We start from the raw sequence: 72,089 nt of genomic DNA, 5'->3' as shown, positions 1-72,089 counted from the left end.
TCTTTATAAATTATGTCATATCTCTATCAATATTTTAGGTTTTATTTTCCTTATTTATAGGAGGAGATATGGCCAGATTAAGATTAGTTTATGTCTATATATATTCATCTTAGTGAATTTTTAATAAGAAAGGAACATTCGCAAAATTTTGAGAGCATTCTCTTTGGTTCTTGAAGAACTAATTCAAACTTATCAGAAATTTTCGTGGCATTCATCATCGACTTATCAAACGGCTTTCCACCACCGTTTGTGGCGTCTTCCTATACCGAGGTTCTTGTTTTGCAATAAACAACGGGTTGAGGTCAGTTATACCAAGGTTCTTGTTTATGTTGTAAACAACAAGTCGAGGGTTTGTCAATCAAATTTGATCGTGAAATGATCCTGGGTTCCTTTAGTTGTCGGATCTCCTCATTCTTGGCGAGAATCGCATCATTTGGTATATTAATGGATCTTTGTTGATCACATGGTTCATGTCCAATGGGCCTCCACGAATTTGCTTGAGCACAAACCTCTTGAATCAGGCCGTTGAGTTCATCGTTAAACTTCTTTGCTCATGCTTGCGTAATCGGTCCAATTGGAACTTGAACTGGATCCCTTAAATTCGTGCTACAATTTGTATCATTCCCCTTCTCTTGAAAATAATTTGCCCTCAAATCATCACCTACATCAAAAGGAAGCAAATCAGCAACATTAAAAGTAGCACTTACATTGTACTCACCAGATAAGTCTAGTTTGCAAGCGTTGTCATTGATGTGCTCTAGGACTTGGAAAGGACCATCCCCTCTCGGAAGTAATTTCGAACGTCTTTGCGCCGGAAATCTCTCTTTTCTCATATGCAACCAAACCCAATCTCCAGGTTCAAAAATCAGCTTATGGTGCCCCTTGTTGGCGTGTTTTGCATATTGCTCCGTTCTTCGCTCAATATTGAGTCTTGCTTTCTCATGAATTTGCTTGACAAATTCGGCTTTCTTTTTGCCATCTAAATTAACATGCTCAGTCAAAGGTAAAGGGGATAAATCCAATGGACTTAAATGATTAAATCCATAAACAATTTCAAATGGTGAAAATTTAGTAGCAAAATGAACAGATCTGTTATTAGCAAACTCAACATGTGGTAAACACTCTTCCCATGTTTTGATGTTCTTTTTAATAATTGCCCTCAATAAAGTAGACAAAGTCTTATTTACTACTTCAGTTTGACCATTAGTTTGTGGGTGACAAGTAGTAGAAAACAATAGCTTAGTACCTAACTTACACCACAAAGTCTTCCAAAAATAGCTCAAGAACTTAACATCCCTATCCGAACCAATTGTTCTAGGCATGCCATGTAATCTTACAATCTCCCTAAAGAACAAATCAGCAACATGCGAAGCATCATCCGTTTTGTGACATGAAATAAAGTGCGCCATTTTAGAAAATCTATCCACAACCACAAAAATTGAATATCTCCCACGTTTAGTTCTAGGTAATCCTAACACAAAGTCCATTGAAATATCAATCCAAGGCTCACTAGGAATAGGTAAAGGAGTATACAAACCGTTAGGCTGCACTCTGGATTTAGCTTGCCTACATGTGATACATCTACCACAAATTCTCTCAACACCTCTTTTCATATGTGGCCAATAGAAGTGTTCTTGCAAAATAACTAAAGTCTTTGCTACTCCAAAATGTCTCATTAATCCCCCAGCATGAGATTCCTACACTAATAACTCCCTCAAGGAATAATTAGGCGCACATAACTTATTTTCTCAAAATAGGGACCCATCATGCCTAAAGAACTTACCACAAGGGGTTTTCTCACTAGCCTTATATTCCTCACAAAATTGTTGTTCATCAGCATATAAATTTTTAATGTGCTAAAAACCAAGCAATTTTGTATCAAGTGTAGAGAGTAATGCATACTTGCGAGAAAGTGCATCGGCGACCACATTCTCCTTACCTTGCTTATACCGAATGACGTATGGGAACGTCCCAATGAACTCCACCCATCGGGCATGTCTTTTGTTTAGCTCGTGTTGGCCCTTCAAGTGTTTCAAGGACTCATGATCGGTGTGACTCATGAACTCCTTAGGCCATAGGTAGTGTTGCCACGTCTCTCTAAAGCCCGAACTAATGCATACAACTCCTTGTCATAAGTTGGATAGTTTAAGGTTGCCCCGCTCAATTTTTCGCTGAAGTAAGCAATAGGTCGTTCTTCCTGCGTAAGAACTGCCCCTATACTAATACCTGAAGCATCACATTCGATCTCAAAAGTTTTAGAAAAGTTAGGTAAAGACAATAAAGGAGCGTTGGTTAGTTTTTTTTTTATTAGCTGAAACGCCTTCTCTTGTTCTTCTCCCCATCTAAATCCAACGTTCTTCTTGATCACTTCAGTAAGTGGTGTTGCTATGCTACTAAAGTCCTTCACGAACCGCCGGTAAAAACTGGCAAGCCCATGAAAAGTACGAACATTACTTACACTTGTGGGACTGGGCCACTCTTAGATTGCACGTACCTTCTCTTCATCAACCTTGTCAGCACCCCATTTTGGCTCACCATTTCAAACAACGATATCAGCAATGGTCCAGACTATGACTTGAGCAGGAATACAAAAAACGGCTTGGCAGAGCAAGAAATCACTATTCATCCTCAAGTCGGCAAAATTGAGCAGAAGACATGCACATGTGACAGAAGGACTCCAGGGGTCACCAAAGGGTAACAAAGTGACTAGAGAGCTCAACAACGTCCAAAACCGGTATTTTCAATGTACCACATAGACAGTCCTATTTTCTGATAGTTCGCTCGACCGTCGGAAGATAACCAATACTGGACTCCAAAAATCCCCTCCAATGCCAAACACATGAAAAGTGTCTCCAAACGCATTTCGCAAATCATCTACTCTATACAGAACAACTTTCTGTATACAGACAACTTTTCAGTAGAAGTCCAAAAATGCCGATTTATCGGAGAAAAGTTAATTCCAAATATCAGATGCGGCCATGCCCTATAATCATACAAAGCATGAGCAGTGTTTCAGATTGTTTTTTTGAAGCCATATAGACACCTCGAATGACTTCCGAGTGACAAAACGGGCATACCCCTCTTCAGAAGAGCATAACCGGAGACTGGTCTGACGGAATTACGGCAAACGAAGTTCACACTGCATTGCCCTGAAAACTCCAGCGAACATTCGCAATTGGGCAAAACAGACAGCAAAACTCTTCTCGGTTTCCCGAATAACTTCCGAGGAGCACAAAAGGCCATTTTCAGTGGAAATCCATATTCGGAGGTCCTCTTTGGAGAAACTTGACGTCGGATGCCTACCTTACACAGTGCTAGCCTTCTCAAGGCTTAATGTGAAATCGTCGAAATGAATCACACAACTCATCTAGAACCCCCGAGCAGCGCTTTAAGGGTCTCAGATGCACTTTTCATGTCCTTAGAGGCCCAATCTCGACAAACAAAGATCACAGTGATTTCCGGATCGCCCAAGCAACTCAGAAAGCAATTTGAGAAATCTAGTTTCGGCCTCCTAGCACATCTCCGACTCCATATTTGCATTACCGGCTTAAGGGTCAAGTGCCCACGTGATTTGACAATTTAAGTCAAAATGACCGACGTGGGATGCAGATACAAGATATGCTGTCAGAAGTGGGTAACCTCGTTCTGAATGCGTAAAAGGAGCAAAATCAGCTTCCGAGCCTCATATAGACATTTGACAATTTTTCACGAAAAATGACAATCTTGGGCTCATTAAATCCGTTTCCCCGCGTATATCGACAATTCAATGTTTAATTCGAACCACGAGCTTCGAATGCGCGATCAATCGAGACTCGAGCTTTCCTCCGGTTTCTCCTCTTTGGCCGTCGGACCCATGAATTGCCCAAGGGCAACTCTTCCCTTGCCAAGACCAAGCTTCTCTTGTACTCTTGCATGAAAATATCTGAAACTCTTCCAAGATAACACTCAAGCTTCATCAATGCTCATTAATGCTTCTTGGCTCTTCCACATGAAGAATACTTGGCTCACATTCATCCTCATCCTCATTAGTTGGCCGAAATTTGCTAAGCATGGGGGTTAAGAGCACTTGCTTTTGCTTAATTGCTCATGAGTTTTGCCTATAAATTGCCCAAAAGTGATTAAGTTAATCACTTCTCCTCTTGCACACTCTCTCCAAGCATTCTCCCTCTAGAAAACCTCTCAAACTCCATAGTCAAGAACACCCAAAAACCAGCAAGCTTTAGCTTTGAAAAACTGAAAAGAAAACCTCGAACAAAACCCCGAACAAAACCCAAAGTTCTTAAGTCGGAAGCCAATGTTCATCATCTCGACTTAAGTTCAAAATTTCTCAAACTCCATATCCCACTCATTTTGGATCCATGGAGTTCATTGGTGAATTTGTTTTTTCCATTTGAAGTCTCTAAATTATTGTTTCAGGCCATTTAAAGGATTCCGGGCAAAAATCGTTGCCCTCGGGTGAACAGTGCACTTCCTGCACAACTGCGCACAGCCGAGCGCCCGTGCACGCCAGCCTCACTCCCAGCGTGCCTGCGCACGCCAGCCCCGTGCGCCTCGCTCCCCGAACGTGCATGCCCTTGCACCCGAGCACCCTTCCAAGCGTTCAACCGAGTTACCCGACTCTTTCCTCGCATCCCGAGGCTAGGTAAAACATTCTCGACTTAGAGAAGTTAGAACCTTTTACATTATTTTCATGGCTATGGAGTAATATGGCGTTTTATGCATGTTTAACTTGCAAGACTTAATTTTTATACACTTTCATGTTATATTATGCATGCTCGTCATCATATAACATGTTAGCATGTCGGGAAACGTTTGGATTGACCCTCGGAAGAGCTTCCTGACTCGAAATAAGCAAAAGAGCTCTCGGGTTTGCCTCAAGAAGAGGTAACCGAGACTTGGCTTGCTTTCCTCGGGTTAAGAACGACCTTTTTAGCTCTATCCAAGTTCGATTCTCGAGTTTTCTCGTGTTTTCTTACATGCACGAAGTCGGTATTGTTTTATCGATTCCTTAAATAACTTGTTTGTGCATGTTTGCATGTTCGAATGCGTTATTCAAATCATGGCAATACCGACTTTCGTTTAATCGTATCATTTATTATGTTTGTCGTTTAAGCATGTGAGAAATGATTCAAAACGAGACGGGGAAACCTCATGGAACCCCATTCAGGCCATGGGACCTCTCGGCTATCTCTAAGGAGAAGTAACCGAGAGCCTCTTAGACTCGTACGGGTTGCATGAGGCTTCCTCTTCCAGTTTTGAGTTTGTTCTCAGCTTTCGTGTAATTTGCAATTTACATTATCGTCGCAATATCGCATGAAAATGTCTTTTCAAAACAAAGCATTGCATGGATTCGGGTATCAAGGACTCATTCGGATCCATTCGGTTATAAGGGTATTGTCGGTTATTTGACCGAATTATCCTTGATCATTATGGAGTCGTCTTGGTCTCCGAGTCACGAATCGTTTTCATAATTAATGCATTCGGCTTAACCTTAAGCATTAATTCCACGAACGGGTTAATCGGGACGTTCACACGGTTAATTCGTTCAATTTAAACAACTTTGCACGAATTGGACATTAATTTGTAACTCGTGTCGACGAATTACAAAACGGTATTAATGCCTTTTTCAAAACCCTCATACTTTCAAATCCGTATTGTGTTGTTCTCCTTTTCTGAAAAACAAATTTTCAAATCAAGGGCAAGAACATCATTTTGTGATTTGACGTCATCTTAGCATCGTTTAAGATGTCAGTTGGGTATTCTGTATCAAAATTACAATTACCTGACTAATCATTTCATTCGACTTAATCAAATGCTAGAAAATGGTTAGGTGGAACTCTAGGTTTCAAAACTAGAGTCAAAATACAAGTTTGGATCAATTCAGTGTTACAACACCGAATCACTGTAAAAGCAATCCACACACACGAACTTGACTACGGACACCCGACATGTCAGGTTCTCAAACCAAAGCCGAATGCTAAAACATTGGCATGCGTTTGTATGTCTAGGATAGGATTTGCATGCCAAAATACCCCGGATTAATAAACTTGCTAATCCACGTATATTCGGTGAATACAAACACATTGTTTGTTATTTACCTGCAGCTTGTTATCTTTCCGCACCTGTTTGCCATGCGGGTCGAGCCTGATCCCTAGGCCGAACAATATTAGGGTTCAACGCCCTAATCGTCGATCACAGGGTTCGACGCCCTAATCAACACTCACAGGGTCTAACACCCTATTCAGTGAGAGCGTGCATTGAATTTCAGTTTCCCTAAACTCACGGTGAGTTAGAGCGGAATAATAATCGAACGCGAGTCGACTGGAATTTGACCATTTGTAATTTGTATTTATTTTTTTCGAGAGCATTTCAAGGATTTTATTCTGTCCATTCATTCTGTAAGAATTCCAGTCGGTGAGCGAACGGTCCGAGAGTCGAATTAATCGAATCGGTCTAATGCTTGCCCAAAGAAAGGTAAATCCAAGAACTCGCGATTTATGGTTCACGTAGGGATTCAACCTCCATGGATCGATGAATTGTAATGCAAGATTGTTAACCAATTCCCCGACATACGGGTTTACTTCTCTCTCGGCTTCTCAACCGATGTTGTTTAGTTCACCGAATCTCCGGTGTCAAAACGTGCGAGACTGAGTGCAACTTAATTCAAGCGGTAAATAATAAAACATGTAAGCCCAGCAAACCAGAGTACCGAAAGGACGTGCGGGATATAGGCCCGCACGTAACATGAACCCCCGAACACGGATTATCCGGTTTCGCACAGATCAATGCCTTAACAACAAACTAGGTGTTCCATACCCCTAGACCCGGGTAACTTATCCACCCTCGACCTACGGGTCGTAAAATGATAAGTGGCGACTCTTTCTCTCACGCGTATCCATCGCGCGTCCCCACGGGAAGGTGGACACTCCCAAGCCGCGCGATGCGGGCCTCGACGAGAGTCCACATTCGGGTCCGTACAGCTTGGCGACTCCACTGGGGACATACTTAGTGGGTTCAGGCTCGATTCGTTTGCTTGCTTGAATGTACATTTACCGCTTTCTGCAACTTTCACGCTTATCTACTTTATGCACTTTTATTTAAGCACTCGCATTGCATATCACGATAGGTTTAGGTACCTATGGGTCGCGTCCCACGACCGATGATAGGCAACCCAGGTTAGACAGGGGTTCGAAGTAGGAGTACAGCGCGCGGTTCGACTATTGCTTAGGCCTTGAAAAGAATCCCGCCCGATTTAAAGGAATTGATACCTTGAGTTGGGAGCCTCCATCCCTAGTTAGTTGCTATCCCGGTAGTACCTAAACCATGCATAAACAGGGACCATCATGCTGGACCAAAATTGCCTTCATGCCGTCAACCGACCCAAAAGTTGAGTCTTTGAGTCGGCCTGTTGTTTTTCCTTTAGGCGGGCCTTTTGCTGTTTTTCACAAAGAGCGATGTGCATTGTAACAGATACAATTATAATTTATTCTTTCTGCACCTGCATGCATGTTTTCAAACAAACTAAGACATTGCATTGGTTTATTGCTTAAGTTCCCCTTTCCAAATGAACCATCTTTGTAAATCTGGGAACTTGAATCAAATCAATGCAACGACATTAGCTTTTGAAAACTCATACATTGCCTGCATCCGATATTTGCACAGCAACTACCATGTCCCGTACGACCGACGAGTCGTGCCAACCTTTGCGGGCAGGCCACCTGTGGCCTTCACCCTTCCTCCAAAGCAAGGCGAGCTGTGGACCAAGGGCCGACCCACCTTCCCTGGTGAGACTAACCGACACTAACTTCTTGCTAACAGAGAGCCTCACCGCATGATCGGAAACACATCTCTCCGCGTAACCCCCTCGCATCTACTAATGATCAAGAGTGCCTCATACATGTCCAAACATGTTCATACCAACTCATGCACGCATGCTCAGCGTATCAATGCATGTCTCTTGGTGTGCTCGCACGACGCCTACCAGGTCAGTTCGCTTCCCTACACCCTTGCATTGAAATCCTGAACAGTTCATGCTCCTTCATTGTTTTCTTTTCCCATTGCAGGAAATTCTCAACAAGAAGACAACCTGAATACTGAGCGACCACAATTGAGACACAAACGTCTCTCATCCAGCTCTTTGGGATTTCAACACTAAGTCCCTATCCTTGCTCCACAGAACAAGACCGCAAGCAAATCAGCATCACCGCTTTGCAGCGCCCTGCGCAATTCCTCAGCATCGACCTTTGCTTCCACATTTCTTGCACTTTCTTATCATGCTCGCATTTACCGCATTGGGCTTCGGCCCCGCATCGGGCTCCGGCCCCGCATTTACTGCATTGGGTTTCGGCCCCGCATCGGGCTCCGGCCCTGCATTTCTTGCATTGGGCTCCGGCCCTGCATTTCCTACATCGGGCTCCGGCCCCGCATCGGGCTCCGGCCCTGCATTTACTGCATCGGGCTCCAGCCCCGCATTTACTGCATTGGGCTTAGGGCCCTGCATTAGGCTCCGGCCCTGCATTTACTGCATCGGGCTCCGGCCCCGCATTTATTGCATTGGGTTTCGGCCCTATATTGGGCTCCGGCCATGCATTTACTATATTGGGCTCCGACCTTGCATTTACTGCATCGGGCTCCGGCCCTGCATTTACTGCTTTCTGGCTCTGGCCCTTCATTTATTGCTTTCGGGCTCCGACCCTTCATTTATTGCTTTCGGGCTCCGGCCCTGCATTTACTGCTTTCGGGCTCCGGCCCTTCATTTACTGCTTTTGGGCTCCGGCCCAGCATTTACTGCATTCAGGATCATCTGAAATCCAAAATCGACTTGGATTCAAATTCACCCAATCGATAATCCGAGGAGCAAGTCTAATCCTTCCACTGCAAAGATCGAAAGTGACAGCTCCACAAGCAGAGCATGACCCAACTCTCAATCGCAGACCAGCACGGTCATGCCTCCGATCAAAGAATGGATCTCATCCACCTTGTGCGCACCCAAATTTCATCTCGTCGGGACATGCATGCGCGAAGCCTATGCGACGCGGCTTGGGAGTGTCCACCTTCCTGGGGACGCGCGACGGACACGCGTGATAAGGAGTCGCTACTTACTATTTTCGACCCGAAGGTCGAGGCCGATGAGTCGCCCGGGTCTAGGAGTACGAGGTACACCTAAATGCTAAGGCAATGGTCATGCGGAACCGAAAATTTCGAATTCGGGGGTTCTATTACGTGCGGGCCTATATCCCGCACGCCCTTTCGGTACTCTAGTTTGCTAGGCTTGCCGTTTTGTTTATTTACCGCGTGATTTAGGGTTGCACTTGACTCGCCCGTTTTGACACCGTAAAGTCGATGAGTTGATCAAATTGGGCCAAGAGTCCGAAAGATGATTAGGCTTGTGCGTCGAGGAATTGGTTCACTATCTTAGCGTTACAGTTCATCGAACCGTGATGGTCGATTCCCTACGCGAACCGAAACCGCGAGTATTCGAGCTTACTCATCTCTTGGTAACAACAGACCGACTTCACCGGTTCGACACTCGGACCTCTCGCTCTCCGATCGGGGATCCTTACAAATGAATGAGTGAGTGTTCAGATAAGATCCTCACAATGTACACTCGAATAATTACAGAATACAACTGAATAAAGTAAATGGATCCCGATCGGTTTGCATTGGGTCAATATTCCGCTCCAGCTCACCGTGTGTTTTGAATGACCGATAAATAAATTAAGTCAATGCGGGCTCAAGGAGCCGGGGGTCGGGTCCGATCAAACTGACGGTCTGCAGGAGAACCGATTAGTTCTCACTGTAACCGTTGGACCGATCGAGCTCCCGAGTGATATCTAAACACGTTTCACGCATCCAATCCAAATTGCCTTCCACATAGGCTATGTTTGGAGTGTGATGGTGACTCGAGGCTAGATACCATTCCGCACTCGGGTTGCACGCGCCCGGTGAATTAGGAGGTGTTGGACCTCGTGTTCGGTGGTTTGGGGGGTTGGACCCCGTGTAACACATAACCTATGGGCTCGGGCCCGAATCGCGACAAATCAGCAAAAGCAAAAATAAAACAGAAGAAAACTGATAAAACTGATGAAATACAGACAACAACTGACAAATATCGGTGAATACAGACAAGTGGTGTACTAAGTCGAATGTACGTGATTTAATCAGTTATTAACCGGGGTTGATTAGCAAACAATGTGTCTAACCTAGGCAAACATAGATGGTGGACTAGAATAGGGTTCTAAGCCAATTACATGTGTGTACTTGTTTTAAGACTCTTGTTTAGTGAGGTGACACTGCGGTTTCACCGAATTAGCCAAACTTGTGTTTTGACTCTAGATTGGAATCTAGTATTCCGCCTATTCACTATCTAATGTTTGATTAAGCCAAATGCATGATTAATCCGGTTTTTCGTGTTTTGTAACTGAAATAAAATGTTCACCACCGAATCTACGGTAGGAAGATAGAAACACCGAAAGTGAACGGAATGGGCCGTGCGAATGAAACTCGCACCCGAACGGGTTGCCCTTTCTCGCCCATAGATCGAGGTGTTTCCAACTCCCTAACAACTAGGATATCGGTGAATCTCAGAATGACGATTATGCCCTTGGATAATAAAACGTGTGATATTCGTGTACAAATTGATGATCGTGTGACACGAAGAAGTCTAGGGAGGACTCGCGCGTCCCGACTCGAGTCGCCTCAAATCGGGCCCGGACTCGAGTCGTAGCACGCGAGTACTCGCTAGACGTCGGTTCTATACGTGCTACACGTCTTGGTGTTTTGAAATGGTGGGCTTTTTAAGGAAAAGGGCGTTATCGCCGTTCCGTGAGCCATCAATGCGCTTACGAATTAATAATCAATTTATCCAATTATTTAGTCCAAGATGATTTAATTAACCGAATGATACGTCCCGTTTCTCCCATTTGTGGAATGATTTAATGATTGAGACCTCAAACCTGAATCGTTATGGATCAATGAAGCGATTGTTCGATATTAACGTATCTAGCATACGAAGTAACATGAAACCAACAATTAAATGAAAATGGTGATTACAATCAATTCCAAGAATCGGTTTTGACCGTTTCTTGCATGCATAAAACATCAAACACGATGACAACGTACATTTTTTACATAGCCGGTGCCGCCATGATCTTAGGAACGCAATTAAACATACAAACAAGCACAAACACGATATTTAGAGGAAACGATAAAACGACACCGACTCATGGGGAGTGAATAATGTAAAAACTCGGGAAACGACTTGAGTCGGGGAAAGGAGGCCATCCATGGCCCGAGGATGCTAAGAGGGGCTCTCGGCCACCTCCCTTGGGGTGAGGCCGAGAGGCTCCTTTGGCTTGCCCGATCCAACGATGTCTCCTCGACTCCGATTCAAGCTATTTCCCGACATGCTAGCACTATATACGATGATGACATGCATAATACGATGTAAAAACACATAAAAAACATAAACTTGCATGCGAATCGGTCATGAACCGCCTAATCGCCTCACAAACGCAAAGAAAACGTAAAAGTCCTAACTTCTCTGAGTTGGGAATGATTATACTTAGCCCCGGGATGTGGGAAAAGTCGAGGAAAGCCGGAAAAAGGGCTTGGGAAGTCGGTTCTGCCCCCTGGAATGAACAGACCCGAATCAGTGAAGTCGGGTCGGCGGCAGACCCGACTGGCAGTCCGGTTTGTCGGGGGTGTACCGGTTGATCGGGATGGAATTTTCGTGCGGGGCCAGTTGCATTGGATTCCCAAGAGGCCAAGGATCGCGTCTGCCGTGGTTTCGGGAGGAGAGCACGAAAAGATTTTCTGGAAATCGAAAACAAATTCGGGTTAGCTAGCAGAAAACAGAACCGACTGGGCGGAACTGACCCGACTGGGCAGGTCAGAAAGAAATGGCTGTCCCGGAGGCTCCCGGTGGTATTTTGCTGCAAGGTCGGCGGCAATGGACTCCTAACTCACTGAGGATCATGCCTGCGGTAGTTTTGGAAGGAGAGCATGCGTAGGCTCTACAGGAGGCTCCCGGTGGTCTTTTGATGCAAGGTCGGTGGCATTGGACTCCTAACTGAGGGAGGAACACGGTGATAGGTGGCTCGTAGCGAGATTCAACCCGAGCTGACCTGTGCGTTCCTGCAAAGTTTGGGTTAGAAAAGACGACCAGAGGAACAAACCCGACTGGCACTCCGATGAAGAAACGACTCTACGGGAGGCTCCCGGTGGTCTTTTGGTGCAAGATTGGTGGCATTGGACTCCTAACCGACTGAGGATCATGCCTGCGGTGGTTTCATGAGGATTGGACATGTAGATTTTCCTGAGAGATGCAAAGAAAACCGGTAAAAACTGGAAAAAATCTGTGAAGGGAGAAAAGAGAGAAATGGTGGTGGTGCGCGGTTGAGTGGCTCTCGGCACGTGACCACCTCGTCACGGGGGAGAGTGAGGGTCATGAGGAACCCTTAGAAAGTGATGGCACGACTCGCCATGGTCGTGGGAAGGAATGGCGTCGAAGAAGCCCGGAATGCACCCGTGAAACCCGATTCTGCTCAACTCTGGAACGCGGGGCTGAAGGGTTCAAATGCAAAAACTAAGCTCGGAAATGGACTTAGGAGGTCGAAAACATGTGGGATATGAAGTTTGGTTGAGTTTGCTTAAGTCGAGAGGGAAGAACTCGCATAGAAACCTGGAAAACGCTTAAGGGACTGTTTCTGGAAAGAGCTGGAACGAGGTGCTGGGAGCTTCAAATGAAAAATCTAAGGTCGGAAATGGACTTAGGAGGTCGAAAACATGTGGGATATGAAGTTTGGTTGAAGTCGGCTAAGGTTGGGTGGCGGTCGCCGGAAAACGGGATTGGTTTGGCCTTGTTTTGCCCGGTTTCTGGGCTGAGGAGGGGCTGCACGAAGTCTGGAATTTGCTGAACTTTAAGAGGGCTTGGAGAGGGTTTCCTAGAGTGAGAAGGCTAGAGAGATGATGGGAGTTGAGTTGTGATTAAGATAATGACCCGATGGGCTTATAAAGGTGGCTTTAATGGCTCAATTAGTGAAAACAAAGCACAATTAAGGAGAGGGTTAGGGGGATCCGAATTTTTCAGATGGATTAAGGAGGGGAAGTTGTCTTGAAAGGTGATGGGAAGTGATGGATGAAAGAGTAGAGTTGATGGATGGAAGAGAGGAGTTGATGGGTGTAAGAGATATTTTGAAAAAATGGGTGGATGAGGCTCATTTGGCTTGTCTTTAGAGGAGAGCCATGGCTCGCGGCTTGGCTCGGCTTGGCTCGGCTCGGCTTGGCTAGCTCAAGGGTCCCACTTGATTAGGAAGAAAGCCGGAAGAAGCTCGGGGCTTGATTGATCACGCATTCGATTTTTGTGGTTCGCTTGAACGATGAATTATCGATGTACGCGCGAATACGGTTTTAATGAGCCTAATATTGACATTCTTCGTATGGGTGAATGCTCGGGTGTCCCGAGGACTCAGAAGCCGGTTTTGCTCCGTTTTGATGATCGAGGTGAAGTTGTCCGTTTCTGACCCTTGTTCGTGCCTCTGCGTGATGTACCGCTCGTGTTGGCGTGTTCTTCGCATTGAGCGAAACGGTTTACTCGCCGACCCCGGCTGGAGATCAATAACCGGAGATGACCTAGGAATTTGCGAACGGGGCTTTCTCAGTGTTTCCCGAGTGTTCTGATGTGTTTGGAGACCACTGTGATCTCCGTTTGTCAAAAATGAGTCCCGAAGGCTTGCCGGGAGGCGTTCGTGACCATTGAAACGTCACTCGGGAGATCGGTATGACTTGCTTGGTCCGAGCTGAAATGATTTCCTAGCCCCTGGGGGTTATTAGGAGAGGGTGGTGCAAAGCTCGGACGTCAACATTTTCCCGAATGAGCTCTGAGCATAAGATTCCCGTGAAAGGGGCCCTTTCATTACTGGAATGGTACTCGGGAAACCTAAATGGATCATGCAATGCCATCGGGGTTTATCTCCTAAGCCCTTGAGGTCCCTGGGATTGATTGGCGCAAATTTCGTGAACTGACGATTTGTTAAAAGGGTCTCCGACTATGTCTTTCTGTAGAAAAAGGGCCCCTTTTTCCCGGGTCGGGATCCACTCGGGAGACCAAGATGAACCCCGAAACGCAGTTTGAATCCTATTCCATGGTCCTGGTAGTCCTTGGGTATGTGCAGGCCAGTTTTCGGGTGCCGTTTATCTGTTTGTGAATCGGGCCTCTCAGGGACCCCGTTAGGAAGGCGTCTGTGAATGTTCAGGAGTGCCTCGGCTTAAGCAGGGTGATTCTGAAGTGTGCCCGGATGTGCCATTGGTCATTTTGGCACCAAGAGGGATTTTTAGAGTCCCATATTGGATACCTTCTGACGCTCCGATAATCCGGTGATGAATAGTGCCACAGTGCCGGTCTCTACTGTTTTCAGGGTTCGCTGTCTGTTTACTCTTCGGATTGCCTTCTCGTGCTCTCCTAGTGGACCCTGCTTTTCTCTTGTTATTCATGACTCTGTGCCCGTACATTCGCCTCCGGTTTTCCGATCGTGAATAAAGTCCCGAGCTTTGGTCAGAAGTCCTCTGTCGGAGCCGGTGGACCAAAATGGGCTGCTGATAGCTTGCTCCTCTTTGGTTGCGTGCTCGATTAGAGGAAGTAACCAAAGATCATGAGAGGCATCCCTTTTTGGTCCCGACGACCGCCTTGTTGTCACTCCCTGAAGTAGCTCGCCCCTCCGCATTGGATACTTGGGAGGATGTGCAAAAGTGCCCGAACCTGTCACAAGGTAACCATATGGTTGAGAAGCGAAAATTATGAAATGTAGATGAGGGGCCTAAGCCCGCATGACAGTATGTGTAGGGCCAAGGCCCGTGGAAAATAGTAAATTACTAGGCCGAGGCCCGCGGAAAGCAGTGAAGTCGCTAGGCCGAAGCCCGCGGAAGGCAGTAAAGTCGCTAGGCCGAAGCTCGTAGAAAACAGTAAAGTCGCTAGGCCGAAGCCCGTAGAAAGTAGTAAAGTCGCTAGGCCGAAGCCCGCAGAAAGCAGTAAAATGCTAGGCCGAAGCCCGTAGAAAGCAGTAAAGTGCTAGGCCGAAGCCCGTGAAAAGCAGAAAAGTTGCTAGGCCGAGGCCCGTGGAAAGTAGTAAAGTGCTCGGCCGAAACCCGTGGAAAGCAGTAAAGTGGACGCGAAGTCCGTCGACGCGAACTCCGGAATGCAGTAAATGCGGACACGAAGTCCGGGGACCCGAAGTCCTTAAAGCAGTACATGCGGACGCGAAGTCCGGGGACCCGAAGTCCCTAAAGGAGTACATGCGGACGCGAAGTCCGGGGACCCGAAGTCCCTAAAGCAGTAAATGCGGACGCGAAGCCCGGGGACCCGAAGTCCCTAAAGCAGTAAATGCGGATGCGAAGCCCGGGGAACCGAAGTCCCTAAAGCAGTAAATGCGGACGCGAAGCCCGGGGACCCGAAGTCCCTAAAGCAGTAAATGCGGACGTGAAGTCCGGGGACCCGAAGTCCCTAGAGCAGTACATGCGGACGCGAAGTCCGGGGACCCGAAGTCCCTAAAGCAGTAAATACGGACCCGAAGTCCGGGGACCCGAAGTCCCTAAAGCAGTGCATGCGGACCCGAAGTCCGGGGACCCGAAGTCCCTAAAGCAGTAAATGCGGACGCGAAGTCCGGAGACCCGAAGTCCCCAAAGCAGTAAATGTGGACGCGGAGTCCGGAGACCCGAAGTCCCTAAAGAAGTAAATGCGGACGCGAAGTCCGGGGACCCGAAGTCCCTAAAGCAGTAAATGCGGACGCGAAGTCCGGGGACCCGAAGTCCCTAAAGCAGTACATGCGGACGCGAAGTCCCTAAAGCAGTACATGCGGATGCGAAGTCCGGGTACCCGAAGTCCCTAAGGTAGTACATGCGGACCCGAAGTCCCTAAAGCAGTAAATGCGGACGCGAAGTCCGGGGACCGGAAGTCCCTAAAGCAGTACATGCGGACCCGAAGTCCGGGGACCGGAAGTCCCTAAAGCAGTACATGCGGACCCGAAGTCCCTAGAGCAGTACATGCGGACACGAAGTCCCTAAAGCAGTACATGCGGACACGAAGTCCGGGGACCCGAAGTCCCTAAAGCAGTACATGCGGACGCGAAGTCCCTAAAGCAGTACATGCGGACCCGAAGTCCGGGGACCCGAAGTCCCTAAAGCAGTACATGCGGACGCGAAGTCCGGGGACCCGAAGTCCCTAAAGCAGTAAATGCGGACGCGAAGTCCTGGGACCCGAAGTCCCTAAAGCAGTAAATGCGGACGCGAAGTCCGGGGACCGGAAGTCCCTAAAGCAGTACATGCGGACCCGAAGTCCCTAAAGCAGTAAATGCGGACGCGAAGTCCGGGGACCGGAAGTCCCTAAAGCAGTAAATGCGGACGCGAAGTACGGGGACCGGAAGTCCCTAAAGCAGTAAATGCGGACGCGAAGTCCGGGGACCCGAAGTCCCTAAAGCAGTACATGCGGACCCGAAGTCCGGGGACCCGAAGTCCCTAAAGCAGTAAATGCGGACGCGAAGTCCGGGGACCCGAAGTCCCTAAAGCAGTAAATGCGGACGCGAAGTCCGGGGACCGGAAGTCCCTAAAGCAGTACATGCGGACCCGAAGTCCCTAAAGCAGTAAATGCGGACGCGAAGTCCGGGGACCCGAAGTCCCTAAAGCAGTAAATGCGGACGCGAAGTACGGGGACCCGAAGTCCCTAAAGCAGTAAATGCGGACGCGAAATACGGGGACCCGAAGTCCCTAAAGCAGTAAATGCGGACGCGAAGTCCGGGGACCCGAAGTCCCTAAAGCAGTACATGCGGACCCGAAGTCCGGGGACCCGAAGTCCCTAAAGCAGTAAATGCGGACGCGAAGTTCGGGGACCCGAAGTCCCTAAAGCAGTAAATGCGGACGCGAAGTCCGGGGACCGGAAGTCCCTAAAGCAGTACATGCGGACCCGAAGTCCCTAAAGCAGTAAATGCGGACGCAAAGTCCGGGGACCAGAAGTCCGTAAAGCAGTAAATGCGGACGCGAAGTCCGGGGACCCGAAGTCCCTAAAACAGTAAATGCGGACGCGAAGTCCGGGGACCCGAAGTCCCTAAAGCAGTAAATGCGGACGCGAAGTACGGGGACCGGAAGTCCCTAAAGCAGTAAATGCGAACGCGAAGTCCGGGGACCCGAAGTCCCTAAAGCAGTACATGCAGACGCGAAGTCAGGGGACCCGAAGTCGCTAAAGCAGTAAATGCGGACGCGAAGTCCGGGGACCCGAAGTCCCTAAAGCAGTACATGCGGACGTGAAGTCCGGGGACTCGAAGTCCCTAAAGCAGTAAATGCGGACGCGAAGTCCGGGGACCCGAAGTCCCTAAAGCAGTAAATGTGGACGCGGTGTCCGGAAAGCAGCTAATGTGGACGCGAAGTCCAAAAGGCAGTAAATGTGAACGCGGAGTCCGGAAAGCAGCAAATGTGGACGCGAAGTCCGGAAAGCAGTAAGGCGGACGCGAAGTCCGGAAAGCAGTAAGGCGGACGCGAAGTCCGGAAAGCAGTAAAGCGGACGCGAAGTCCGGAAAGCAGTAAAGCGGACGTGAAGTCCGGAAAGCAGTAAAGTGGACGCGAAGTCCGTGGACGCGAAGTCCGGAAAGCAGTAAAGTGGACGCGAAGTCTAGAAAGCAGTAAATGTGGACGCGAAGTCCGAAAAGCAGTAAATATCGCGGGTGTTATGCCGTGGGGACGCGGTGTTTGGCGTCGATCGCCATTTGTTGCACGATTAAGAATCTGTTGGACAATGGCATCAGGTATGCGGCTGTGAAGGCATTGATTTGTCGGAGACTGATCCCGCTGTTGGGGCGGTTGCCTGTTTGTTGGGGATGCCTCGGTCTTGTGATGTAGGACTCGAGCTCTAGGGTGGAGCGCCTACGTACCCCGAGGGATCGGGAATCAGAGTCTGCCGTAGTTCCCGCGTTTGTTGTACCTGTGATCTTAGCATTATTAGTAAGTCATAGGGTTACTAACAATATGTAAACACAGGTAAAAAAGATGTCTTTGCGACACATGCTCTTCAGTTTCCCCTGATCGACCCGTGGGGGGTCTTTATTTTAAAGATGCGAATGGGGTCTTGCTTTCAGAGGCCTCGATGCGAGGCCTCCGGGGTTCATGTTGGCCAAGTATGGGCATATCGAGATGTTCTCAACGATGCCCAAGTGGCTCTATCGGTTGTTCGACGCGCCTGTGAGCTTAGGACCCTTCTCATCAAGGTGCCATAGGGCGGCTGCATTTGTAAGCCGCATGGGGAATTTTTGTTCAAATTTGGTCAGATCTCGGTCTAGTCATTTCCAAAGTGTTATGACTAGACTCCCGGAAAGAAGTGTCTAGGATTTTGGCTTTGTGGTAGCCGATTGAAGGGTGCCTGTGACCCGTTTTGGAGTTGCACAGTGACAAAGAGAAAAGAGAAAGTTTGGGGAGCACGTTGCCCAAGGCTGAAAGGATACACGGGTTCATGCCTGTCGTGAGATGTACCCCCATTCTCTTCCGTCCTTCGGTTGGTGTTGGTTGTCTTGAACTGTTTGGATTGCGTGCTTGGTCGCCCGCTGTGCTTGAAGAAGAATCCGCCTTTGGACGGTTGAGTTCGGTAGGAGAGCCGATCGGGGACCGTGTTGGAATAGATAACCTGGTCATTTCCCTTGAGGGTCCCTGGTCCGCGCAGTGTGCGAAGGCCTAGGGTGACTGCTTTGTTTATCTCTCATTTTACTCTCCTTTTGCTACGGTCACCTGCCTCGGGGCCATACCTCTCAACCTAAAGGGAATAAACTCTCATTTTGTCACGACAGCCCGTCTCGAGATTTTCAATCGTGCCTCTCTTTTACCCTAGCTTTTTCCTAGGTCGCCCCGAGGGGTTTTCGACCTAGCGGGCCCGATTCTTTTGCCTCTCGAGTTTGCAAGGGCGGAGGGTTCGAATGATTCGACCTCCAAGTGCATTACGTTCTGTCTCCGTCGAGGAGTTGCGACTGCTGCTTCCCTTTTTGTCGGGATTTCATTTCTTTTGGATTGGGGGTGCCGGTGCTTTTGGTGAACCTCGGCATTGTCCCATTTTTTTTGTTGGCGGGTTTTTCCCGCTTCTTTTCTCTCTCTCTTCTCTTCTTTGTTGGCGGGTTTTTCCCGCGTCTTTTCGCTCTTTTTTTTTCGCAGCTGGGGTCTGTATTGTGCCCCTTGTATTTGTTTGAAACTCCTCGACTTTGCATCGCCGAGGCCACTTTCGTTTGCTTAGCCCCGTGGAGACTTGATGTACTTCGTTGTCCTAGCCCAATTTTGTGATGGCTGGTTTTCTCAGAAATCTGATTCTTATGCACTCGAAAGTCGAACTTCGTGTCTTTTTCCTTGCAAACTTTACAAGTCCTTTCCCCTATTGTCTAAAACGAAAACAAAATTGCCCCAGGTGTGTGGGTGACCAAGGTTGCCTCCGCGTGAATGTTGGACGGGGATGCCCCGGTCTTTGTGATCTGTGCCGGGCGCCTTGTACGATAGTCGTTCCCGATCGTGCGTTGTCGCTCCCATGGAGGGTGCCCTTTAGAGGATAGGCGCTCTTGAAGCCGATTGTGTCCTGCCTCAGGGCTTACCGTTGCATGTTATCAGTGATAGTTCTTTACAGTGGGGAAGGCCCGATTTGCCCCGGGCCCAATTTGAACGGTTTGTTCGATTGTCTCTGTCTTCGGTTTCGTGGGGGGTACATATTCGTCGGAAACCTCCCTCGTCGAAGTATGAGGGAAGGGTCCGAGGGGAACTCTCAGGGGGATGTGAACCCGTGTATCGTTCTTTGCCTGTGACCGGCGTGTCCCTGTGAGAGATGACAAAGAAGATGATGCATTAGGTGATTGTTCGGTGGAATGTACGGTAAGAAATGTAAAGTGATCCCATGGGAAGTCCCATCGTCCAGTGTGCGACCAATGGGGTGCCGCGCGTGAGGGACACTCAATTCCGAGAGTTTAGTCATCATCACCCTGGAGTGGGCAGACCGTGATTGGGGTCACATAAGTGTACTTTCCCCGATTACGGGTTGGCATGCGCAGCCGTCCTAGGGAAGGCTCGAGGAGCTGGATCCCATGAGGATAGACGAATCGAACAATTCCGACAGAACCAACGGGCGTCTTCGGGGCTGTCCTAGTGCGCCAGTGAAGGGTTCGTTCATGCCGGGCGCTTGTTTGGGAATGCATATAAATGTAAAAGAGAATTTAGGGAAGAGTGCATGTTGCCCCAGTGGCTGGTTGATGGCCACAGCGGAGGGTGGGCAGGGATCATTCTCCGGTCGGAGATGTGACCGTGCTAGTGACTTTTGCGGCGGGTGGGAAGGGCCATGCTCTGTTCGTTGGAGCTATTGTCTGTGATCTTTTGCGGTTGAAGGATTAGACTTGCTCCTCGGAGTATTGCTTGGATGAATTTGAATCCAAGTCGATTTTGGATTTCAGATGAGCCTAAAAGCAGTAAATGCGAGGTGTCAAAACCTGAAAGCAGTAAATGCGGGGCCGGAGCCCAAAAGCAGTAAATGTAGGACCGAGGCCCGATGCGGGGCCGAGGCCCAGAAGTAGGGCCGGAGCCCGATGCAGGGCCAAAACCCAAAAGTAAATGCAGGGCCGGAGCCCGATGTGAGGTCGAAGCCCAATGCAGTAAATGCGGGACCGGAGCCCGATGCAGGGCCGAAGCCTGATGCGGGGCTGAAGCCCAATGCAGTAAATGTAGGGCTGGAGTCCGATGTGGGGCCGAAGCCTGATGCGGGGCCGAAGCCCAATGCAGTAAATGTAGGGCTGGAGTCCGATGCAGGGCTGAAGCCCTATGCAATAAATGCGGGGCCGGAGCCCGATGCAGGGCCGAAGCCCGATGCAATAAATGCGGGGCTGATAGGAAAGTGCAAGACATGCGAAAACAAAGGTCAATGCTGAGGAATAGCGCAAAGCGCTGCAATGCGGTGACGCTGATTTGCTTGCGGTCTTGCTTTGTGGAGCAGGGATGGGGACTTAGTGTTGAAATCCCAAGGAGCTGGATGGATGGGAGACGTTTGTTGTCTCAATTGTGGTCGATCAAGGTTCAAGTTGCCTTCTTGTCAGTTATTTCCTGCAATGGGAAGAGGAAAAGCAATGAAGGAACAAAAACTATTCGTAATTTGAATGCAACTGCGTAGGGGAGCAAACTGGCCTGGTAGGCGTCATGCAAGCACACTGAAAGACATGCACAAGGTGTGTCGAGGATGCGTGCATGGGCAAGGTAGGGGTGTGCTCACACGACGCGGAAAGGGCACACTCAGTTGTGCTGATGGAAGCACTTGTAGCTTGGAGGGACATGTGCTCAACCATGCAATGACATAATTGATTGCGCAGGATCAATGGGGAGTTAGTGTTGTTTGGATGGTTGGCCCTTGAGCTACTGATCGTCTTGCCGTGGAGGAAGGGTGAGGACCATGAAAGGTCCACCTGCAAAGGCAGTCACAACTTTGTCTACCGTGTGGTAGCGTTAATTGTCGTGTAAAACAGTAAATGGATAGGATGCATGCAGTACGTGAGTTTTCAAAAGCTAATGTTGTCGTTCACATTGACTCGAAAGGTTCAAAGTACAATGCAAATTTTGTAAAATAGAGCCTTAAGCTGATTTGCCACCACACTCGGGGTTTGAGCGAGCGCGGCCTCGGAAAGCACCGTTTCTAGGCGAGGGCCTTGCGGAGATATCTATCCTAGAGTGCATGTGTGGGCCTCCTCGAGCCCTCTTCCTAGACCTCTCCAGGGCGGCGTTCGCTCAAGCAAGCTCCTGACCGCATCTCTGCATCTTGGCACGGGTTTGGGAGAGCTCCCTCTAAGGTGGTTGGCCGGTGAGTTCTTCATCTCTCAGCGACCTCTCGGTGATCGAACCTAGTGTTGATGAGGTTGATCATGTTGTCCCGGAATATACCCCATTCGCGTTTTGTGGCTAGTCGATGAGGTTCTCGTGTGTTGGCGGACTTTGTCGAGGTGCGGGCAGGAGGCCGAGCAAGGCGTCCCTTACCAAGATGACAGGAAAATCCGCTTAGGACTCGTCAACATGAATGACATCCTATTTTTTTGAAAATCGCATGATGCATGTGTGCAAAGAGAGTAAATGCCCACGGCTTAATAGAAATTACATGTACATCGCTCTTGAAATGGAAAAGACTCAAATGGCTCGCAGGCCGACTCGATGGACTGTTGTCGGAATCGGGTTGAAGGCTTGCATGGAGGCATAGCACGATGCATGGCTTGGTACTACAAGGTCCGTGCTATCTATGCATGGGGGCTCCCGACTCAAGGGTGTGAATTCCTTGAAATCGAGCGAGGACCTTTGGGGGCCGGTTCGGTGGCATAGCCGACTCGATCCGTTCCCTTACTCGGAACCTCTGACTAACATAGCTTCCTACTTTGGCGCCTGTGGGATTTCGGACGAGGTACCTAAAGCTAGCATGATATGCAATGCATGCGTGAAATAAATGTGCGTATGTAGATAAGCGGTAAACGACGGAAAGCAGTAAATAAACAAGCAAGCAAGCAAACGGGATTGAGCCTGAACCCTCTAGATGTCCCCAGTGGAGTCGCCAAGCTGTGCGCACCCGAATTTCATCTCGTCGGGGCACGCATGCGCGAAGCCTATGCGACGCGGCTTGGGAGTGTCCATCTTCCCGGGGACGCGCGACGGACACGCGTGAGAAGGAGTCGCTACTTACTATTTACGACCCGTAGGTCGAGGGCCGTTGAGTCGCCCGGGTCTAGGAGTACGGGGTACACCTAAATGCTAAGGCAATGGTCATGCGGAACCGAAAATTCCGAATTCGGGGGTACTACTACGTGCGGGCCTATATCCCGCACGCCCTTTCGGTACTCTAGTTTGCTAGGCTTGCCGTTTTGTTTATTTACCGCGTGATTTAGGGTTGCACTTGACTCGCCCGTTTTGACACCGTAAAGTCGATGAGTTGATCAAGTTGGGCCAAGAGTCTGAAAGATGAGTAGGCTTGTGCGTCGAGGAATTGGTTCACTATCTTAGCATTACAGTTCATCGAACCGTGATGGTCGATTCCCTACGCGAACCAGAACCGCGAGTATTCGAGCTTACTCATCTCTTGGTAACAACAGACCGACTTGACCGGTTCGACACTCGGACCTCTCGCTCGCCGATCGGGGATCCTTACAAATGAATGAGTGAGTGTTCAGATAAGATCCTCACAATGTACACTCGAATAATTACAGAATACGACTGAATAAAGTAAATGGATCCCGATCGGTTTGCATTGGGTCAATATTCCGCTCCATCTCACCGTGTGTTTTGAATGACCGATAAATAAATTAAGGCAACGCGGGCTCAAGGAGCCGGGGGTCGGGTCCGATCGAACTGACGGTCTGCAGGAGAACCGATTAGTTCCCACTGTAACCGTTCGACCGATCGAGCTCCCGGGTGATATCTAAACACATTTCACGCATCCAATCCAAAGTGCCTTCCACATAGGCTATGTTTGGAGTGTGATGGTGACTCGAGGCTAGATACCATTCCGCACTCGGGTTGCACGCGCCCGGTGAAATAGGAGGTGTTGGACCTCGTGTTCGGTGGTTTGGGGGGTTAGACCTCGTGTAACACGTAACCTATGGGCTCGGACCTGAATCGCGACAAATCAGCAAAAGCAAAAATAAAACAGAAGAAAACTGATAAAACTGATGAAATACAGACAACAACTGACAAATATCGGTGAATACAGACAAGTGGTGTACTAAGTCGAATGTATGTGATTTAATCAGTTATTAAACGGGGTTGATTAGCAAACAATGTGTCTAACCTAGGCAAACATAGATGGTGGACTAGAATAGGGTTCTAAGCCAATTACATGTGTGTACTTGTTTTAAGACTCTTGTTTAGTGAGGTGACACTGCGGTTTCACCGAATTAGCCAAACTTGTGTTTTGACTCTAGATTGGAATCTAGTATTCCGCCTATTCACTATCTAATGTTTGATTAAGCCAAATGCATGATTAATCCGGTTTTTCGTGTTTTGTAACTGAAATAAAATGTTCACCACCGAATCTACGGTAAGAAGATAGAAACACCGAAAGTGAACGGAATGGGCCGTGCGAATGAAACTCGCACCCGAACGGGTTGCCCTTTCTCGCCCATAGATCGAGGTGTTTCCGACTCCCTAACGCCTAGGATATCGGTGAATCTCGGAATGACGATTATGCCCTTGGATAATAAAACGTGTGATGTTCGTGTACAAATTGATGATCGTGTGACACGAAGAAGTCTAGGGAGGACTCGCGCGTCCCGACTTGAGCCGCCTCAAATCGGGCCCGGACTCGAGTCGTAGCACGCGAGTACTCGCTAGACGTCGGTTCTATTCGTGTTACACGTCTTGGTGTTTTGAAATGGTGGGCTTTTTAAGGAAAAGGGCGTTCTCCCCGTTCCGTGAGCCATCGACGCGCTTACGAATTAATAATCAATTTATCCAATTATTTAGTCCAAGATGATTTAATTAACCGAATGATACGTCCCGTTTCTCCCATTTGTGGAATGATTTAATGATTGAGACCTCAAACCTGAATCGTTATGGATCAATGAAACGATTGTTCGATATTAACGTATCTAGCATACGAAGTAACATGAAACCAACAATTAAATGAAAATGGTGATTACAATCAATTCCAAGAATCGATTTTGACCGTTTCTTGCATGCATAAAACATCAAACACGATGACAATGTACATTTTTTTCATAGCCGGTGCCGCCATGATCTTAGGAACGCAATTAAACATACAAACAAGCACAAACACGATATTTAGAGGAAACGATAAAACGGCACCGACTCATGGGAAGTGAAAAATGTAAAAACTCGGGAAACGACTTGAGTCGGGGAAAGGAGGCCATCCATGGCCCGAGGATGCCAAGAGGGGCTCTCGGCCACCTCCCTTGGGGTGAGGCCGAGAGGCTCCTTTGGCTTGCCTGATCCAACGATGTCTCCTCAACTCCGATTCAAGCTATTTCCCGACATGCTAGCACTATATACGATGATGACATGCATAATACGATGTAAAAACACATAAAAACATAAACTTGCATGCGAATCGGTCATGGACCGCCTTATCGCCTCACAAACGCAAAGAAAACGTAAATTCGAGGAAAGCTGAAAAAAGGGCTTGGGAAGTCGGTTTTGCTCCCTGGAATGAACAGACCCGAATCAGTGAAGTCGGGTCGGCGACAGACCCGACAGGTAGTCCGGTTTGTCGGGACGGAATTTTCGTGCGGGGCCAGTTGCATTGGATTCCCAAGAGGCCAAGGATCGCGTTTGCGGTGGTTTCGGGAAGAGAGCACGCGTAGATTTTCTGGAAATCGAAAACAAAGTCGGGTTAGCTAGCAGAAAACAGAACCGACTGGGCGGAACTGACCCGACTGGGCAGGTCAGAAAGAAATGGCTGTCCCGGAGGCTCCCGGTAGTATTTTGCTGCAAGGTCGGCGGCATTGGACTCCTAACTCACTGAGGATCATGCCTGCGGTAGTTTCGGAAGGATAGCATGCGTAGAGTTTCCGGAAATCAAAAACAAAGTCGGGTTAGTAAAAAAAAAGACAGATCCAGTCGGGACGAACAGACCCGACTGGCACCCGGCAAAGAAAAGGCTCTACAGGAGGCTCCCGGTGGTCTTTTGATGCAAGGTCGGTGGCATTGGACTCCTAACTGAGTGAGAAACACGGTGATAGGTGGCTCGTAGCAAGATTCAACCCGAGCTGACCTGTGCGTTCCTGCAAAGTTCGGGTTAGAAAAGACGACCATAGGAACAAACCCGACTGACACCCTAATGAAGAAACGACTCTACGGGAGGCTCCCGGTGGTCTTTTGGTGCAAGATCGGTGGCATTGGACTTCTAACCGACTGAGGATCATGCCTGCGTTGGTTTCATGAGGATTGGACATGTAGATTTTCCTGAGAGATGCAAAGAAAACCGGTAAAAACTGGAAAAAATCTGTGAAGGGAGAAAAGAGAGAAATGGTGATGGTGCGCGGTTGAGCGGCTCTCGGCACGTGACCACCTCGTCACGGGGGAGAGTGAGGGTCATGAGGAACCCTTAGAAATTGATGGCACAACTCGCCATGGTCGTGGGAAGGAGTGGCGTCGAAGAAGCCCGGAATGCACCCGTGAAACCCGATTCTGCTCAACTCTGGAACGCGGGGCTGAAGAGTTCAAATGCAAAAACTAAGCTCGGAAATGGACTTAGGAGGTCGAAAACATGTGGGATATGAAGTTTGGTTGAGTTTGCTTAAGTCAAGAGGGAAGAACTCGCATAGAAACCGGGAAAACGCTTTAGGGACTGTTTCTGAACAGAGCTGGAACGAGGTGCTGGGAGCTTCAAATGAAAAATCTAAGGTCGGAAATGGACTTAGGAGGTCGAAAACATGTGGGATATGAAGTTTGGTTGAAGTCGGCTAAGGTTGGGTGGCGGTCGCCGGAAAACGGGATTGGTTTGGCCTTGTTTTGCCCGGTTTCTGGGCTGAGGAGGGGCTGCACGAATTCTGGAATTTGCTGAACTTTAAGAGGGCTTGGAGAGGGTTTCCTAGAGTGAGAAGGCTAGAGAGATGATGGGAGTTGAGTTGTAATTAAGTTAATGACCCAATGGGCTTATAAAGGTGGCTTTAATGGCTCAATTAGTGAAAACAAAGCACAATTAAGGAGAGGGTTAGGGGGATCCGAATTTTTAAGATAGATTAAGGAGGGGAAGTTGTCTTGAAAGGTGATGGGAAGTGATGGATGGAAGAGTAGAGTTGATGGATGGAAGAGTGGAGTTGATGGGTGTAAGAGATATTTTGAAAAATGGGTGGATGAGGCTCATTTGGCTTGTCTTTAGAGGAGAGCCATGGCTCGCGGCTTGGCTCGGCTTGGCTCGTCTCGGCTTGGCTAGCTCAAGGGTCCCACTTGATTAGGAAGAAAGCCGGAAGAAGCTCGGGGCTTGATTGATCACGCATTCGATTTTCGTGGTTCGCTTGAACGATGAATTATCGATGTACACGTGAATACGGTTTTAATGAGTCTAATATTGACATTCTTCGTATGGGTGAATGCTCGGGCATCCCGAGGACTCAGAAGCTGGTTTTGCTCCATTTTGATGATCGAGGTGAAGTTGTCCGTTTCTGTCGCTTGTTCGTGCCTCTGCGTGATGTACCGCTCGTATTGGTGTTCTTTGCATTGAGCGAAACGGTTTACTCGCCGACCCCGGCTGGAGATCAATAACCGGAGATGACCTAGGAATCTGCGAACGGGGCTTTCTCAGTGTTTCCCGAGTGTTCTAATGTGTTCGGAGACCACTGTGATCTCCGTTTGTCAAAAATGAGTCCCGAAGGCTTGCCGGGAGGCGTTCGTGACCATTGAAACGTCACTCGGGAGATCGGTATGATTTGCTTGGTCCGAACTGAAATGATTTCCTAGCCCCTGGGGGTTATTGGGAGTGGGTGGTGCAAAGCTCGGACGTCAACATTTTCCCGAATGAGCTCTGAGCACAAGATTCCCCGTGAAAGGGGCCCTTTCATTACTGGAATGGTACTCGGGAAACCTAAATGGATCATGCAATGCTATCGGGGTTTATCTCCTAAGCCCTTGAGGTCCCTGGGATTGATTGGACAAATTTCGTGCACTGACGATTTGTTAAAAAGGTCTCCGACTATGTCTTTCTGTAGAAAAGGGCCCCTTTTTCCAGGGTCGGGATCCACTCGGGATACCAAGATGAACCCCGAAACGCAGTCTAAATCCTATTCCATGGTCCTGGTAGTCCTTGGGTATGTGCAGGCCTGTTTTCGGGTGTCGTTTATCTGTTTGTGAATCGGGCCTCTCGGGGGCCCCGTCAGGAAGGCGTCTGTGAATGTTCGGGAGTGCCCCGGCTTAAGCAGGGTGATTCTGAAGTGTGCCCGGATGTGCCATTGGTCATTTTGGCACCAAGAGGGATTTTTAGAGTCCCATATTGGATACCTTTTGACGCTCCGGTAATCCGGTGATGAATAGTGCCACAGTGCCGGTCTCTACTGTTTTCAGGGTTCGCTGTCTGTTTACTCTTCCGATTGCCTTCTCGTGCTCTCCTAGTGGACCCTGCTTTTCTCTTGTTATTCATGACTCTGTGCCCGTACATTCGCCTCCGGTTTTTCGATCGTGAGTAGTGTCCCGAGCTTTGGTCAGAAGTCCTCTGTCGGAGCCTGTGGACCAAAATGGGGTGCTTACACACCTCCGTTGTGGTCGCCGACTAAACACTGGGGCAACGCACGTAGTCTTCTTTAAACTCTCTTTTGCTTTATGTGCGCACCCGAATTTCATCTCGTCAAGGCACGCATGCGCGAAGCCTATGCAACGCGGCTTGGGAGTGTCCACCTTCCCAGGGACGCGCGACGGACGCGCGTGAGAAGGAGTCGCCACTTGCCATTTTACGATTCGAAGGTCTAGGGCCGACAAGTTACCCGGGTCTAGGGGTACGAGGTACACCTAAATGCTAAGGCAATGGTCATACGGAACCGGAAATTCCGAATTCGGGGGTTCTATTACGTGTGGGCCTATATCCCGCATGCCCTTTCGGTGCTCTAGTTTTCTAGGCTTGTCAGTTTGTTTATTTACAACGTGATTTAGGGTTGCACTTGACTCGTTTGTTTTGACACCGTAAAGTCGATGAATTGATCAAGTTAGGCCAAGAATCCGAAAGATGAGTAAGCTTATGCATCGAGGAATCGGTTCACTATCGTAGCGTTACAGTTCATCGAACCGTGATGGTCGATTCCCTACGCGAACCGAAACCACGAGTATTCGAGCTTACTCATCTCTTGGTAACGATAAACCGACTTGACCGGTTCGACACTCGGACCTCTCGGTCGCCGATTGGGGATCCTTACAAATGAATGAGTGAATGTACAGATAAAATCCTCGCAATGTTCTCTCGAATAATTACAAAGTACGACTGAATAAGTAAATGGATCCCGATCGGTTTGCATTGGGCCAATATTCCATTTCGGCTCTCTGTGTATTTTGAATAACTGATAAATAAATTAAGGCAACGCGGGCTCGAAGAGCCGAGGGTTAGGTCCAATCGAACCGACGGTTTGCAAGAGAACCGATTAGTTCCCACTGTAACCGTTGGACCGATCGAGCTCTCGGGTGATATCTAAACACGTTTCACATATCCAATCCAAATTGCCTTCCACATAAGCCACATTTGGAGTGTGATGGTGACTCGAGGCTAGATCCCATTCCGCACTCGGGTTGCACGTGCTCAGTGAGTTAGGAGGCGTTGGACCTCGTGTTCAGTGATTTGGGGCGTTGGGCCCCGTGCAACACGTAACCTATGGGCTCGGACCCGAACCGCGACAAATCAGCAAAAGCAAATGGAAAACAGGAGAAAACTGATAAAACTGATGGAAAATCAGATGACAACTGACAAATATAGATAAATATAGACAAGTTGTATAGTAAGTCAAATGTACGTGACTTAATCAGTTATTAACCGGGGTTGATTAGCAAACAATGTATCTAACCTAGGCCAACAAAGAGGTGGGCTGGGAAGTGGTTCTAGGCCAATTAAATGTGTGAATTTGTTTTAGAACTCTATTCTGTGAGGTATCACAGCGGTTTCACCGAATTCGCCAAACCCATATTTTGACTCTAGATTGGAATCTAGCATTCCGCCTATCCATTATCTAATGTTTGATTAAGCCAAATGCATGATTAATCCGGTTTTTCGTGTTTTGCGACAGAAATAAAATGCTCACCACCGAATCTACAATAGGGAGATAGAAACACCGAAAGTGAACGGAATGGGCCGTGCGAATGAAACTCGCACCCGAACGGGTCGCCCTTTTCCGTCCATAGATCAAGGTGTTTCTGACTCCCTAATGCCTAGGTGTACGGACCTGAGTGTGGACTCTCGTCGGGGCCCGCATGTGCTCTTTTGGATCGCGCGGCTTGGGAGTGTCCACCTTCCCGTGGGGACGCGTGACGGACACGCGTGAGAGAAGGAGTCGCCACTTATCATTTTACAACCCGAAGGTCGAGGGCGGATAAGTTACCCGGGTCTAGGGGTATGGAACACCTAGTTTGTTGTTAAGGCACTGGTCTGTGCGGAACCAGAAAATCTGAGTTCAGGGGTTCATGTTACGTGCGGGCCTATATCCCGCACGCCCTTTCGGTACTCTGGTTTGCTAGGCTTGCATGTTTTATGATTTACCGCATGAATTAAGCCGCACTCGGCTCGTACGTTTTGACACCGTAACTTCGATGAATTAAACGATGTAGGTGGAGAAGCCGAGAGAGAAGTAAACCCGTGTGTCGGGGAATTGGTTCACAATCTTGCGTTACAGTTCATCGAACCATGGAGGTTGAATCCCTGCGTGAACCAGAACCGCGAGTTCTTGGATTTACTTGTATTTGGGCAAGCATTAGACCGATTCGATTAATTCGACTCTCGGACCATTCGCTTACCGACTGGAATTCTTACAGAAGGAATATACAAAATAAAATCCTTACAATGCTCTCGAAAAAAAAATAAATACAAATTACAAATGGCCGAATTCCAGTCGACTCGCGTTCGGTTATTATTCCGCTCTAACTCACCGTGAGTTTAGGGAAAAGACCGAAGAACTGAAATTCAATGGACGCTCTCACTGCATAGGGCGTTGGACCCTGTGAGTGTTGATTAGGGCGTTGAACCCTGTGCTAGATGATTAGGGCGTTGAACCCTAATATTATTCAGCCTAGGGATCAGACTCGACCCGCATGGCAAACAGGTGCGGAAAGATAACACGCAGCGGGTAAATAATAGAGAAGGTGTTTGTTATTATCGAGTGTACGTGTTTTAACAAGTTGTTAATCCGGGGTATTTTGGCATGCAAATCCTACCCTAGACAAATAAGCACGTGCCAATGTTTTAGCATTCGGCTTTGTTTTGAGAACTTGACAAAGAGAGTCAAATCTCATGTGTGTGGATTACTTTTACAGTTGTTATGTATTGTGATACTGAATTTCCACTGAATTAGCCCAACTCGTGTTTTGACTCTAGATTTGGAACCTAGAGTTCCACCTAACCATTTTCTAGCGTTTGGTTAAGTTGAGTGAAATTATTAGTCAAGTAATTGTATTTTGATACAGAATACCCAACTGACATCTTAAACGATGCTAAGATGACGACAAATCACAAAATGATGTTCTTGCCCTTGATTTGAAAATTTGTTTTCATAAAAGGGAAACAACACAATATGTATTTGAAAGTATGAGGGTTTTGAAAAGGGCATTAACACCGTTTTTGTAATTCGTCGATACGAGTTACAAATTAATGTCCAATTCGTGCAAAGTTATTTAAATTGAATGAATTAACCGTGTGAGCGTCCCGATTAACCCGTTCGTGGAATTAATGCTTAAGGTTATGCCGAATGCATTAATTGTGAAAACGATTCGTGATTCGACGACCAAGACGATTCCATAAGGATCGAGGATATTTGGTCCAATGACCGCAACTACCCTCGTAATTGAATGGACCCGAATGAGTCATCAATACCCGAATCCATGCATGCTTTGTTTTGAAAAGACATTTTCATGCGATATTGCGACGATAATGTAAATTGCAAATTACACGAAAGCCGAGAACGGACTCAAAACGGGAAGAGGAAGCCTCATGCAACCCGTACGAGTCTAAGAGGCTCTCGGCCACTTCTCTTTGGAGATAGCTGAGAGGTCCCATGGCCCGAATGGGGTTCCATGAGGTTTACCCGTCTCGTTTCGAATCATTTCTTGCATGCTCAAACGACAAACATGATAAACGACATGATTAAACGAAAATCGATATTGCCATTATTTGAATAACGCATTCAAACATGCAAACATGCACAAACAAGTTATTTAAGGAATCGATAAAACAATACCGACTTCATGCATGTAAGAAAGCACGAGAAGACTCGGGAATCGAACTTGGATCGGGCTAAGAAGGACGTTCTTAACCCGAGGAAAGCAAGCCAAGTCTCGGTTACCTCTTCTTGAGGCAAACCCGAGAGCTCTTTTGCTTATTTCGGGTCGGGAAGGTCTTCCGAGGGTCGATCCAAACATTTCCCGACATGCTAACATGTTAATCAAGGATAAACATGCATGATATAATGTAAAAGTGTATAAAAATTAAATCTTGCAATTTAAACATGCATAAAACACCATAATCCTCCATAGCCATGCAAATAACGTAAAAGGTTCTAATTTCTCTAAGTCGATAATGTTATACCTTGCCTCGGGATACGAGGAAAGAGTCGGGGAAGTGTTCGAGAGTCGGGTGACTCGGTTGAACGCTTGGAAGGATGCTCGGGTGCAAAGGATGCACGTTCGGGGAGCTAGGTGCACGGGGAGTGTAGCTGGAGTGCACGGGAGGCGCGCGGGCGCGCGTGTGGGGCGTGCGCGGGCGCGCGGGCTGACGCACGGCTGGCACACGGCTGGCACTGTTCACCCGAGAGTGATGATTCTTCACCCGAAATGCACTAAATGACCTGAAACAATAATTTAAAGACTTCAAATGGAAAAACCAATTTCACCAATGAACTCCATGGGTCCAAAACATATGGTCCATGGAGTTTGAAAATTTTTGAAGTTAAGTCGGGATGATGAACATCGGCTTCCGACTTAAGAACTTCGGGTTTTGTTCGATGTTTTCTTTTCGGTTTTTCAAAGCTGAAGCTTGCTGGTTCTTGGGTGTTCTTGGCTATGGAGTTTGAGAGGTTTTCTAGAGGGAGAATGCTTGGAGAGAGTGTGTAAGAGGAGAAATCCTTATCTTAATCACTTTTGGGCCATTTATAGGCAAAGCTAATGACACAATTAGCAAAAGCAAGTGCTCTTAACCCCCATGCTTAGCAAATTTCGGTTTGATTAAGGAAATATCAAGCCTCATCTTCTTCCATTGCATTAATGAAGAAGAGATAAGACATTGATGAGCATTGATGAGAAGTTGAGTGTTGTCTTCAACCTCTCCAAGATATTTTGGCTAAGAGAGGGCAAGTTGTCTTCTTGCATTGAAGAAGAAGAAGAAGCTTATAGAGCAAAAGGGTGACTCATCTTGGGAAGCCCGTGGGTCCCACGACCGAAGAGGAGAAACCGGGATAAAGCTCGGGTCTCGATTGATCGCGCATTCGAAGTTCGTGGTTTGAATTGAACGTTGAATTATCGATATACGCGAGGAAACGGGTTTGAAGAGTCCGAGATTAGCATTTTCAGTGAGAAATTGCCAAATGTATGTATGAGGCTCGGAAGCCGATTTTGCTCCTTTTAAGCATTCAGAGCGAGGTTACCCACTTCTGACAGCATATCTTGTATCTGCATCCCACGTCGGTCATTTTGACATAAATTGTCAAATTACGTTGGCACTTGATCCTTAAGCCGGTAATTCAAATATGGAGCCGGAGGCCTAGGAGGCCGAAACTGGATTTCTCAGATTGCTTTCTGAGTTTCTTGGGTGATCCGGAGATCACTGTGATCTCTGTTTGCCGAGATTGGGCCTCTAAGGATATGAAAAGTGCATCTGAGACCCTTAAAGCATTGCTCGAGGGGTCTAGATGAGTTGTGTGATTCATTCCGACGATTCCACATTGAGCCTTAAGAAGGCTAGCATTGTGTAAAGTAAGCATCCGGTGTCAAATTTCCCCAAAGAGGACCTCCGGATATGGATTTTCACTGAAAATGGCCTTTTGTACTCCTCGGAGGTTACTCGGGAAACCGTGAAGGGTTTTGCTGTCTGTTTTGCCCAATTGTGAATGTCCGCTGGAGTTTTCAGGGCAATGTAGTGTGAACTTCGTTTGCCGTAATTCCATCAGACCAGTCTCCGGTTACGTTCTTCCGAAGAGGGGTATGCCCGTTTTGTCGCTCGGAAGTCATTCAGGGTGTCTTTATGGCTTCCAAAAGACAATCTAAAGCACTGCTCATGCTCTGTATGACTGTGGGGCATGGCCGCATCTGATATTTGGAATTAACTTTTCTCCGAGAAATCGACATTTTTGGACTTCCACTGAAAAGTTGTCTGTATACAGAAAGTTGTTCTGTATAGAGCAGATGATTTGCAAAATGCCTTTGGGGACACTTTTCATCTGTTTGGCATTGGAGTGGATTTTTGGAGTCCAATATTGGCTATCTTCCAATGATCGAGCGAACTATCGGAAAATAGAACCGTCCGTGTGATATACTAAAAATGCCGGTTTTGGACATTGTTGAGCTCTCTAGTCACTTTGTTGCCCTTTGGTGACCCCTGGAGTCCTTCTGTCCTGTGTACATGTCATCCGCTTGATTTTGCCGACTTGAGGATGAATAGTGATTTTCTGCTCTGTTGAGCTTTTTTTCTGTAATAATGCTCAAGTCGTGGCTTGGATCACTGCTGATGATGTAATTTGAATTGGTGAGCCAAAATGGGGTACTGACACTAGGATATCGGTGAAGCGCGGAATGACGATTATGCCCTTGATCGGTAAAACGTGTGTAGTTCACATATAAATTAAAGATCGCGTGACACGAAGAGGTCTAAAAAGTTCTCGCGCGTCTTGACTCGAGCCGCCTCAAATTGGGCCCAGACTCGAGTCATAGTACGCGAGTACTCGCTAGACACCGATTCTATTCGTGTTACACGTCTCGGTGCTTTGAAATTGCGAGCTTTTAAAGAAAATGGCATTTCCGCCGTTCCGTGAACCATCGATGCGCTTACGAATTAGCAATCAATTTATCCAATTATTTAGTCTAAGTGATTTAATTAACCGAATGATACGTCCCGTTTCTCCCATTTGTGAAATTATTCGGTGGTAGTGATCTTATATCGAGGAATTGTGGACTTGAAGGATAATCTTCTAAAAACTAACTCTCCTAGGAGGCGGCTAGCACATGATCAACGATAAAAATACAAAATATGAATACACTCAATTCCAAGTGTGCGCACCCGAATTTCATCTCATCGAGGCACGCATGCGCGAAGCCTATGCAACGCGACTCGGGAGTGCCAACCTTCCCGGGGACGCGCGGCGGACGCACATGAGAAGGAGTCGCCACTTACTGTTTACGACCCGTAAGTCGAGGGCCGTTGAGTCGCCCGGGTCTAGGGGTACGAGGTACACCTAAATACTAAGGCAATGGTCGTACGGAACCGAAGATTCTGAATTGGGGGGTTCTATTACGTGCGAGCCTATATCCCGCACGCCCTTTCGGTACTCTAGTTTGCTAGGCTTGCCGTTTTATTTATTTACCGCGTGATTTAGGGTTGCACTTGACTCGCCCGTTTTGACACCGTAAAATCGATGAATTGATCAAGTTGGGCCAATAATCCGAAAGACGAGTAGGCTTGTGCGTCGAGGGATCGGTTCACTATCTTAGCGTTACAGTTCATCGAACCATGATGGTCGATTCCCTGCGCGAACCGAGACCACGAGTGTTCGAGCTTACTCATCTCTTGGTAACAATGGACCGACTTGACCGGTTCGACACTCGGACCTCTCGCTTGCCGATCGAGGATCCTTACAAATGAATGAGTGAATGTACAAATAAAATCCTCGCAATGTTCTCTCGAATAATTACAAAGTATAACTGAGTAAGTAAATGGATCCCGATCGGTTTGCATTGGGCCAATATTCCACTCCAGCTCTCCGTGTATTTTGAATAATCGATAAGTAAATTAAGGCAGCGCGGGCTCAAGGAGCCGGGGGTCGGGTCCGATCGTTCCAACGGTTTGCAGGAGAACCGGTTGATTCCCACTGTAACCGTTGGACCGATCGAGCTCCCGGGTGATATCTAAACCCGTTTCACGCTCTAATCCAAATTGCCTTCCACATAGGCCATATTTGGAGTATGACGGTGAATCAAGGCTAGATCCCATTCCGCACTCGGGTTGCACGCGCTCGGCGAATTAGGAGGCGTTGGACCTCGTGTTCGGTGGTTTGGGGCGTTGGACCCCGTGCAATACGTAATCTCTGGGTTCGGGCCCGAACCGCGACAAATTATCAAAGATAAGTGGAATACATAAGAAAAATGATAAAACTAACGAAAAACAGACAACAACTGACAAATAGAAGCGAATACGGACAAATGGTGTATTAGGTCGAGTGTACATGATTTAATCAGTTATTAACCAGGGTTAATTAACAAACAATGCGTCTATCCTAGGCAAACATAGATGGTGGGCTAGAAGATGGTTCTAAGCCGATTACGTGTGTGAATTTGTTTTAAAATTCTTATTCAGTGAGATGACACTACGGTTTCACCGAATTAGCCAAACTCGTATTTTGACTCTAGATTGGAATCTAATATTCCACCTACCCATTATCCAATGTTCGTTTAAGTCGAGTGCATGATTAATCCGGTTCTTCGTATTTTGTAACTGAAATAAAATGTTCACCACCGAATCTACGATAGGAAGATAGAAACACCGAAAGTGAATGGAATGGGCCGTGCAAATGAAACTCGCACCTGAGCGGGTTGCCCTTTCTCGACCATAGATCGAGGTGTTTCCAACTCCCTAACGCCTAGGATATCGGTGAATCTCGGAATGACGATTATGCCCTTGGATAGTAAAACGTGTGATGTTCGTGTACAAATTGAAGATCGTGTGACACGAAGAAGTCTAGGGAGGACTCACGCGTCCCGACTCGAGCCGCCTCAAATCGGGCCCGGACTCGAGTCGTAGCATGCGAGTATTCGCTAGACATCGATTCTATTCGTGTTACACGTCTTAGTGTTTTGAAATTGTGGGCTTTTTAAGGAAAATGGCATTCTCGCCGTTCCGTGAGCCATCCACGCGCTTACGAATTAATAATCAATTTGCCCAATTATTTAGTCCAAATGATTTAATTAATCGAGTGGCACGTCCCGTTTATCCCATTTGTGAAATCATTCGGTGACAATGGTCTTGCATTATGGGCATTATAAATCCGGTGAGTAATTATCCGAAACCAACGCGTCAATCACGTATCTACCACATAGCTAACAATAAGACCCGAACATTAAGACACCCAATTCCAAGGAACGATCCGAAACGACTAGGGAGGTCGCCTTAAATCCGGGAGGAGTTCGGGAACTCTCGGCCACTTCCCGAAGGAAGGAGCCGAGTGGCCCTTGACTCGTCTCGAATTTTGAGCGATCTCCCGCGCCGATTCTAATCGTTTCTTGCATACACAATACGTCAATCACAATAATAATACATGTTTTAGTCATCTCGATACCGCCACGATCGTAATCACATAAAATCATGCAAACACGTGCGAACGAGGTGTTTAAACGAAAAAAAACAAAGATGGCATCGACTCAACTAATAACGAAATGGATAAAACACAGGAATCAGTCCGTCTCGAGGTGGAAGAAAGCTTCCCGGACTCGTGTGGTCCAAGGAAGCTCTCGGCCACATTCCTCCAAGGAAGGCCGTGAGCTTTCATGACTCACACGAGTCGGGAGGGTTTCTCCGGCCCCGATTCGGATCTTTTCCCGTCATGCTATCGTGTTACATGCGATTAACGGTAAAGAGACGTAGGAATCAACTTGTTTAGGGAAAAGAGAGACCCCCCTAGCCCCGGGTAAGCCAAGGGAGCTCACGGGTCTCTCCCTTGAGACTAGGCCGTGAGTTCCATGGCTCAACTGTGGCTTAGGGGGTCTCTACCGTCCGAATCCGAGCCACTTCCTATCGTGGCACGCGAGCTCATGCATCACACGGACATGGGACAGACATACAAAGGAAATATGATGGCCGTACATTGCATGGATGTGCATGGGGGTCACGGATCCGAAAGAAAAATACAACCTTTCATGCATTCCAACTCTTCAAAACGTGTAAAAATTTCATACAAACAAAAATCGAAGATCCTAGCTTCTCTAAGTTATAAAGGGATTTAACCTAGCCTCGTTGCAAGAGGAAAAGAGTTGAGGAAGCGGCCGTGGGAGTCGCAAGACTCGGGTTGGGCGTCGCGGGTTGAAGGATCCGGGAGGGGGGCAGCCGCGGCAACTCGGGAAGAACGGGGTCGGCACGCTAGCTCAGGCCACGGCACGGTGCAAGATCGGGCTCGTTGGACTCCTAAAAGACGGATCTAGACGTCCGTGGGTAGTCCCGAACGTGCCAAGCCCTAGACAAGCTCGAAACAATGAGAGAAAGTTCGGTAAAAACACGAGGAGCTTGGTAAGGAAGAAAACGATGAAACGGTGGCTGTGCACGGTGGATCGGCCCTCGGATCGTGACCACCTCTTCACGGGGGAGGGTGAGGGTTGTGAGGAACCCTTTGAACGTGATGGCACGACTCGCCAAGGTCGTGGAGCGAAGTGGCACGCGTGGAGGGCTCGGATGCGCCCGGTTACCAGTTTCGGGACCCGACTCTTTGTGCGGGCAGAACGCGATGATGGAGGCTTCAAATGGAAAAACTAAGCCCAGAAATGGACTTAGGGGGTGGGAAATATGTAGGCTAGGGAGTTTGGTGATTTTTGGTTTAAGTCGGGTCGGGTGGTCACCGGAATACCGGGTGGTTTTCCGGTGATTTTGGCCGGTTTTGGCCTTGGCACGGGCTGGACGAAGGTGAGGGAGTGGGCTAGAGCTTGAGAGGTTTTTGGAGAGAGAATGGCTTGAGAGAGAATGAAGTTGAAGAAGTGATTAAGCTTAATGATGAATGGGAACTTATAGGCTAGGCTAACGGTGTGCTTTGATGAAGATAATCGCGGTTTAATGGGTAAGTAGGGGCCGTCGAAATTTTAAGAAGGGATTAGGATGGGGTTTGGATCATGTTGAGTGTGGGGAAAGCAAAGGAGAGGTGATGGGGTGATGGATGGATGATAGGAAGTGATGGATGTGTAAGAGAAATTTGAATTTGTGGTGGGGGGAGCCTTGAGCCGCCGGTTGGAGGGAGTAGCCGCGGCTGATTGCGGCTGAGCCGAGGCTTGAGGGGTTGAGCCGTGGCTTGGTGGCTTGGCTTGGCTGAGCTGTGGGTCCCATTCGACTAGGAGAAAAGCCGGAAAAAGCTTGAGACTCGATTGAACGCGCGTTCGATCTCCGATGTCCGATTAATTTATAGATTTGGAATGCTTGAACGAAGAGGATTGGAATGAGCCTAATATCGCCATACGTCGTGTGAACGAATGTTCGGGCGACTCGGCGCCTCGAGAGTCGATTTTGCCCTGTTCGGACATTCGGAGTGGAGTAGAGCGTCCCCGGTCCCCGATTGCTCTTTGTGCATCTTAATGTTCGTTTCGGTGACCCTTTTACCTCGTGGGGGATCGTTGGCTCGTCGTTCCCGACCGAAGACCGTTGCCCCAGGAAGACCTAGGGACTTGTGACCGGGGCTTTCTCAGTGTTCCCCGAATGTCTTGAGGCGTTCGGGGATCGCTAGGATCTCTGATTTCTGTGGATGTGCCCCGAAGATTCACCGGGAGGCGTTTGCTACCACTGAAACGTCCCTCGGGAAACCCTGTAAAGTTCCGGAAGGCTGAAGCTTGTTCCATGACCCCGGTAGTCCCTGGGTGCCTGTAGGCCCGTTTTGGGGTGCCGTTTACTTTTCAGTGGATCGGGCCTCGGGAGCCCTGTCAGAAAAGGCGTCCGTGAGAGATCGGGGGTGTCCCGGCTTACGCAGGATGCCCCCGGAACGCGCCCGGACGTGTCGTTGGTCATTTTGGCACTGAGAGGGATTTTTAGAGTCCCATATTGGGCACCTTTCGGTGCTTCAGTGATTCGATGGTGAATAGTGCCACAGTGTCGGCTCCGTTGTTTTCGGGGTTCCTTGTTTGTCTGTTCTTTTGATGGCTCTCCTTTGCCTTTTTAGTGCACCCTGCTTTTCTCCTGTAATTCATGTCTCTGTGCTCGCATGTTCGCCTCTAATCGTCGGGTGATGAATAATAACCCGGGCTTTGGTCGGGGATTCTCATGTTGGAAGTCGGTGGGCCAAAATGGGGTGCTGACAGCTTGCCCCTCTTTGGTTGCATGCTCGGTTAGAGGATGTAGCCAAAGATTATAAGAAGCACCCCCTCTTTGCGCCCGACGACTGCTCTGATGCCGTTCCCCCATGGCTGCTCGTGCCCTGCTTGGATATATTGGGACATTGCGCAGGAAATTAGAGCCGGGATGGACCCGAAGGATACCGGGATGGACCCGAAAGAGACCAGGATAGACCTGAATGAGACCGGGATAGACCCGAATGCACATGAACCAGGATAGACCTGAATGTGACCGGGATTGACCCGAATGGACCAGGATAGACCTGAATGAGACCGGGATAGACCCGAATGCAGATGAACAAGGATAGACTTGAATGTGACCGGGATTGACCCGAATGGACCAGGATAGACCTGAATGAGACCGGGATAGACCCGAATGCAGATGAACCAGGACAGACCTGAATGTGACCGGGATTGACCGGAATGGACCAGGATAGACCTGAATGAGATCGGGATAGACCCGAATGCAGATGAACCAGGATAGACCTGAATGTGACCGGGATTGACCCGAATGGACCAGGATAGACCTGAATGAGACCGGGATAGACCCGAATGCAGATGAACCAGAATAGGCCTGAATGTGACCGGGATTGACCCGAATGGACCAGGATAGACCTGAATGTGACCGGGATTGACCCGAATGGACCAGGATAGACCTGAATGAGACCGAGATAGACCCGAATAGACCAGGATAGACCTGAATGAGACCGGGATAGACCCGAATGCAGATTTGAAACCGGGATGGACCCGAACAGGAATTTGAAACCGGGACGGACCCGAACAAGAATTTGAAACCGGGACGGACCCGAACAGGAATTTGAAACCGAGACGGACCCGAACAAGAATTTGAAACCGGGACGGACCCGAACAGGAATTTGAAACCGAGACGGACCCGAACAAGAATTTGAAACCGGGACGGACCCGAACAGGAATTTGAAACCGGGACGGACCCGAACAGGAATTTGAAACCGGGATGGACCCGAACATGAATTTGAAATTGGGACGGACCCGAACAGGAATTTAAAACTGGGATGGACCCGAACAGGAATTTAAAACTGGGACAGACCCGAGACACTTGCTCGGGGATCGCGTAAAGCGTCAGGCGATGTGGTTTGCTTGGCGTTGGGCCTGGATTGCATCACGTGCGGCAGCTGATGATGACCTTCCATCGTTTGTCATTCTTTGAACATCGTCGGCTTGGGCGGTGTGGCGCATCCCTCTACGGCTTCCGGCGCCTTGAGAGCACGACCTGCCGCGTGAGGCAGACATGAATCCGTCGGCGGGGAGCATCCCTTGGGGTTCCCGATCGCATCTGCACGTAGGAAAGAAAGGCCTACAAAGGACGTAGGTCGCGCAAAATCGTTGAGACTACGATGCGTAAAACGAATCTACGTAAAGATGTGTTGGGGACATGATATCGGTGGCCATTTGGAAGGCGGCCGTGTCCTTGTCGGGGAATGGCTTTTCTAAGACTGGTAACCCGTAGAATTACGTGCATAAACGTAAATGGAGGGATCTTATGGGATCCTCCAAGTCAAGGATACGTCGATTCGACCCCATTCCGGGGCGAGTCTCGAGCCTGGAGAGTCGAAGAGAGTTTGATTGCATTGGAGGATGCCGAACCACTACTTGGTGTAGCTTCACGGAGAAGTGTTGCCTTTCTTTCGTGGTCGAGCCGACATTGTCCCCTAACTTTTGCCTAGGCCGCGAGATGCGTGATCACCTAGCGGGGTATTTTATTTTATTTTTCTCACATGAATGCTCACCTTTTGCTACGGTCCCCCCATGTTTGGGCGGAATCGCACCCCTCGGTTCCTCTAACTTTTGACTAGACCGCCCTTTGCGGGTTTTCAGCCTAGCGAGGAATTGATTTGTGCTCTCCTTTTGCCACGACTCCCCTTTGCGGGATTTCAAGTCGTGCCACTCGTTCCCTAGCTTTTGCCTAGGCCTCCTCAAGGAGGTTTTCGACCTAGCGGGAGATTTAATTTTTTCTCTCAAGAAGGTTTTGCATTGAGCAAATGGCGGGAGTTGGTACTCGTGTATGTGAATGGAAATATCTTACAAACGAAACGGGTGCAAGACCCGACGAAAGAAAAGCAAGCACGAGTCGTCACGGATAATACTTCTTGATGGCATCAGCGTTGACGGGAAGTGCATTTTCGTTGCCATCCATATCGCTCAAAATGACTGCTCCCCCGGAGAAAGTCTCTTTGACGACGAAGGGACCGTCGTATTTGTACGAGAACTTCCCTCGAGAATTGGGTGCGACATGTAAGACCTTTCTCAAGACAAGGTCACCGGGATTGAACTCTCGGTGATGTACCTTGGTGTTGAATGCTCGAGCCATCCTTTGTTGGTAGCACTGTCCATGGCATAATGCCTTCAGCCTTTTCTCGTCGATGAGGTTTAACTGCTTGTATTGTCGTTTCGCCCACTCCGCTTCTGCGAGTTCGGCCTCGGCAAGGATCCTCATGGAAGGGATCTCCACTTCGATTGGGAGGATTGCCTCCATGCCATAGACCAAGGAATACGGAGTTGCCCCGGTTGAAGTCCGTATGGATGTTCGGTACGCCAAAAGTGCATAGGGGAGCATCTCGTGCCAATCCTTGTAGTTCACCGTCATTTTTTCGATGATCTTCTTGATGTTCTTATTTGCCGCCTCCACTGCACCGTTCATTTGGGGACAGTATGGGGTGGAGTTGCGGTGTCGAATTTTGAATTGTGCACAGAGCTCATCGATGACCTTGTTGTTCAGGTTCTTGGCATTGTCCGTGATAATCGTCGCGGGAACCCCGTACCGGGCAATGACGTCTCGTCTGAGAAAACGGGCCACGGCTTTTGCGGTGACTGATGCGAGAGTGATGGCCTTGATCTATTTGGTGAAGTAATCAATTGCGACCAGGATAAACATGTGTCCGTTAGACGCTTTGGGGTTGATCGGGCCAATCACGTTCATCCCCCACATTAAGAAAGGCCACGGGGCTGTCATAGGGCGTAGTTCATTGGGCGGCGCCTTAATTTGATCGGCGTAAATTTGGCATCGGTGACAATGCTTGACATGCTTTACACAATTAGTCTCCATGGTGGACCAATAATAGCCTAAGCGCATAATCTTTTTAGCGAGCATGAGGCCATTCATATGGGATCCACAATTTCCTCCATGCATTTCTTCCATAAGACGTCGCGATTCGTGTTCGTTGATGCACCGGAGGAGCGTGGAATCAAAGGAACGGCGGTATAGTATCTCGCTGCTCAGGAAGTAGTGCATCGCGAGGCGTCTGAGTATCTTTCGATCGCGGCGATCGGCGAACGGGGGGTATTGGCCCGTTTGTAGGAAGTTCCTGATGTCTTCGTACCACGACTTCGCTTCGGACGCCTCAATCGCGTTGCAGTGGGCCGGGCCTTTGGCCACTTCGATTTCGAGAGGTTCGATGATGTTCCCCTCTGAGATGCTCGCCATAGACGCGAGTGTTGCGAGTGCGTCCACGAACTGATTCTTCGCACGCAGAGTGTAGGTGAATGAAATCTTCTCAAAGTTCTTCGCCAATTCCTCAAGGTACTCGTGGTATGGGACTAACTTCGCGTCTTTCGTCTTCCATTGCCCCAGAGTTTGGAAGATTGTGAGCATGGAGTCACCGAATACCTCTAGCTCCTTCACCTTGAAATTGATCGCCGCTTGCAAACCAACGATGCACGCCTCGTACTCGGCCACATTATTGGTACAGGAGAAATCCACTTTCGCAGCAACCGGATAATGACGCCCGTCCAGGGATATCAAAACTGCCCCAACTTCGGATCCCACGGAATTGACAGCCCCGTCGAAGTACATCTTCCATGTTGGCTCCTCCTTCTCTTCATCTACCTGGAGGATCCCTTCATCCGGGAAGTCCGTGTTAATCGGCGTGTCGTCGTCGATCGGGAATTCTGCTAGGTGGTCGGCAATTGCCTGCCCCTTGATAGACGTGCGGGGCACGTATTCTATGTCGTATTCCGTCAGCTGACAGTGCCATTTTGCGATGTTCCTCATGGAGGAGGGGCTATCGAGTAAATACCGCAGGGGGTCTGCTTTTGACAGCAAGCGGATTGTGTGATAGAGCGTGTACTGTCGGAGTCTTTGCATGACCCATACCATCGCGCAACACATCTTCTCGATTTCCGGATAATTGGACTCCCCCTCAGTGAACTTCTTGCTCAAATAGTATATCGCCCTTTCCGTGCGCGTCGACTCGTCTTCTTGTCCTAGCATGCACCCTAAGGATTGCCGACGTACCGTGAGGTATAGAATGAGGGGCCGATTCGGTGCGGGTGGTATCAATATCGGCGGCTGAATTAGGTAGGCCTTGATAGAGTCGAAGGCCTTTTGACACTCGTGGTCCCACTCCATCGCTGCATTCTTACGGAGCAAGCGGAAGAGCGGTTGACACTTATCCGTCAGGTTTGCAATGAAACGCGCAATGTAGTTCAGCCGTCCCAAGAAGCCGCGTACCTCTCGAACCGTTGATGGCGGGGGAAGCTCTTTGATCGCCTTGACTTTGTCCGGATCCGCTTCGATGTCGCGCTCACTGACCACGAACCCTAGCAGCTTTCCTGATCGAGCACTAAATGTGCATTTTGCTGGATTAAGCCGGAGCTTGTATTCTCTCAAGCGATCGAAAAGGCGCTTCAGGTTGACAAGGTGGTCTTCTCCCTCTTTGGACTTGGCGATCATGTCGTCGACGTATACCTCGACTTCTTTGTGCATCATGTCGTGGAATAGTGTGACCATAGCCCTCTGATAAGTTGCCCCTGCGTTCTTGAGGCCGAAAGGCATAACACGGTAGCAAAAGGTTCCCCACATCGTGGTGAACGTTGTCTTGAGTTTGTCCTTTTCGGCCATCCGGATTTGATTGTATCCGGAGAAGCCGTCCATGAAAGAGAACTGAGCGTGGCGTGCCGTATTGTCGACCAGGACGTCGATGTGTGGCAAGGGGAAATTGTCCTTAGGGCTAGCTTTGTTGAGGTCTCGGTAGTCGACGCAGACTCAGACCCTTCCATCCTTCTTTTCTACCAGCACAATGTTCGCCACCCACTCGAAATAATTGCAGACTTCGAGGAATCCCGCGTTGATCTGCTTGACGACTTCTTCCTTGATGCGGAGGAGAAGACTAGCCCGCTGTCGTCGCAACTGTTGGCGCTTGGGCGGGAATTTCTCAGTGTCGAGTGGAAGGAAGTGCTCGACTATTGAGGGGTCTAAGCCGGGCATGTCAGCGTATGACCAGGCGAAGACCTCTTGATACTCCTTCAGGAAGTCGATCATCCGGACTCGCTGCGTAGGGTCAAGTGCTGTCCCAATCTTCAAGGTGCGGGGCTCTTCTTCAGTGCCCACGTTGATCTCCTCTGTCGGCTCGACCGAGGTGATTTGATGATCCTCGAGGCGACGCAAACTCTCTTCTATTTCGGGCACTTGACTGTCCTCGGGAATCTCTTCCCCGAAGTATACGGGTTGGGGCTCACCGAGGTGCTCTTGGAATAGGTTCGAATCGAAGTGTCGAGGATTTGGATTCGAGTGGAGCCTGGAAATTCGAGAGAATTGTCTTAGAAAAATTTTATAGCGTTGCGAAATAGAGAATAGGAAAAGGACATGAAACGCATGGGAATTCAAAAAATGCGTGAGAGATTTCATTAATAATGTGAACATGAAGCCATAATAGAAACCTCTCTCCCGTCGTGTGGAGCATGGCTTATGCCGACGCGCGAGGCACATCTTATACATAGATAAGCCTTACACATCGGCAATCACAGCCGAGTAGCGCGGGACTGAGGTCCAGTTGTCAAGCTCCTCATTTTTCCGTGCCAAGCGGATGTGGACCCCTGAAGGAATCTCCTCGGTGACGGCGTACACGGCTGACGGAGCGGCAGGAGTGTCGTCGGAGTCTGAGGAAGGGCCGTCAAGGGTGGCCCCGATGATGTGCGAAGGCCCGGGGAAGAAACGAGATAACGGGGGGACTGAAATGCCCCTGTTGAGCCTCCCGTAGTGTGCGGCGAGGCGACGGAGGTGGTGGCCCCTGCAGGCTTCGATGATTTCATGACAGGAGGGGCGAAAGCCGAGTCCCCTCCGGTGCTTGTATTCCTCAATTTCGATTGGGTGGCTGATCCCTTGTCCGCGTGCCCCGAGGCCGGTGCCGGGGACATAGTTGTTGCGCAAAAGCACCTTCCCTATCATGCGGTCGGTGCGGGATGGTCCAATCTCTCCATAGTCCCGGATGATGGAGATGGTTTTGAATGAATGGAATGGGAGGTTCTCGTCATCGCCGACGCTGATGTAGGGCACCGCCGTCTCTTTGTAGATGGCGTAGTCCTCCTCTCCTTTCACCGTGATGAGCTTCTCCTCGACGATGAATTTCAGCCTTTGGTGCAAAGAAGAGGGGACGGCGCCGGCCGAGTGGATCCAGGGCCTCCCAAGCAACAGGCTGAACGCGTTCGGGATGTCGAGCACCTGGAACGTGATGCTGAAAGAGCATGGGCCAACATCTATGAGGAGGTCGATCTCCCCGTTTACCTCCCTGCGCGAGCCGTCGAAGGCTCGGACCGCTGTTTTGCTCAGGCGGACTCGGTTGAGGTCCACGTTCATCTGCTTCAAGGTGGTCACCGGGCAAACGTTGAGCGCGGACCCATTGTCAATCATGACCCGGCCAATGATGTAGTTGTTCATTTGCAGACACTGTGCAATGCCCGCGAATGTGACCAGCCTTCGGACGGGAGCTCGTCGTCCGAGAACAAGATAGTGTTGGAGAAGATGGAACCGACAGTCTCCTCTATCCTATGCGGAGGCGTTTCCTTCAGGACCTGTGCCGAAGTCAGTACCCGGAGGAGGGCTTCTCGGTGAGGTTTCGAATCGAGGAGGAGGGCGAGCAATGAGATGTGGGCCGGGGACTTGGCCATTTGCTCGACCACTTTGTATTCGCTCGCCTTCATGATCTTCATGAATGCTTCAGCTTCCTCTTCGGTCACCCTCTTGGACGGAAAAGGCGAGCTTTCGGGTGCTGCCCCAATTTCAGTGGCGGGCGCCTTCCCTTTGTCCCTGGCCGCCGGGTTCTCGTATACCCGCCCCGAACGTGTCACCCCCATGACACTAAACTGCTGCTCGACACTCCCAATACTTCCTTGATAGGTCCAGGGGACCTTGCCGTCTGAGTATGGTTCCCGGGCGGGGATGTCTACGACGAACAGGGCCGGCAAGGCCACGTTTCCCGTGAATCCGACTGTGGGTTCCTTAGGAGTGTAGTCGATCACGAAGGGAAGAGGGTTGTCTTGCGTGTCTTCATCCCTCCCTGAGGCGCATATGGAGATCATGTTGATGGAAGGCCCCGATGTGCGCACCCGAATTTTAATCTCGTCGGGGCACGCATGCGCGAAGCCTATGCAACGCGGCTTAGGGGTGTCCACCTTCCCGGGGACGCGCGACGGACATGCGTGAGAAGGAGTCTCCACTTACTGTTTACGACCCGTAGGTCGAGGGCCGTTGAGTCGCTCGGGTCAAGGGGTACGGGGTACACCTAAATGCTAAGGCAATGGTCATGCGGAACCGAAAATTTCGAATTCGGGGGTTCTATTACATGTGGGCCTATATCCCGCACACCCTTTTGGTACTCTAGTTTGCTAGGCTTGCCGTTTTGTTTATTTACCGCGTGATTTAGGGTTGCACTTGACTTGCCCGTTTTGACACCGTAAAGTCGATGAATTGATCAAGTTGGGCCAAGAATCCGAAAGATGAGTAGGCTTGTGCATCGAGGAATCGGTTCACTATCTTAGCGTTACAGTTCATCGAACCGTGATGGTCGATTCCCTACGCGAACCGAAACCGTGAGTATTCGAGCTTACTCATCTCTTGGTAACAATAGACCGGCTTGACCGGTTCGACACTCGGACCTCTCGCTCGCCGATTGGGGATCCTTACAAATGAATGAGTGTACAGATAAAATCCTCACAATGTTCTCTCGAATAATTACAAAGTGTAACGGAATAAGTAAATGGATCCCGATCGGTTTGCATTGGGTCAATATTCCACTCCGGCTCACCGTGTGTTTTGAATAACCGATAAATGAATTAAGGCAACGCGGGCTCAAGGAGCCGGGGGTCGGGTCCGATCGAACCAACGGTCTGCAAGAGAACCGGTTGATTCCCGCTGTAACCGTCGGACCGACCGAGCTCCCGGGTGATATCTAAACACGTTTCACATATCCAATCCAAATTGCCTTCCACATAGGCCATGTTTGGAGTATGATGGTGAATTGAGGCTAGATCCCATTCCGTACTCGGGTTGCGCGCGCTCAGTGAGTTAGGAGGCGTTGGACCTCGTGTTCGGTGGTTTGAGACGTTGGACCCCGTGTATTACGTAACCTATGGGTTCGGACCCGAACCGTAACAAATTAGCAAAGACAAATGGAAGACGGAAGAAAAATGATAAAACTGACGAAAAACATACAATAATTTAGAAATACCGGTGAATACAGACAAGTGGTGTATTAAGTCGAGTGTACGTGATTTAATCAATTATTAACCAGGATTGATTAACAAACAATGTATCTAACCTAGGCAAACATAGATGGTGGACTAGAGTATGGTTCTAAGTCAATTATGTGTGTAAATTTGTTTTAGAATTCTTATTCAGTGGGACACTGCGGTTTCACCGAATTAGCCAAACTCGTGTTTTGACTCTAGATTGGAATCTAGCATTCCTCCTATCTATTATCTAATGTTTGTTTAAGTCAAGTCCATGATTAATCCGGTTCTTCGTATTTTGTAACTGAAATAAAATGTTCACCACCGAATCTACTATAGGAAGATAGAAACACCGAAAGTGAACGGAATGGGCCGTGCGAATGAAACTCGCACTCGAACGGGTTGCCCTTTCTCGCCCATAGATTGAGGTGTTTCCAACTCCCTAACGCCTAGGATATCGGTGAATCTCGGAATGACGATTATGCCCTTGGATAATAAACGTGTGATGTTTGTGTACAAATTGAAGATCGTGTGACACGAAGAAGTCTAGGGAGGACTCGCGCGTCCCGACTCGAGCCGCCTCAAATCGGGCCCGGACTCGAGTCGTGGCACGCGAGTACTCGCTAGACGTCGATTCTATTCGTGTTACACGTCTTGGTGTTTTGAAATTGTGGGCTTTATAAGGAAAATGGCATTCTCGCCGTTCCGTGAGCCATCGACGTGCTTACGAATTAATAATCAATTTATCCAATTATTTAGTCCAAGATGATTTAATTAACCGAATGATACGTCCCCTTTGCTCGTTTGTGAGGTGGTTTAATGATTGAGACCGCGAACCTCAATTATTATGGATCAATGAAATGATTGTTCGATATTAACGTACCTAGCATACGAATTAACATGAAACTAATGATTAAATGAAAATTGTGATTACAATCAATTCCAAGAATCGGTTTTAACCGTTTCTTGCATGCGTAAAACGTCAAACATGATAATAACACACATTCTATAAAGCCGATGCCGCCATGATCTTGGGTGCGCAAACAAGCACATAATGCAAACGCAAATATCGTATTTAAAGGGAATTGATAAAACGGCGTCGGCTCATGCAACAACGAAATAAAATAAAATAAAATAAATACGGGAGCCGACTTATTTCGGGGCGAAAGAGAGCTCCTTGGACCCGTGTGGTCCAAGGAAACTCTCGGCCACCTCCCATGGGGAATAACCATGAGTTTCCGTGGCTTACACAGGTCAAGGCGACCTCTTTAACCCCAACTTAAGTTTTTTCCCGTCATGTTAACACATTACACGCAGAAATCGATGACAAAGGCATGGGAACCGGCTAGTTTCAGGGAAAAGAGACGGTCCTAGCCTCAGGTAAGTCAAGGGAGTTCACGGGTCCCTCCCTTGGGACTAGACCATGGGCTCCCATGACTCTACCATGGCCAAGGGGTCTCTCCTATCTCGATCCAAGCCGTTTCCCATCATGATACATGCATTTATACGTCATACGGATATAATACGGAGAGTAAACGTGCATGAAATTGCATGGTAGTGCATGGAATCGCATGAAGACCCTAGTTTACGTGCAACATGTGTATTAACAATTTATCACCCCATAACAAGCGGAAATCAGAGACCTAGACCCATTTAAGTCGTAGAGAAATGTTACCTAGCCTCGGAACACGAGGAAAGAGTCGGAGAAGTGGCAAAGGGAGTCGGGAGACTCGGCTAGAACGAACAGACCCGAACCGGTGCAGTCGGGTCGACTGGCAGTCCGGCTTGTCGGGGCTGTACCGGTTGATCGGGATGGAATTTTTACGCGGGGTCAGTTGCGTTGGATTCCCAAGAGACTAAGGATTGCGCCTGTGATGGTTTCGGAAGGAGAGCATGCGTAGATTTTCTGGAAATCGAAAACAAAGTCGGGTTAGCTAGCAGAAAACTGAACCGACTGGGCGGAACTGACCCGACTGGGCAGGTCAGAAAGAAATGGCTGTCCCGGAGGCTCCCGGTGGTATTTTGCTGCAAGGTCGGCGGCATTGGACTCCCAACTCACTGAGGATCATGCCTGCAGTGGATTTGGAAGGAGAGCATGCATAGATTTTCCGAAAATCAAAAACAAAGTGGGGTTAGTAAAAAAATGACAGACCCAGTCAGGACGAAATAGACCCGACTGGCACCCAATGAAGAAACGGGTCTACAGGAGGTTCCCGGTGGGCTTTTGGTGCAAGATCGGTGGCATTGGACTCCTAACTGAGTGAAGATCACGGTGATAGGTGGCTTGTAGCGGGATTCAACCCGAGCTGACCTGTACATTCCTGCAAAATTCGGGTTAGAAAAGAAAACCAGAGGAGCAGACCCGATTGGCACCCGATGAAGAAACGACTCTACGGGAGGCTCCCGGTGGTCTTTTGATGCAAGGTCGGTGGCATTGGACTCCTAACTGAGTGAGAATCATGCCTGCAGTGGTTTCATGAAGATTGGATATGTCAATTTTCCTAAAAGATGCAAAGAAAACAGGTAAAAAACTGGAAAAATCTGTGAAGGGAGAAAAGAGGGAAACGACGATGGTGCACGGTTGGCCGGCTCCCGGCACGCAACCACCTCGTCACGGGGGAGAGTGAGGGTTGTAAGGAACCCCTAAAAAGTGATGGCACGACTCGCCATAGTCGTGAGGTAGTGGAAATGTCGAGGAAGCCCGGGAAGCCGTGAAAATGCCTATGGAACCCGGTTCTGAACAGAGCTGGTTCGGACTGCTGGAAGCTTCAAATCGCAAAACTAACACCGGAAATGGACTCGGGAGGTCGAATACATGTGGGGTATGTAGTTTGTTTGAGGCTCGGATTAGTCGGGAAGGAATAACTCGCCTAGAAACCGGGAAACTCCCTAGAGACCCGAATCTGGATTGGGCTGAAACGGGACCTAGATGACTTCAAATGGCAAAACTAACACCGTCAATGGACTTGGGAGGTCGAATACATGTGGGATATGAAGTTTGGTCGAAGTTGGCTTAGGTTGGGTGGCGGTCGCCGGAAAACGGTTGAGTTTTCGGACAATTTTGCCTTGTAACCGGGCTGAGGTGAGGCTATGCGATTTCTGGAAAAATGCTGAAGTTGAGAGGGCTTGGAGAGGGTTTCCTAGAGTGAGAAAGATAGAGAGATGATAGAAGTTGAGTTGTGATTAAGTTAATGATGCAATGGGCTTATAAAGGAAGACTTAATGACAAGATTAAGTGGAGTTAAGTGCAATTAAGTGGTGCTTAGGGTATCCGAATTTTTGGAGGGAAGATTAGGGTGGGGAAGTTGTCTTGAAAGGTGATGGGAGGTGATGGATGGGAGAAGGGAAGTGATGGGTGTCAGCACCCCATTTTAGCCCACCGGCTCCCTACACGATAATCCCCGGCCAAAGTCCGGATTACTATTCATCACCCCACAATCGGAGGCGAACGTGCGGGTACGGAGCCATGAATGACCAGAGAAAGCAGGGTCCTCCAAAAGGCTCAGAAGGGCAATCAAAAGGGAAGATAAACAACGAACCCCAAAATAACAGAAGCCGGCACTATGGCACTATTCATCGCCGGATCACCGGAGCGTCAGAAGATATCCAATATGGGACTTTAAAAATCCCTCTTGGTACCAAAATGACTAATGGCACCTCCGAGCGCATTTCAGAAGCCTCTTGCTTAAGCCGGGGCACTCCCGAACATTTGCAGACGCCTTCCTAACGGGGCTCCCGGAACGCCCGATCCACAGACAAGTAAACGGCACCCGGAAACAGGCCTGCACGCACCCAAGGACCACCAGGACCATGGAACAGGATTCAGACTACGTTTCGGAGTTCATCTTGGTTCCCGAGTGGATCCCGACCCGGGAAAAAGATGCCATTTTCTACAGAAAGACATAGCCGGAGACCTTTTTAACAAATCGCCAGTGTACGAAATTTGCGCCAATCAATTCCAGGGACCTCAAGGGCTTGGGAGATAAACCCCGATCGCATTGCATAATTCATTTAGGTTTCCCGAGTACCATTCCGGTAATAAAAGGGCCCCTTTCACGGGGAATATTGTGCTCAGAGCTCATTCGGGTAAATGTTGACGTCTGAGCTTCACACCACTCACTTCCTACAACTCCTAGGACTAGGGAAATCATTTCGCCTCGGGCCAAGCAAATCAATTAGGTCTCTTGAGTGACATTTCAGTGGTCCCGAACGCCTCTCGGCAAACCTTCAGGACTCGTTTCTAACAAACGGAGATCGCAATGGTCTCCGAACACATCAAAACACTTGGGAAATACTGAGAAAGCCCCGTTCGCGGATTCCTAGGCCATCTCCGGTTATCGATCTCCAGCCGGGGTCGGCGAGTAAACCGTTTCGCTCAATGCGGAAAATACACCGGTGCGAGCCTTACAACACGCAGAAGTGCAAATAGGCGTCAGAAGCGGACAACTCCGCTCCGATCATCCAAACAGAGCAAAACCGACTTTCGAGTCCCCGAGTCATCCGAGCATTCGCTTTCAAGAAGCATGTCAATATTAGGCTCATTAAAATCGTATTTGCGCGCACATTGATAATTCGTCGTTCAAGTGAACCACGGAAATCGAACGCACGATCAATCGAGCCCCGAGCTTCTTCCGGCTTTCTTTCTAGTCAAGTGGGACCCTTGAGTTAGCCGAGCCAAGCCAAGCCGCAAGCCATGGCTTCTCTCTAGGGGTGGCTAAAAGCAAGCCAACTCTCCCCCATCCACCCATTTCAAAATATCTCTTACACACTTCCCATCCATCCTTCCATCCATCAACTCTCATTTCCCTTCTTTTCCTTTCCCCACACTCAACAAGACAACTTCCCCACCCTAATCTTCCCTCCAAAATTCGGAACCCCTAAGCACCCCCCTCTAATTGCACTTAAACTCACTAATTTGGCTCATTAAGGCATCCTATAAGTGCCTAATTGCAAGACACTTTAATCACAACTCAATTTCCATTCTCTCTCAAGCTTTATCACTCTAGGAGAACCTCCAAAACCCTCTCAAACTCCAGCAATCAGCCCTGGTCGTTCAGCCCAAGCACAGCCTCATCCAAGGCCGAAAATGCCGGAAAACTCAACCGTTTTCTGGCTACCGCCATCCAACCCGATCCAAACTTGACCAAACTTCATATCCCACACGTATTCGACCTTCCAAGTCCATTTACGGTGTTAGTTTTTCCATTTGAAGTCATCTAGGTCCCGTTTCAGCCCAATCCAGATTCGGGTCCCTAGGGAGTTTCCCGGTTCCTAGGCGAGTTCTTCCTTCCCGACTTATCCGAGCCTCAAACAAACTACATATCCCACATGTATTCGACCTCCCGAGTCCATTTCTGATGTTAGTTTTGCGATTTGAAGCTCCCAGCAGCCCGAACCAGCTCTGTCCAGAACCGGGTTCCGTAGGTGTTTTCACGGTTTCCCGGGTTTCCCAGACATTTCCACTACCTCACGACTATGGCGAGTCGTGCCATCATTTCCTAGGGGTTCCTCATGACCCTCACTCTCCCCCGTGACAAGGCGGTTGCGTGCCGAGAGCCACTCAACCGCACACCACCGCCATTTCTCTCTTTTCTCCCTTCAAAGATTTTTTCTAGTTTTTATAGGTTTTCTTTGCATCTCTCAGGAAAATCGACATGTCCAATCTTCACGAAACTATTGCAAGCATGATCCTTAGTCAATTAGGAGTCCAATGCCACCGATCTTGCATCAAAAGACCACCGGAAGCCTCCCGTAGAGTCGTTTCTTTATCGGGTGCCAGTTGGGTCTGTTCCTCTGGTTTTCTATTCTGACCCGAACTTTGCAGGAATATACAGGTCAGCTCGGGTTGAATCTCACTGCAAGCCACATATCACTGCGATCCTCACTCAGTTAGGAGTTCAATGCTGCCGACCTTACAGCAAAATACTACTGGGAGCCTCCGGGACAGCCATTTCTTTCCAACTTGCCCAGTCGGGTCAGTTCCGCCCAGTTGGTTCTGTTTTCTGGCAGCTAACCCGACTTTGTTTTTTGATTTCTAGAAAATCTACATGTGCTCTCCTCTCGAAACCACAGCAGGTGTGATCCTTAGTCCCTTGGGAATCCAACGCAACCAGCCCCGCACGAAAAGGCCACCCCGATCAACCGGTACAGCCCCGACAAGCCGGACTGCCAGTCGGGTCTGCCAGTCGACCCGACTGCACCGATTCGGGCCTGTTCATTCCAGGGGGCAGAACCGACTTCCCAAGCTCCTTTTTCCGGCTTTCCTCGACTTTTCCCGCATCCCGAGACTAGGTATAATCATTCCCGACTCAGAGAAGTTAAGACTTTTACGTTTTCTTTGCGTTTGTGGGGAGATAAGGAGGTCCATGACCGATTCGCATGCAAGTTTATGTTTTTATGTGTTTTTTTACATCGTATTATGCATGTATTCATCGTATATAGTGCTAGCATGTCGGGAAATAATTTGAATCGGAGTCGAGGAGACTTCGTTGGCTCGAGCAAGCCGAAGGAGCCTCTTGGCCTCACCCCAAGGGAGGTGGCCGGCTCTTGAGGTGGCCGAGAGCCCCTCTTGGCTTCCTCGGGCCATGGAGGGCCTCCTTTCCCCGACTCAAGTTGTTTCCCGAGTTTTTACATTTTTCGCTTCCCATGAGTCGGTGCCGTTTTATCGATTCCTCTAAATATCGTGTTTGTGCTTGTTTGTATGTTTAATTGCGTTCCTAAGATTATAGCGGCACCGGCTATGTAAAAAATATACGTTGTCATCGTGTTTGATGTTTTATGCATGCAAGAAACGGTCAAAACCGATTCTTGGAATTGATTGTAATCACAATTTTCATTTAATCGTTGGTTTCATGTTAATTCGTATGCTAGATACGTTAATATCGAACAATCATTTCATTGATCCATAACAATTGAGGTTTGAGGTCTCAATCATTAAACCATTCCACAAATGGGAGAAACGGGACGTATCATTCGGTTAATTAAATCATCTTGGACTAAATAATTGGATAAATTGATTATTAATTCGTAAGCGCGTCGATGGCTCACGGAACGGCGAGAATGCCATTTTCCTTAAAAAGCCCACAATTTCAAAACACCAAGACGTGTAACACGAATAGAATCGACGTCTAGCGAGTACTCGCATGCTACGACTCGAGTCCGGGCTCGATTTGAGGCGGCTCGAGTCGGGACGCGCGAGTCCTCCCCAAACTTCTTCGTGTCACACGATCTTCAATTTGTACACGAATATCACACGTTTTATTATCCAAGGGCATAATCGTCATTCTGAGGTTCACCGATATCCTAGGCGCTAGGGAGTTGGAAACACCTCGATCTATGGGCGAAAAAGGGTAACCCGTTCGAGTGCGAGTTTCATTCGCACGGCCCATTCCGTTCACTTTCGGTGTTTCTATCTTCCTATCGTAGATTCAGTGGTGAACATTTTATTTCGGTTACAAAATACGAAGAACCGGATTAATCATGCACTCGACTTAAACGAACATTAGATAATGGGTAGGTGGAATATTAGATTCCAATCTAGAGTCAAAATACGAGTTTGGCTAATTCGGTGAAACCGTAGTGTCATCTCACTGAATAAGAATCTTAAAACAAATTCACACACGTAATCGGCTTAGAACCATATTCTAGCCCACCATCTATGTTTGCCTAGGATAGACGCATTGTTTGTTAATCAACCCCGGTTAATAACTGATTAAATCACGTACACTCGACCTAATGCACCATTTGTCTGTATTCGCTTCTATTTGTCAGTTGTTGTCTATTTTTCGTTAGTTTTATCATTTTTCTTCTGTAATCCACTTATCTTTGCTAATTTATCGCAGTTCGGGCCCGAACCCATAGATTACGTGTTGCACGGGGTCCAACGCCCCGAACCATCGAACACGAGGTCCAACGCCTCCTAATTCACTGAGCGCGTGCAACCCGAGTGCGGAATAGGATCTAGCCTCGATTCACCGTCATACTCCAAATATGGCCTATGTGGAAGGCAATTTGGATTGGATGCGTGAAACGGGTTTAGATATCACCCGGGAGCTCGATCGGTCCAACGGTTACAATGGGAATCAACCGGTTCTCCTGCAAACCGTTGGAACGATCGGACCCGACCCCTGGCTCTTTGAGCCCGTGTTGCCTTAATTTACTTATCGGTTATTCAAAATACACAGAGAGCTGGAGTGGAATATTGGCCCAATGCAAACCGATCGGGATCCATTTACTTATTCAGCTATACTTTGTAATTATTCGAGAGAACATTGCGAGGATTTTATTTGTACATTCACTCATTCATTTGTAAGGATCCCCGATCGGCAAGCGAGAGGTCCGAGTGTCGAATCGGTCAAGTCGGTCTATTATTACCAAGAGATGAGTAAACTCGAATACTCGCGGTTTCGGTTCGCGCAGGGAATCGACCATCACGGTTCGATGAACTGTAACGCTAAGATAGTGAACCGATTCCTCGACGCACAAGCCTACTCATCTTTCGGATTCTTGGCCCAACTTGATTAATTCATCGACTTTACGGTGTCAAAACGGGCGAGTCAAGTGCGACCCTAAATCACGCGGTAAATAAATAAAATGGCAAGCCTAGCAAACTAGAGTACCGAAAGGGCGTGCGGGATATAGGCCCGCACGTAATAGAACCCCCGAATTCGGAACTTCCGGTTCCGTACGACTATTGCCTTAGTATTTAGGTGTACCTCGTACCCCTAGACCCAGGTGACTCAACGGCCCTCGACCTACAGGTCGTAAACAGTGAGTGGCGACTCCTTCTCATGTGCGTCCGTCGCGCGTCCCCGGGAAGGTGGATACTCCCAAGCCGCGTTGCGTAGGCTTCGTGCATGCGTGCCCCGACGAGATGAAATTCGGGTGCGCACAGCTTGGCGACTCCACTGGGGGCATACTTAGTGGGTTCGGGCTCAATTCCATTTGCTTGCTTGCATGTTTATTTATCGCTTTCCGTACATTTATTTTAACCACATTTATTTCGCGCAAATTTATTTTAGGCACTTGCGGGTTTCTAGGTACCTTGTCCAAAATCCCACGGGCACCAAAATAGGAAGCTAGGTTAGTCAGAGGTTCCGAGTAAGGGAACGGATCGAGTCGGCTATGCTACCGAACCAGCTCCCAAAGATCCTCGCTCGATTTCAAGGAATTCACACCCTGGAGTCGGGAGCCCCCATCCATAGATAGCACGGTCCCTGTAGCACCGAACCATGCATCGTGCTATGCCTCCATGCAAGCCTTCAACCCGACTCCGACAATAGTCCATCGAGTCGGCCTGCGAGCCAATTGAGTCTTTTCCATTTCAAGAGCGATGTACATGTAATTTCTATTAAGCCATGGGCATTTACTCTCTTCTCACACATGCATCATGCAGTTTTCAAAAATTAGGATGTCATTCATGTTGACGAGTTCTAAATGGATTTTCCTGTCGTCTTGGTAAGGGACGCCTTGCTCGGCCTCCTGCCCGCGCCTCGACAGAGTCCGCCAACACACGAGGACCTCACCGACCCGCCACAGAACGCGAATGGTGTATATTCTGGGACAACATGATCGACCTCATCAACACTAGGTTCGATCACCGAGAGGTCGCTGAGAGACGAACAACTCGCCGGCCAACCACCTTAGAGGGAGCTCTCCCAAACCCGTGCCAAGATGCAAAGATGCGGTCAGGAGCTCGCTTGAGCGAATGCCGCCCTGGAGAGGTCTAGGAAGAGGGCTCGAGGAGGCTCACACATGCACTCTAGGATAGATATCTCCGCAAGGCCCTCGCCTAGAACCGGTGCTTTCCGAGGCCACGCTCGTTCAAACCCCGAGTGTGGTGGCAAATCAGCTTAGGGCTCTATTTTACAAAATTTGCATTGTACTTTGAACCTTTCGAGTCAATATGAACGACAACATTAGCCTTTGAAAACTCATGCACTGCATGCATCCTATCCATTTACTGTTTTACACGACGTTTAACACTACCACACGGTAGACAAAGTTGTGACAGTCTTTGCAGGTGGACCTCTCGTGGTCTTCACCCTTCCTCCACGGCGAGACGATCAGTAGCTCAAGGGCCAACCATCCAAGCAACACTAACTCCCCATTAATCCCGCGTAATCGATTATGTCATTGCATGGTGGAGCACACGTCCCTCTATGCTACAAGTGCTTCCATCAGCACAACGGAGCGTGCCATTTCCGCGTCGTGCGAGCACACCCCTACCTTGCCCATGCACGCATCCTCGACACACCTTGTGCATGTCTCTCAGTGCGCTCGCACGACGCCTACCAGGCTAGTTCAATCCCCTACGCCCTTACGCTGAAATCGCGAATATAGTTTGCTCCTTCATTGTTTTCTTTTCCCATTGTAGGAAATTCTACACAAGAAGACAGCATGAATACTGATCGACCACAATTGAGACAACAAACGTCTTCCATCCATCCAGCTCCTTGGGATTTCAACACTGAGTCCCCATCCCTGCTCCACAAAGCAAGACCGCAAGCAAATCAGCGTCATCGCATCGCAGCGCCTCACGCTATTCCTCAGCATTGACCTTTGCTTTCGCATTTCTTGCACTTTCCTATCAACTCCGCATTTATTGCATCGGGCTTCGGCCCCACACCGGGCTTCAGCCCTACATCGACCTCCAGCCCGCATTTACTGCATTGGGCTTCGGCCCCGTATCTTGCTCCGGCCCCGCATTTATTGCATCGGGCTTCGGCCCCGCATTTATTGCATCGGGCTTCAGCCCCGCATCGGGCTTCAGCCCTGCATCAGACTCCGGCCCTGCATTTACTGCATCGGGCTTCGGCCCCGCATAGGGCTCCGGCCCCGCATTTATTGCATTGGGCTTCGGCCCCGCATCGGGTTTCGGCCTTGCATCGAGCTCCGGCCCCGCATTTACTGCATTGGGTTTCGACCTTACATCGGCCTCCGGCCCTGCATTTACTTTTGGGTTTAGGCCCTGCATCGGGCTCCGACCCCACTTTTGGGCTTCGGCCCCACTTTCGGGCTTCGGCCCCGCATCAGGCCTCGGTCCTGCATTTACTGCTTTCGGGCCTCGGTCCTACATTTACTGCTTTCGGGCCCCGGCCCAGTATTTACTGCTTTTGGGCTCCGGCCCCGCATTTACTGCTTTCAGGTTTTGACACCTCGCATTTACTGCTTTCAGGCTCATCTAAAATTCAAAATCGACTTGGATTCAAATTCATCCAAGCGATACTCCGAGGAGCAAGTCTAATCCTTCAACCGCAAAAGATCACAAGCAACAACTCCGACGAACAGAGCATGGCCTTGCCCACTCGTCGCGAAAGTCACTAGCACGGTCACATCTCCGACCGGAGAATGATCCCAGCCCACCCTCTACTGTGGCCATCAACCAGCTACTGGGGCAACATGCACTCTTCCCTAAACTCTCTTTTACATTTATATGCATTCCCAAACAAGCTCCCGGCATGAAAGAAACCCTTCACAGGCGCACTAGGACAGCCCCGAAGATGCCCTGTTGGTTCTGTCGGAATTGTTCGATTCATCTGTCCTCATGGGATCCGGCTTCTCGAGCCTTCCCTAGGATGGCTGCCTATGCCAACCAGCAATTGGGGAGAGTACACCTATGTGGCCCCTAGCCACGGTCTGCCCACTCCAAGGGGGCGATGACTAGATCTTAGAATTGAGTGTCCCCCACGTGCGGCACACCATGGGTCGTGCGCTGGACGAAGGAATTTTCCATGGGTTCACCTTACATTTCTTACCACATATTCCACCGCATAATCGCCTAATGCATCATCCTCTTTGTCATCCTTCACAGGGACACGCCGGTTGCGAGCGAAGAGCGATGTGCGGGTTCACACCTCCTCGAGAACTCCTATCGGGTCTTTCTTCCTATACTTCAGTAGGGAAGGGCCCGACAAGGAGGTACCCACTATGAAGCCGATGACGGAAGCATCCGAACAAGCCGCATGCCTTCAGCGCAACTGCCTCAATTAACAAACAAACATGCCTATCGGCTTCGAGAGCACACCTCTCCGGTGTACAACTGATGCTGGAGCCACAAGCACGATCGGGGACGATGATTGTACAAGGCACCCACATCAGGTCACATTAACAATGAAGATCGGGGCATTCACATTTATCATGCACACCGAGATCACCTCGAACATCATCCGGCCGTCCAAGCAATGTACACTGGGGCATCCCCGGTTGAAGCTCGCAACAGCACGACCTCGGCAAGCGACGTACACTGGGGCATCCCTGGTTAAAGTTCGCCCTGAGGTCGCCATAGGGGGTCACTCCAACAAACGACACTGGAATGCTCCTAGTCATCCGCATCAAGAATGGGCATCTTCCACAGCAAGCATCAGGACAACTTCGGTCACACACTCCCTAGGGCAATTTTGCATTTTCTTTCTCTAGACAACAGGGGAAATCACTTGTAAAGATTGCAAGGTCGAAGAACACGTAGTTCGACTTTCGAATGCATAAAGAACGAACACCAAGTCTCCGCGAGGCAAAGCGCATCAAAGCACCCGCAACAACAAAAGAGTCGGGAAAAGTAAAACAAATACATGGAGACACGATACAAACTCCAGTTGCAAGAAAAAAAACAGAGCGAAAAGAAGCGAGAAAAACCCGCCAATGAAGAGAGAGAGAAAAGATGCGGGAAAAACCCGCCAATGAACAAAACAAGGCACCGCCGAGATATAAAACTCTGGCACTGCCAATTCAAAGAAGAAATCAACAAACCCCGATAAAAAGGGGGAGCAGCAGACGCAACTCCTTGACGGAGACAGAACGTAACGCACTCGGAGGTCGAATTATTCGAACCCTTCGCCCTTGCAAACTCGAGAGACAAAAGAATCGAGCCTGCTAGGTCGGAAACCCGCCGGAGCGATCTAGGCAAAAGTTAGGGCAAAAGAGAAGCACGACTAAAAGTCCCGAGGCCGGCGGTCGTGGCAAAAGGAGAGTTCATCCCCTTGAGGTTGAGAGGTACGGCCCCGAGGCGGGTAACCGTAGCAAAAGGAGAGTAAAATGAGAGATAAACAAAACAGTCCCCCTGGGCCTTCGCACACTGCGCGGACCAGGGATCCCCAAGGGAAATGGCCAGGTTATCTACTCCAACACGATCCCCGATCGGTTCTCCTACCGAACTCAACCGTCCAAGGCGGATTCTTCTTCAAGCACAGCGGGCGACCAAGCACGCAATCCAAACAGTTTAAAACAACCAACACCAACCGAAGGACGAAAGAGAAGGGGGGTACATCTCACGGCAAGCGTGAACCCATGTATCCTTTCAGCCTTGGGCAACGTGCTCCCCAAGCTTTCTCTTTTCTCTTTGTCATTGCACAACTCCAAAACGGGTCATAGCCACCCTTCAATCGGCTACCACAAAGCCAAAATCCTAGACATTTCTTTCCGGGAGTCTAGTCATAACACTCTGAAAATGACTAGACCGAGGTCTGACCAAATTTGAACAAAAAATTCCCCATGCGGGTTACAAACGCAGCCACCCTACTGCACCCTGATGAGAAGGGTCCTAAGCTCACGGGCGCGTCGAACAACCGATAGAGCCGCTTGGGCACCTTTGAGAACATCTCGATATGCCCATGCAAGGCCAACAGGAGCCCCGGAGGCCTCACATCGAGGCCTCTGAAAGCGAGACCCCCATTCGCATCACCAAAGCAAAAACTCTCCACGGGTCGCTTGGGCTTACAAACACTTCCTTTTTACCTGTGCTTACAAATCGCTAGTAATCCCATGACTTACTAATGATGTCAAGATCACAGGTACAACAAACGCGGGAACTACGGCGGTCTTTGATTTCCGACCCCTCGGGATACGTAGGCGCTCTACCCTAGAGCTCGAGTCCCTCATTGCACGACCGGGGCATCCCCAGCAAACTACAATCGCCCCTGCGATAAAGCCGACACCTGGCAGAGCAACAAGCAATCGCCCTAGCAGCAAAGCCAGCTTCCGGCAGATCAAACACACCGCCACCCCAGGGGCAGAGCACCGACGAAGCAATTTCATCGCGATGCGCATGGAACCCCAAGGGGTATCTCCTCCTTAATAGACTCATATCTGTCTCACGCGGCAGATCGTGCTCTCAAGGCGCCGGAAGTCGTCAAGGGATGCGCCACACCGCCCAAAAAAGAGGACAAACGATAGTAGGTCATCATCGGCCACCGCGCATGAGGCGGTCCAAACCAAGCACCAAACGAGCCATATCACATAGCGCTCCACGCTAATTCTAAATTCCAAATTCCTATTCGGGTCTATCCCGGTCTCATTCAGGTCTATCCTGGTCCATTCGGCTCTATCCCAGCCCATTCGGGTCTATCCCAGTCTCATTCAGCTCTATCCTAGTTCATTCGGGTCTATCCCGGTCTCATTCAGGTCTATCCTAGTCCATTTGGGTCTATCCCGGTCTCATTCAGGTCTATCCTAGTCTATTCGGGTCTATCCCGGCCCATTCGGGTCTATCCCGGTCTCATTCAGGTCAATCCCGGTTCATTTGGGTCTATCCCGGTCTCATTCAGGTCTATCATGGTCCATTCGGGTCTATCCCGGTCTCATTCAGGTCTATCCAGGTCCATTTGGGTCTATCCCGGTCTATCCCGGTCTATCCTGGTCCATTCGGGTCTATCCTGGTCCATTCGGGTCTATCCCGACCCATTCGGGTCTATCCTGGTCTCATTCAGGTCTATCCTGGTTCATTCGGGTCTATCCTGGTTCATTCGGGTCTATCCCGGTCTCATTCGGGTCTATCCTGGTCCATTCGGGTCTATCTCGGTCTCATTCGGGTCTATCTCGGTCTCATTCAGGTCTATCCTGGTCCATTCGGGTCTATCCCGGCCCATTCGGGTCTATCCCGGTCTCATTCCAGTCTATCCTGGTCCATTCGGGTCTATCCCGGTCTCATTCAGGTCTATCCTAGTCTATTCGGGTCTATCCCGGCCCATTCGGGTCTATCCCGGTCTCATTCAGGTCAATCCCGGTTCATTTGGGTCTATCCCAGCCCATTCGGGTCTATCCTGGCCCATTCGGGTCTATCCTGGCCCATTCGGGTCTATCCCGGTCTCATTCAGGTCAATCCTGGTTCATTTGGGTCTATCCCGGTCTCATTCAGGTCTATCATGGTCCATTCGGGTCTATCCCGGTCTCATTCAGGTCTATCCAGGTCCATTCGGGTCTATCTCGGTCTATCCCGGTCTATCCTGGTCCATTCGGGTCTATCCTGGTCCATTCGGGTCTATCCCGACCCATTCGGGTCTATCCTGGTCTCATTCAGGTCTATCCTGGTGCATTCGGGTCTATCCCGGTCTCATTCGGGTCTATCCTGGTCCATTCGGGTCTATCTCGGTCTCATTCGGGTCTATCTCGGTCTCATTCAGGTCTATCCTGGTCCATTCGGGTCTATCCCGGCCCATTCGGGTCTATCCCGGTCTCATTCCAGTCTATCCTGGTCCATTCGGGTCTATCCCGGTCTCATTCCAGTCTATCCTGGTCCATTCGGGTCTATCTCGGTCTCATTCGGGTCTATCTCGGTCTCATTCAGGTCTATCCTGGTCCATTCGGGTCTATCCCGGCCCATTCGGGTCTATCCCGGTCTCATTCCAGTCTATCCTGGTCCATTCGGGTCTATCCCGGTCTCATTCCAGTCTATCCTGGTTCATTCGGGTCTATCCCGGTCTCATTCGGGTCTATCCTGGTCCATTCGGGTCTATCCCGGTCCATTCGGGTCTATCCCGATCTCATTCCGGTTTATCCTGGTCCATTCGGGTCTATCCCGGTCTCATTCCGGTCTATCCTGGTCCATTCGGGTCTATCCCGGTCTCATTCAGGTCTATCCTGGACCATTCGGGTCTATCTCGGTCTCATTCGGGTCTATCTCGGTCTCATTCAGGTCTATCCTGGTCCATTCGGGTCTATCCCGGCCCATTCGGGTCTATCCCGGTCTCATTCCAGTCTATCCTGGTCCATTCGGGTCTATCCCGGTCTCATTCAGTTCTATCCTGGTCCATTCGGGTCTATCCCGGCCCATTTGGGTCTATCTCGGTCTCATTCCGGTCTATCCTGGTCCATTCGGGTCTATCCCGGTCTCATTCTGGTCTATCCAAGTCTCATTCGGGTCTATCCCGGTCTCCATTCGAGTATATCCCGGTCTCATTCCGGTCTATCCTGGTGTGCGCAACCGAATTTAATCTCGTCGGGGCACACATGCGTGAAGCTCGTGCGACGCGGCTTGGGAGTGTCCACCTTCCCGAGGACGCGCGATGGACACGCGTGAGAAGGAGTCGCCACTTACTGTTTACGACCCATAGGTCGAGGGCCGTTGAGTCGCCCGGGTCTAGGGGTACGGGGTACACCTAAATGCTAAGGCAATGGTCATGCGGAACCGAAAATTCCGAATTTGGGGGTTCTATTACGTGCGGGCCTATATCCCGCACGCTCTTTCGGTACTCTAGTTTGCCAGGCTTGCCGTTTTTGTTTATTTACCGCGTGATTTAGGGTTGCACTTGACTCGCCCGTTTTGACACCGTAAAGTCGATGACTTGATCAAGTTGGGCCAAGAGTCTGAAAGATGAGTAGGCTTGTGCGTCGAGGAATCGGTTCACTATCTTAGCGTTACAGTTCATCGAACCGTGATGGTCGATTCCCTGCGCGAACCGAAACCGCGAGTATTCGAGCTTACTCATCTCTTGGTAACAGTAGACCGACTTGACCGGTTCGACACTCGGACCTCTCGCTCGCCGATCGGGGATCCTTACAAATGAATGAGTGAGTGTTCAGATAAGATTCTCACAATGTACACTCGAATAATTACAGAATACGATAGAATAAAGTAAATGGATCCCGATCGGTTTGCATTTGGTCAATGTTCCACTCCGGCTCACCGTGTGTTTTGAATGACCGATAAATAAATTAAGGCAACGCGGGCTCAAGGAGCCGAGGGTCTGGTCCGATCGAACCGACGGTCTACAGGAGAACCGATTAGTTCCCACTGTAACCGTTGGATCGATCGAGCTCCCGGGTGATATCTAAACATGTTTCACGCATCCAATCCAAATTGCCTTCCACATAGGCCATGTTTGGAGTGTGATGGTGACTCGAGGCTAGATCCCATTCCGCACTCGGGTTGCACGCGCTCGGTGAATTAGGAGGCGTTGGACCCCGTGTTCGGTGGTTTGGGGGGTTGGATCCCGTGTAACACGTAATCTATGGGCTCGGGCCCGAATCGAGACAAATCAACAAAAGCTAGAATAAAACAGAAGAAAACTGATAAAACTAATGAAATACAGACAGCAACTGACAAATATCGGTGAATACAGACAAGTGGTGTACTAAGTCGAATGTACGTGATTTAATCAGTTATTAACCGGGGTTGATTAGCAAACAATGTGTCTAACCTAGGCAAACATAGATGGTGGACTAGAATAGGGTTCTAAGCCAATTACATGTGTGTACTTGTTTTAAGACTCTTGTTCAGTAAGGTGACACTGCGGTTTCACCGAATTAGCCAAACTCGTGTTTTGAGCCTAGATTGGAATCTAGTAATCCGCCTATTCACTATCTAATGTTTGATTAAGCCAAATGCATGATTAATCCGGTTTTTCGGGTTTTGTAACTGAAATAAAATGTTCACCACCGAATCTACGGTAAGAAGATAGAAACACCGAAAGTGAACGGAATGGGCCGTGCGAATGAAACTCGCACCCGAACGGGTTGCCCTTTCTCGCCCATAGATCGAGGTGTTTCCAGCTCCCTATCGCCTAGGGTATCGGTGAATCACAGAATGACGATTATGCCCTTGGATAATAAACGTGTGATGTTCGTGTACAAATTGAAGATCGTGTGACACGAAGAAGTCTAGGGAGGACTCGCGCGTCCCGACTCGAGCCGCCTCAAATCGGGCCCGGACTCTAGTCATAGCACGCGAGTACTTGCTAGACGTCGATTCTATTCGTGTTACACGTCTTGGTGTTTTGAAATTGTGGGCTTTTTAAGGAAAAGGGCATTCTCGCCGTTCCGTGAGCCATCGACGCGCTTACGAATTAATAATCAATTTATCCAATTATTTAGTCCAAGATGATTTAATTAACCGAATGATACGTCCCATTTCTCCCATTTGTGGAATGGTTTAATGATTGAGACCTCAAACCTCAATTGTTATGGATCAATAAAACGATTGTTCGATATTAACGTATCTAGCATACGAATTAACATGAAACCAACGATTAAATGAAAATGGTGATTACAATCAATTCCAAGAATCGGTTTTGACCGTTTCTTGCATGCATAAAATATCAAACACGATGACAACGTATATTTTTTACATAGCCGGTGCCGCCATGATCTTAGGAACGCAATTAAACATACAAACAGGCACAAACACGATATTTAGAGGAATCGATAAAACGGCACCGACTCATGGGAAGTGAAAAAAGTAAAAATTCGGGAAACGACTTGAGTCAGGGAAAGGAGGCCATCCATGGCCCGAGGATGCCAAGAGGGGCTCTCGGCCACCTCCCTTGGGGTGAGGCCGAGAGGCTCCTTTGGCTTGCCCGATCCAACGATATCTCCTCGACTCCGATTCAAGCTATTTCCCGACATGCTAGCACTATATACGATGATGACATGCATAATACGATGTAAAAACACATAAAAACATAAACTTGCATGCGAATCGGTCATGGACCGCCTTATCGCCCCACAAACGCAAAGAAAACGTAAAAGTCATAACTTCTCTGAGTTGGGAATGATTATACCTAGCCCCGGGATGCAGGAAAAGTCGAGGAAAGCCGGAAAAAGGGCTTGGGAAGTCGGTTATGCCCCTTGGAATGAACAGACCCGAATCAGTGAAGTCGGGTCGGCGGCAGACCCGACTGGCAGTCCGGCTTGTCGGGGCTGTACCGGTTGATCGGGATGGAATGTTTGTGGTGGTTTCAGGAGGAGAGCACGCGTAGATTTTCCGGAAATCAAAAACAAAGTAGGGTCAGTAAAAAAAGGACAAACCCAGTCGGGTCAAAACAGACCCGACTAGCACCCGATGAAGAAATGGCTCCACAGGAGGCTCTCGGTGGCTTTTGATGCAAGGTCGGTGGCATTGGACTCCTAACTGACTGAGGATCACGGTGATAGGTGGCTCGTAGTGAGATTCAACCCCAGCTGACCTGTATGCTCCTGCAAAGTTCCGGTCAGAAAAGAAAATCAGAGGGACAGACCCGACTGGGCTGTTTGGGTTGAGATGGCTGCAAAGGGGGCTCTGGGTGTTGCACCGAGCTGGCTCGAGTTCCTCCGATTCCTAAGGGACAGCTCTTGGTGTTCGTGACCAGCTTATGGGGTGCGCACGACTGATTTCAACTGGAAATGCAAAGAGAAACCGATAAAAAAAACTGTGGAAACCCGGTAAAGGAAAAGAGTGAAAAATGGCGGTCTTGCCCGGTTGAGCGGCTCTCGGCACGTGACCAACTCGTCACGGGGGAGAGTGAGGGTCATGAGGAACCCTTAGAAAGTGATGGCACGACTCGCCATGGTCGTGGGAAGGAATGGCGTCGAAGAAGCCCGGGAAGCCGTGAAACAGTCTAGGGAGCCCGATTCTGGACAGGGGCAAAACCGACTGCTGGAAGCTTCCAAACGAAAATCTAAGGCCGGAAATGGACTCGGGAGGTCGAATACATGTGGGGTATGAAGTTTGTTTGAGGCTCGGATATGTCGGGAAGGAAGAACTCGCCTAGAAACCGGGAAACTCCCTAGGGACCCGATTCTGGACTGGGCTGGAACTGCATGCTGGAAGCTTCAAATGCCAAAACTAACACCGGAAATGAACTTGGGAGGTCGAATACCTGTGGGATATAAAGTTTGGTCAAGTTTGGTTCGGGTTGAGTGGCGGTCGCCGGAAAACGGTTGAGTTTTCCGGCAATTTTGCCTTGGTTTCGGGCTGAGGGAAAGCTGGACGATTTCTGGAAAATGCTGAACTTTGAGAGGGCTTGGAGAGGGTTTCCTAGAGTGAGAAAGCTAGAGAGATGATGGAAGTTGAGTTGTGATTAAGTTAATGACCCAAGAGGCTTATATAGGAAGGCTAATGATGCAAAATTAGTGAAATTAAGTGTGATTTAGAGGGGGATTATGGGGCTACCGAATTTTGAAGATGGGTTAGGATGGGGAAATGTCACTTAGAGTGTGGGGAAAGCAAGAGGAGAAGTGATGGGAAGTGATGGATGGGAGATATGTGTAAGAAGATATTTCAAATTGTGTGGTGGAGGGAAGTGGCTTGGGGTTGAGCCACCGAATTTGGATTTTAGCCGTGGCTTGGAGATTGAGCCGTGGCTTGGGGTTGAGCCGTGGGTTGGAGGCTTGGCTTGGTTGAGCTGTGGGCTCCATTCGACTAAGAGAAAAGCCGGGAAAAGCCCGAGACTTGATTGAACGCGCGTCCGATCTCTGATGTCCGATTAATTAATAGATTTGGAATGCTTCAACGAAGAGAATTTGAATGAGCCTAATATTGCCGTATGTCGTATGAACGAACGTTCGGGTGACTCGGGGCCTCGAGAGTCGGTTTTGTCCCGTTTGGGCGTTCAGAGTGGAATTAACCGTGTCTGTTCTCCGATTGCTATTTTGTGCGTTGTAGTGCTTGTCTCGATGAGCTTTTTGCCTCGTGGGGGATCTTTGGCTCGTCGTCCCCGACCGAAGACCTTTGCCCCGGGAAGACCTAGGGACTTGTGACCGGGGCTTTCTCAGTGTTCCCCGAATGTCTTGAGGCGTTCGGGGATCGCTGTGATCTCTGTTTTCTGTGGATGTGCCCCGAAGATTCACCGGGAGGCGTTTGTGATCACTGAAACGTCCCTCGGGAGACCCTGTAAAGTTCCGAAAGGTCATCTGAAGCTTGTTCCCCGACCCCGGTGGTCCCTGGGTGCCTGTAGACCCGTTTTGGGGGGCCATTTACTTGTCAGTGGATCGGGCCCCGGGAGCCCTGTCAGAAAAGGCGTCCGGGAGAGATCGGGGAGGTCCCGGCTTATGCGGGATGCCCCCGGAACGCGCCCGAACGTGTCGTTGGTCATTTTGGCATTGAGAGGGATTTTTAGAGTCCCATGTTGGGCACCTTTCGGTGCTTCCGTGACTCGGTGATGAATAGTGCCACAGTGCCGGCTCCGTCGTTTTCAGGATTCCTTGTTTGTCTGTTCTTCTAACGGCTCTCCTATGCTTTTCTCGGTGGACCATACTTTTCTCCTGCAATCCATGACTCTGTACCCGCATGTTTGCCTCCGATTTTCCGATCGTCAATAGTGCCGCGAGCTTTGGTCAGAAGTCCTTCGTTGGAGCCGGTGGACCAAAATGGGGTGCTGACACCTTGCCCCTCTTTGGTTGCGTGCTCGATTAGAGGAGGTAACCAAAGATCATGAGAAGCATCCCATTTTTGGTTCCGGTGATCGCCTTGCTGTCACTCCCCACCGTAGCTCCCCCCCCCCCCCCCCCCGGCGTTGGTTACTTAGGGAGGATGTGTAAAGGTGCCCGAACCTGTCACAGGGTAACCATGTGGTTGAGAAGCGAAAATTATGGAATGTAGATGAGGGGCCTAAGCCCGCATGACAGTATGTGTAGGGCCAAGGCCCGTGGAAAGCAGCAAAGTCGCTAGGCCGAAGCCCGTGGAAAGCAGTAAAGTCGCTAGGCCGAAGCCCGTGGAAAGCAGTAAAGTCGCTAGGCCGAGGCCCATGGGAAGCAGTAAAGTTGCTAGGCCGAGGCCCGTGGAAAGCAGCAAAGTGCGAGGCTGAAGCCCGTGGAAAGCTGTAAAGTTGCTAGGCCGAAGTCCGTGAAAAACAATAAAGTTACTAGGCCGAAGCCCATGGAAAGCAGTAAAATTACTAAAGTGTAGGGAAGGTAGGGATGGGGATCGATGCTAGGTGGCATCACACGGTGCTGGAGGGGCGGATTGTTCGGTTCAGAGCCGAAGTCATGCTTGTGCAACACCAGGCGTTATTTGTTGCGGCTTGAGCGGGAGTCGAGTGGCTTTCCCCCCATAGGGCCCTTTACTCGGCTCGAGGTTGCGATCTGCTGCATGAGTCAATCGCGTGTCCATCAAGGAGGAGATGCCCCTTGGGGTTCCATGCGTATCTGTAGAGAAGAGCATAACTCTTCGTTAGTCATGTGGACAGTGGTGCGCGCTAAGTGTACAGGGCTGATGTTGTCCCAAAGGTGTTGATCTGCTGTAGATTGGCGTTGCTGTTGCGATGAAGTTGCTTCGTCGATGCTTTGCCCTTGGGGTGGCGGTGTGTTTGATCTGTCGGAAGCTGGCTTTGCTGCTGGGGCGGTTACTCGTTACTCTGCCGGATGTCAGCTCTGTCGCAGTGGCGATTGTAGTTCGCTGGGGATGCCCCGGTCGTGCAATGAGGGACTCGAGCTTTGGGGTAGAGCGCCTACGTATTCCGAGGGGTCGGAAATCAGAGTCCGCCGTAGTTCTTGCGTTTGCAGTACCTGTGATCCTGGCATTAAGATCTTCAGTTTCAGGTCGCTTGAGCAACCCATGAAGAATTTTGCTTTGATAGTACATATGGGTCCCATTTTCAGAGGCCTAGATGCGAGGCCTCAAAGGGGCTCCCGTTAGCCATGCTTGGGCATATCGAGACTTCCCAACGATGCCCTAGCAGTTCTATCGTTTGTTCGACGCGCCCGTCGGCTTTGAACCCTTCTCAATAGGGTACCGTAGGGCGGCTGCATTTGCAACCCGCTTGGGGATTTCTATTTAGATTTGGTCAGACTCGGTCTGGCCATTTCCAAAGTGTTATGACTAAACCCCCGGAGAGGAATGTCTGGGATTTTGGCTCTGTGGTAGCCTGTTAAAGGGCGGCTGTGACCCATTCGGAGTTATGCAAAGACAAGGAGAAAAGAGAAAGCTTGGGGAGCACGTTACCCTAGGCTAAAAGGATACACGGGTTCACGCCTGCAGCGAGATGTACCCCCATCTTCCTTCGTCCTTCTGTTGTGTAGGTTGTACCGAACTGCTTGGACGGTACATTCAGTTGCCCACTGTGCTTGAGGAAGGTTCGCTCTTGGACGGTTGAATGGTATTGGAGAGCTGATCGAGGATCGTGTTGGAATTTGATAAATTGGCCACTTCCCTTGGGGATCCCTTGTCCGTACGATGCGTGAGAGACTAGGGGGCAATTTTATCTATCTCTCGTTTTGCTCTCCTTTTGCTACGGTCACCCGCCTCAGAGCCGCACTCTCAACCTAAAGGGGAAGAGCTCTCCTTTTGCCACAACCGCCCCAAAGGGTTTCCGGTCGTGCCTCTCTTTTACCTTAGCTTTTGCCTAGGCCGCCCCAAAAGGGGTTTTCGACCTAGCGGGCTCGATTCTTTTATCTCTCGAGTTTGCAAGGGCGAAGGGTTTGAAGGATTCAACCTCCAAATGCATTGTTTTCTGTCTCCGTCGAGGAGTTGTATCTGCTGCTCCCCTTTTTGTCGGGGTTTGTTGATTTCTCAGGATTGATGGTGCCGGAGTTTTAAATCTCGGCGATGCCTTGTTTTGTTCATTGGCAGGTTTTTCCCGCGTCTTTTCTCTCTCTCTTCATTGGCGGGTTTTTCCCGCGTCTTTTCTCTCTCTCTTCATTGGCAGGTTTTTCCCGCTTCTTTTCACTCTATTTTTTTTCTTGTAGCTGGGATCTGTATT

This window comes from Punica granatum, chromosome 2 (genome assembly GCF_007655135.1).
Source record: "Punica granatum isolate Tunisia-2019 chromosome 2, ASM765513v2, whole genome shotgun sequence".
In the NCBI taxonomy this organism is placed as follows: domain Eukaryota; kingdom Viridiplantae; phylum Streptophyta; class Magnoliopsida; order Myrtales; family Lythraceae; genus Punica; species Punica granatum.
Note: the sequence above shows the minus strand (reverse complement) of the source record.